The sequence below is a fragment of the Nicotiana tabacum genome, chromosome 12, assembly GCF_000715075.1.
Source record: "Nicotiana tabacum cultivar K326 chromosome 12, ASM71507v2, whole genome shotgun sequence".
In the NCBI taxonomy this organism is placed as follows: Eukaryota; Viridiplantae; Streptophyta; class Magnoliopsida; order Solanales; family Solanaceae; genus Nicotiana; species Nicotiana tabacum.
In genome coordinates, this window is record NC_134091.1 from 55,864,575 (window position 1) to 55,928,494 (window position 63,920).

The 63,920-nt window shown below is 39.3% G+C and overlaps 1 protein-coding gene across 1 annotated transcript; it reads right to left on the minus strand.

The window, feature by feature from the left end:
- Positions 1–47,628: 47,628 nt before the first annotated feature.
- Positions 47,629–49,793, minus strand: LOC107822899 (putative receptor-like protein kinase At1g11050). Its single transcript, XM_016649488.2, has one exon. The coding sequence runs from the start codon at positions 49,602–49,604 to the stop codon at positions 47,733–47,735; it is 1,872 nt and encodes a 623-aa protein (XP_016504974.1). The 5' UTR covers positions 49,605–49,793; the 3' UTR covers positions 47,629–47,732.
- Between the last annotated feature and the right edge of the window lie 14,127 nt (positions 49,794–63,920).

Below are 63,920 nucleotides of genomic sequence, written 5' to 3' on the forward strand. Positions count from 1 at the left end.
GATGAAATATATAGAGGTAAGGTTATTGATGAAGACTCTTGGTTGACGGAAGACTTATATGGCCCGTCATTTTGGGCTTGTCATGACCTGAACTCTTGGAAAGCTGAATTTGAATATGGGAGTAAGGGTTGGTATTGGGACGAATATTCTCGATTAAGGGAATATGCGGAACGACGTTGTCTTCTGACAACGTTGGTGAATGATTGGTCTAAGGAGAGAGATGATCTTGCACATAAAATTGATAATATTGGCTTGGCTGTGCATAACTTGGATGAAAATTTGAATAAAAAGGTTGATGCGTGTAATGGCCAACAATTTAATGATGAGTTGTGTGAAGCTGAAAAAAATCTTCTAGACCAAATTGAGGAGCTAAAACGAGAATATCAATCATTAGACCATATTTTTCTTGAGGATGCCAATGTTGAGAAGAATGCTCTAGAGTCATATGAGGGAATAGATAACATTACTTTGGGAGACTTGAGTGTGTGTATATATGGGGATGTAAATAGTAATACAATTCTAGAGTTAGGGCGTATTGGTCCTCATTCCAATCATTTTTCCACATTGTGTTTAGATAGTAAGATAATAATCAAGACATCTGAGCCTATGGGGGAGTCAAAGAGTGAGGATGAGAGTGCTTGTATTCTTGAATTTGTCATGCCAAAAAGCAAAAAATACATTCCTCATCTAAAGGCCGAGAAGTATAGAGTGAAAAATTTATTACTTGGCCTGGTTATCTTTGTAGCCCCACCACTGGAGCATAGCCGCAAACTGGATGCCATGTTAGGGGCTCAATTCATAAGTTCGAGGTAGAGGCAAAAAGTGGTTCATGTCGTGCCGCTACGTTAAATCAGGCGCTTGTTGGGAGGCAACCCAGCTTTACTGCTTTCTTTTATTTTTGTTTACATTTTATTTTATTTTATTTTGATTATTTTGTAGTATTTATTTTTGTTTTGTAAGATTATGAGCATAGGAAGCAAAGCCATTAGAAGAGTGCAAAAGCGAGCTAGATGGTGAGGACTAAGTGTGGGGTGCCCACACAAAGGACGATGCCTGGGGAAAATCTGAGTACCTCGTGAGCCGCTATTGCTTCGGCCTTTGGCCTACCAGGGAGTCTCGTTTACCCTCTTATTATTTATAATGTGCATTGAGGACATTGCAAAATTTTAAGTGTGGGGTGAGGAGATCGTTTGGATGAGTTTCTGTGCTATTTTAGCTTAGTTGTAGTACTCATTCTTAAGTGTAGTAGCTTTTGTGAAAAAAAAAAGAAAAAAGAAATTAAAAAAAAAAACAAAAAAGTAGAAAAATTGGACTTTTCCCGACGATTGATCTCCTAGACAGTTTTCTTGAGGGATTAAAGTCTAAACAAAAATTCAAAATATGTCTTTTAGCTTTCTTTAGGTAGTAATAATCCCCTGTGGTTTTTCTTTGTGCCTCGGTTCTTTTCCATGGGATGTAGTTTGAACCGGGTAGCTTTTTTCTTTCCGAGTAGATTAGGAATTTAGGGAATAAAAGGAGCAAGAATGATGAACCTAGGCGCCCTTGACTTGTTTGATAGTAACATATTTATGCTTTCGCATGTGTAGTATCTTCTGTATGATTTGAATTTATTGATGATGCCTTGTTAAATTGGATAGCATGTTTTGTGGCGCCTATGTCTCGTTTACATGACTTATGTTCACCTTGTGTTTAATACTTAATATCTCGTGGCTCCGTGAATACTTGCATTGCTTGAGAGTCGGAATGTGATCGTCCTTAGTGAGTCATGTGCCATGTGTGGTGAGGTTTTTTGTGTTGTCCATGTATTGTACTTGTGTCTAGAACTTGCCCGGTATGTGAGTTGAAGCGAAATTTTAGGTGATGCTCGGTTTGAAAAATGATTTTAGGATTTCGTTGATCTTTTTGAGCTTATTGCTTATCACAAATAAAATCTATCCCTAGTTAACCCTTTTGAGCCTGTAGACCTTTTATTTGGTACCCACATTACAAGCCTATACCCTTTTTATTCTTAATTGACATTGTTTTGATCCTTTTACCTCTTAAAGCACTTTAATTGTTAGATGAGCGCTAAAAGAAGTAAGAAGGGACTAAGTGTGGGGTGACTTTTGAGTGGAACCAATGAAAGAAAGAAGGGTGCACTTATTTTGTAAAATAATACACCACTAGCGGAAATTGAAAGAAAAAAAAGAGAAAAATCTGGAAAAAAAGAAGGAAAAATAGAAATGAATAAATTGTTATCTTGTTCTTGCTAGTGGGTATGAACTAAAGTAGTGCTTAAAGAAAAAGGGACTGTTTTGGGGGTGATATTGTTTGTGAAATTGAAGTGGGGTTGAAGAAAAAAAATGCTTAAAGTAATTTTGTGATGTATTAAAGTGCTTAGGAGGGTGAGTCACTATTCCTTAAATATATCCTACCCGTCCCTTAGCCCACATTACAACCATGAAAAAGTCCTAATTGATTTTAGATCGAGCGAGCTTTCATTAGTAGAGATTTACATTAAGGGCAAGCCTATGGTACCAATTGCATGCATGTGACTTATTTGTGAGAGTGAGCGATTTTCTTTGATATATGTGAGTCATTAAAATATATTTGATCATGAGATTCGAATGTGTGGATTGAACTCGCTCTCTTGTTCTTGTTGTGAGGGCACATGGTTTCACGAGGGATAGGTAACGTTATTAGACTTCTCTATGATGTTGGGTGTTCAAGCCATGAGTGCATAGTGACATTGAGTCGGTTTTTGAGGTTAGGATTGTTGTGAGCATGTTGTCTTTGTTCGAATATTTTTAAAGAATGGCATAAGTAAAGGGAAGTGTATGTGATGCATATTCTAGAGCCTAATTGTTGCAAATAACCATGGTCATAGGTGCAGTGTGCTTTGAATGATAAGAGCTTAATTTTGTTTCGTCTACTATATGATGGTTTGTTCGAGGACGAACAAAGGTTTAAGTGTGGGGTAGTGATGTTTGGCATATTTCGATATGTGTTGATGTTACTTTACCCATATTTTAACCGCTTTTTGATGCTATTTGATCTTTAAAATGCCCAATATGGTTTAATTATTGGTTTTATGACTAATTGAGTTGTGTGTGGTGAATTAGGGTGTTTGGAGTGCAAAAATATGAAGAAAAGGTGCTCTAGCTAGAGGAAGAGAGATTGGATGCGTCGCATCCAATCTAGAAAAAGATCAGTTCGCGCACCCTTAGCAGTGAAGTCAGCCCATAGCATCCGCCATAGCATCCGCACCTGGGCAAAGCTGAGATGGAGGAACTAGGGGTGGATGCGTCGCATCCACCCTCGCATGCAAAGCTGAGAAATAGAGGACAAGGTGGATGCGTCGCATCCACCTTCGCAGGCAAAATTGAAATGGAGGACGAGGTGGATGCGTCGCATCCACCTTAGCATCAATCCCTGAAGCTGATTTGGATTAGAAATAGGAGAACTTTGGCCCACGACTTTGGTACGCAATATATAAGCCAAAAATGCCTCTTTTAGGTTATCTAACATATTGGGAAGAGGGAAAAAGCCACGAAAAAGCTGTGGAGGCCGGAATTCATCTAGTTTCATCTTTCTCCCACCAAACTTAGTAATTTTTATGTTTCTTTGTATGATTTATTGTTTGGCTACCATGTCTATATGGAGCTAAACTTCACATTCTAGGGTTGTGGTTCTTTCACGACTATTGTTATTCGGATATTGATTTTGACTTCTTGATTTATCATATTAGTTTATTTATTCAATCTTGCGCTTAATTATTTAATTGCTTGATCACCAATTGAATATTATCTACGAATCTAGAAATGAACTCGAAAGTGGGAATTCTATATTGCATATAGGATTGAGTAGGGCAAGTTCTTAACTCGGGCATCGGGGAACGGATTCGTGGTTAGGATAGACATATACCTAATTGCCTTGCTTGGTTGATTTACGGGAATTATACATGCGTTCTTGTTGATTCTAACTCCATAGACATATAGGCGTTAGGTTAGCTTGAATAGGCGAGTAAGAACTCGACAGATTCTTATGAGCAATATTAACCCTGTCAACCAATAAGCTAGATAAATTAGTCGGTCAATTCAATTGAAGAATACAATAGGATTGTTAGATAGCCCATAACCCTAGATCGTTTTCATTACATTGATATCATTAAAATCTGCTCTTTCTCTGTTCAAAGTTTATTATTTATATTTTTCTTATTTAATTAGTTTAGAATAAAATATTTTTAGATTTAATTCTTGTTTAGATAATTGGGATAGTCTAATTTAGTTAATAGTTAATCATAAGTCCTCGTGGGTTCGACATCCGACTTTTAGTCACTTTATTACTTGACGACCGCGTATACTTACGTGAGTGTGTTTGGTCGCAACAAGTTTTTGGCGCCGTTGCCGGGGACTTAGAAATTAACTATTTTTCTACATTAGGCTTTTACTTTTATCTTTACAAGTTTTTTTTCCTTCTCTTTTTGTAAATATTTTATTTTTATAACTATTTGATTTTTCTCTTAGTGTGTTTCTAGTTCTTTCACCATGACATCTGGGGATGAAATATATAGAGGTAAGGTTATTGATGAAGACTCTTGGTTGACGGAAGACTTATATGGCCCGTCATTTTGGGCTTGTCATGACCTGAACTCTTGGAAAGCTGAATTTGAATATGGGAGTAAGGGTTGGTATTGGGACAAATATTCTCCATTAAGGGAATATGCGGAACGACGTTGTCTTCTGACAATGTTGGTGAATGATTGGTCTAAGGAGAGAGATGATCTTGCACATAAAATTGATAATTTTGGCTTGGCTGTGCATAACTTGGATGAAAATTTGAATGAAAAGGTTGATGCGTGTAATGGCCAACAATTTAATGATGAGTTGTGTGAAGCTGAAAAAAATCTTCTAGACCAAATTGAGGAGCTAAAACGAGAATATCAATCATTAGACCATATTTTTCTTGAGGATGCCAATGTTGAGAAGAATGCTCTAGAGTCATATGAGGGAATAGATAACATTACTTTGGGAGACTTGAGTGTGTGTATATATGGGGATGTAAATAGTAATACAATTCTAGAGTTAGGGCGTATTGGTCCTCATTCCAATCATTTTTCCACATTGTGTTTGGATAGTAAGATAGTAATCAAGACATCTGAGCCTATGGGGGAGTCAAAGAGTGAGGATGAGAGTGCTTGTATTCTTGAATTTGTCATGCCAAAAAGCAAAAAATACATTCCTCATCTAAAGGCCGAGAAGTATAGAGTGAAAAATTTATTACTTGGCCTGGTTATCTTTGTAGCCCCACCACTGGAGCATAGCCGGAAACTGGATGCCATGTTAGGGGCTCAATTCATAAGTTCGAGGTGGAGGCAAAAAGTGGTTCATGTCGTGCCGCTACGTTAAATCAGGCACTTGTTGGGAGGCAACCCAGCTTTACTGCTTTCTTTTATTTTTGTTTACATTTTATTTTATTTTATTTTGATTATTTTGTAGTATTTATTTTTGTTTTGTAGGATTATGAGCATAGGAAGCAAAGCCATTAGAAGAGTGCAAAAGCGAGCTAGATGGTGAGGACTAAGTGTGGGGTGCCCACACAAAGGACGATGCCTGGGGAAAATCTGAGTACCTCGTGAGCCGCTATTGCTTCGGCCTTTGGCCTACCAGGGAGTCTCGTCTACCCTCTTATTATTTATAATGTGCATTGAGGACATTGCAAAATTTTAAGTGTGGGGTGAGGAGATCGTTTGGATGAGTTTCTGTGCTATTTTAGCTTAGTTGTAGTACTCATTCTTAAGTGTAGTAGCTTTTGTGAAAAAAAAAAGAAAAAAAGAAATTAAAAAAAAAAACAAAAAAGTAGAAAAATTGGACTTTTCCCGACGATTGATCTCCTAGACAGTTTTCTTGAGGGATTAAAGTCTAAACAAAAATTCAAAATATGTCTTTTAGCTTTCTTTAGGTAGTAATAATCCCCTGTGGTTTTTCTTTGTGCCTCGGTTATTTTCCATGGGATGTAGTTTGAACCGGGTAGCTTTTTTTCTTTCCGAGTAGATTAGGAATTTAGGGAATAAAAGGAGCAAGAATGATGAACCTAGGCGCCCTTGACTTGTTTGATAGTAACATATTTATGCTTTCGCATGTGTAGTATCTTCTGTATGATTTGAATTTATTGATGATGCCTTGTTAAATTGGATAGTATGTTTTGAGGCGCCTATGTCTCGTTTACATGACTTATGTTCATCTTGTGTTTAATACTTAATATCTCGTGGCTCCGTGAATACTTGCATTGCTTGAGAGTCGGAATGTGATCGTCCTTAGTGAGTCATGTGCCATGTGTGGTGAGGTTTTTTGTGTTGTCCATGTATTGTACTTGTGTCTAGAACTTGCCCGGTATGTGAGTTGAAGCGAAATTTTAGGTGATGCTCGGTTTGAAAAATGATTTTAGGATTTCGTTGATCTTTTTGAGCTTATTGCTTATCACAAATAAAATCTATCCCTAGTTAACCCTTTTGAGCCTGTAGACCTTTTATTTGGTACCCACATTACAAGCCTATACCCTTTTTATTCTTAATTGACATTGTTTTGATCCTTTTACCTCTTAAAGCACTTTAATTGTTAGATGAGCGCTAAAAGAAGTAAGAAGGGACTAAGTGTGGGGTGACTTTTGAGTGGAACCAATGAAAGAAAGAAGGGTGCACTTATTTTGTAAAATAATACACCACTAGCGGAAATTAAAAGAAAAAAAAAAGAGAAAAATCTGGAAAAAAAGAAGGAAAAATAGAAATGAATAAATTGTTATCTTGTTCTTGCTAGTGGGTATGAACTAAAGTAGTGCTTAAAGAAAAAGGGACTGTTTTGGGGGTGATATTGTTTGTGAAATTGAAGTGGGGTTGAAGAAAAAAAATGCTTAAAGTAATTTTGTGATGTATTAAAGTGCTTAGGAGGGTGAGTCACTATTCCTTAAATATATCCTACCCGTCCCTTAGCCCACATTACAACCATGAAAAAGTCCTAATTGATTTTAGATCGAGCGAGCTTTCATTAGTAGAGATTTACATTAAGGGCAAGCCTATGGGACCAATTGCATGCATGTGACTTATTTGTGAGAGTGAGCGATTTTCTTTGATATATGTGAGTCATTAAAATATATTTGATCATGAGATTCGAATGTGTGGATTGAACTCGCTCTCTTGTTCTTGTTGTGAGGGCACATGGTTTCACGAGGGATAGGTAATGTTATTAGACTTCTCTATGATGTTGGGTGTTCAAGCCATGAGTGCATAGTGACATTGAGTCGGTTTTTGAGGTTAGGATTGTTGTGAGCATGTTGTCTTTGTTCGAATATTTTTAAAGAATGGCATAAGTAAAGGGAAGTGTATGTGATGCATATTCTAGAGCCTAATTGTTGCAAATAACCATGGTCATAGGTGCAGTGTGCTTTGAATGATAAGAGCTTAATTTTGTTTCGTCTACTATATGATGGTTTGTTCGAGGACGAACAAAGGTTTAAGTGTGGGGTAGTGATGTTTGGCATATTTCGATATGTGTTGATGTTACTTTACCCATATTTTAACCGCTTTTTGATGCTATTTGATCTTTAAAATGCCCAATATGGTTTAATTATTGGTTTTATGACTAATTGAGTTGTGTGTGGTGAATTAGGGTGTTTGGAGTGCAAAAATATGAAGAAAAGGTGCTCTAGCTAGAGGAAGAGAGATTGGATGCGTCGCATCCAATCTAGAAAAAGATCAGTTCGCGCACCCTTAGCAGTGAAGTCAGCCCATAGCATCCGCCATAGCATCCGCACCTGGGCAAAGCTGAGATGGAGGAACTAGGGGTGGATGCGTCGCATCCACCCTCGCATGCAAAGCTGAGAAATAGAGGACAAGGTGGATGCGTCGCATCCACCTTCGCAGGCAAAATTGAAATGGAGGACGAGGTGGATGCGTCGCATCCACCTTAGCATCAATCCCTGAAGCTGATTTGGATTAGAAATAGGAGAACTTTGGCCCACGACTTTGGTACGCAATATATAAGCCAAAAACGCCTCTTTTAGGTTATCTAACATATTGGGAAGAGGGAAAAAGCCACTAAAAAGCTGTGGAGGCCGGAATTCATCTAGTTTCATCTTTCTCCCACCAAACTTAGTAATTTTTATGTTTCTTTGTATGATTTATTGTTTGGCTACCATGTCTATATGGAGCTAAACTTCACATTCTAGGGTTGTGGTTCTTTCATGACTATTGTTATTCGGATATTGATTTTGACTTCTTGATTTATCATATTAGTTTATTTATTCAATCTTGCGCTTAATTATTTAATTGCTTGATCACCAATTGAATATTATCTACGAATCTAGAATTGAACTCGAAAGTGGAAATTCTATATTGCATATAGGATTGAGTAGGGCAAGTTCTTGAACTCGGGCATCGGGGAACGGATTCGTGGTTAGGATAGACATATACCTAATTGCCTTGCTTGGTTGATTTACGGGAATTATACATGCGTTCTTGTTGATTCTAACTCCATAGACATATAGGCGTTAGGTTAGCTTGAATAGGCGAGTAAGAACTCGACAGATTCTTATGAGCAATATTAACCCTGTCAACCAATAAGCTAGATAAATTAGTCGGTCAATTCAATTGAAGAATACAATAGGATTGTTAGATAGCCCATAACCCTAGATCGTTTTCATTACATTGATATCATTAAAATCTGCTCTTTCTCTGTTCAAAGTTTATTATTTATATTTTTCTTATTTAATTAGTTTAGAATAAAATATTTTTAGATTTAATTCTTGTTTAGATAATTGGGATAGTCTAATTTAGTTAATAGTTAATCATAAGTCCTTGTGGGTTCGACATCCGACTTTTAGTCACTTTATTACTTGACGACCGTGTATACTTGCGTGAGTGTGTTTGGTCGCAACACATGAACAGAAGATATAATAATAATTCACATGGGGAATCAAGAATATAGGCACCCCTAGTACTTCTATGAATATAGTCATTTATGAAAGCTGTGCATTTGCTCGTTTCGTTTATATCGTATGAATCATCCCAAAAGAAAGAAGGGATAGCCTTAACATACCTGAACCGATTCTCTTAACAATCCCTCTAATACATGCCAATCGTGAAGAAACACGTAACGGCGGATCATAGTAGTAAAAAATCCGTAGGATATTCTTGAGAAAGATTGTACCGTGCTCTCTTAAAATTGAATCTCACGCTGCTGTAGCGTTATGAAATTTCATATGAATTCAGTTGGGAATTCACCCGTTACTTAGCACATACAACCCCCTTAAAGATGTAGGAAGATGTCTTAAAATTTTAAGTTGTAGGCCCCACTTTTTTGATGATTTAGCCACATAATCCTCTAAGTGTGCCACCTTAGCCACATAAATACAACTATAAGGAGATGAATAAGCATAATACATTACTAAAAAAGGTAAGCATCGCTAAGGTGCAATAAGCAAATCAACATTTCAAGAGCCATCTTGCTTATATATCCTTACAAGGCCTAAATAGGACCACAACATGCGTGTGAATAATCAAGTAATCTCACAACCCATCATGGCACAAGACAGTGGCACATGAAATAGATCAGGGTGTAAATAATATCGGTTACACCCGATGATGCATCATTGCAAAAGTTGCGCTGAGTAAGAAAATCCACTACAGTGTAGAATACACCTTCTCATCAGGCCTACCAATAGGCTCCCAAGACGATTCACATCATCCCAAATAGATAAATAAACTTCTAAAGGTCCACAGTGACCTACCCATAACACATACAATAAATTGTCTAGTCTTCAACACACTTTCACAATCCACAGCCTAAGGAATAGTCTACCTCTGAGAACATCCAGTCTCCAAACCCCAAGAATACAGGAATCTCCATACCTAATCTCTAACTCTCCCACTTAAATGACTACACATCACACATACACAATCCTTTCATGCAAAATACTTCCATAAATCTTCTGATCACGTAGAAAAACCTGAACATCGACAGCCACCAACCATGCGATTTCTATAATGCTAGTCAAGCATCCGCAATTCAATACACAATGTGTCTTTTACAACACACACCTTCTTCGGTAATACAAGACAGTGCTAGCATACACTTAAGCTTCTGAAATCCCTCAAGTTGTTTAGAACTCATGAATTTCCTTTCAAAACTGAGCCGCAACCTTGTCCATTCAATCACAATACCTCACGTGTCCATGCACATCTATCATGCCACAATATGAAAATACGATAATCTCATCATCAACTCTGAATTCCAAGTAGGATATATATTTCACCAACCAAAAACCATCTGATTCACTCAATCCAGGAGAACATCACAATACACAACAAATTTTCTCGACCCGTAGAAGACATCAACCTCATGTCGTGGTCAAAACCATCACAAACTCTTTGAAGCCTATTACCAACAGCCATCACGAACTGAATCCATCTAAATCAACCAAGTTATGCAGACTGCCAAACCCAGAAGTAACTCAAATCAAAATGTTTGCCATGAAGAGACCTACTACAAATTCAAAGCTATTTCATATATCTCTCTAATAATGCCATTTAGAATCAATAATGATATAGAAATACTGCAAGTCTCAACACCATCCAAGGAAAATCTCAAATCCTTAGCCACATTTTGCAAATCCTTAATTACCACTTTGAAACTTAAACCCACTAAAACCTCTCTAGAGAGTCATCCACTTGCTCAACCTCTGAATACATAGCCAAACATGCCAAATCACTAATGCTCAGTTGGCACATGGATACCCCAGAAAAAGCAACTTCACCCTTAGGAAACTGAGTAAATCCTTTCCTTTGCACAACTCATCCTTAGCGAATATAAAACCTGAGTCATTCCACAACCTTCATATATAAATAAAGTATATTACATCAATGCATCCAACAAATTCCTTGCCGACCCCGTTCTCAAACCATACCCATTCCACAAGCGTATCCTAGTCTAGGAACTATAAAAACACATGCCCATTGTCACGACCCAAACCGATGGGTCGCGACGGGCACCCGGTACCTTACTCAACCGAGTACCAACATAACGCATCTTTTGTATCATTCTATCATAGGTAAATGAAACAGAGTAAAGCATAAGGGAATACAAACTTATACATATGACATACTGGCCTATAAGACCAAAATGATCACTCGTACACTGAACATAGGTCGACAAGGCCGTACAATCTTTCACGTAAATGACATATGTCTACAAGACTCTAAGAGTACATAAATGTCATAAAGGTCAGGACAGGGCCCTGCCATACTAATCAATACATGTCCTAATCATACGGACCACATAAGCAACTCCGGAGCAAATGGAACGCACCTTCCACTGAGTTGATAGCCTACATGGAGGACTCTCAACATGTCTATTGGGACCTGCGTGCATGAAACACAGCATCCCCAGGCAAAAGGGACGTCAATACAAATAATGTACCGAGTATGTAAGGAATAAAATTTAGTAAATAATAGACATGAGAGAAACATGGAGTAAAAGACTCAACATGTACGTCTGCATAGCTCTGTGAATCATTTCAGTTTTATAATGTCATGCATATGCGTATAAATGTCATACCATGCATAGGTATATGCGTTCATAGCATCATCAAGCCTCTGAGGGCATCCCATCATATCATCTCGGCCACTGTGGGCAAAATTACCAATGTATACCAGCTGATCAGGTGGTGGTGCGTATATAATGTCGTAACCTTTCCCATATTCCATATACATATATATATGTGTATATAACGCCATCTGGTCATGGGTCAATGTGCATGTATGAATGAATGAAATGGATAAGAAGTACGTCAATAAAATCTCTCGGAACATCATAAAACCATTATGCCTTTGATTAATATCATGAAATAAACTTCAATCAACTTACGTATTTTCTGAGACCCATGAACAGATGATAGAATAATATGACACATGGGGAATTAAGAACATAGTCATCTCTAGTATTTCTATGAATAGAGTCATTTATGAAAGTTGTATATTTGCTCGTTTCGTTTGTATCGTATGGATCATGCCAAAAGAAAGAAGGGATATCCTTCATATACCTGAGCCGATTCTCTTGACAATCCCTCTAACACCCGTTAAACGCGATAAAACATGTAATGACGGATTGAAGTAGGAAAAAATCCGTACACTATTCTTGAGAAAGATTGTACCGTGCTCTCTTAGAATTGCTTCTCACGCTGCTATTACATAATCTTGTATGAATTTTGCTAAGCAAATCACGTTGCCATTCAACTCCATATGATATCTCTCTTTGTGAATTTGATCATAATCTTGCATGACCTTTGTTGAAGCTTCATCCGTACATTTGTAGTTATAAGAATTCCATTTCGTGAATTAAAGAGTTCTTTTAACCTTTGGGAGTGGGCCCCACATTAGGGCCTAATTATGCCATCTATCCTTTAGCCAAAATAGTCACTATTTTCCTAAGGCAAAAGCTGCCACGTGAGGTTCTTTTAATTTATCCAAAGATTATCATTAATTATCCACTAATCTCTTGATTAACTTGTTAATCTCCCACTCACCAATAATTAACCAATTACTCACATAATTAAAAATTATCTCAAATTACTTAAAATACTATTCACTTTTAACACACTTTATACATCTTACTATCATGGTCATGTGGTACCGTGAATGGCACTAGTCCATAATTACGGGGTATTATAGCTTGGACCGTATTTTATCTCAAAATATCAAACTTCGACGAAACTCATTTCTCCGATTCGCTTACCCTCTCACCTTCACGAATTTACTTATCTCTTGTTTGAAATAGCATAATGCTTATAACCTCAAAATAATCTCATTCCCGATCTTACGTCGATTAACTTATAACGAAACTTTAACGTACGAAAATGCGGGATGTAACATCTCATTTTCGAGCTTATATCAATTTACTCATGTCATATTTTCACGTACAAAAACATGGGGTTTAACATCATTCCCCCCCTTTGGAACATTCATCCTCGAATGTTGACTGATGCACTTATCATACTTTGTAACTTTTATCCATCCATTGTTGATTCACCTCAATATTGATCTATAATCTACCATTGATAACTTGACCTTTTATGTAATCACTAGGGCTCACATTGCATTGTGGAACATTTGAAGTGATTTTCCTTATCCACCTGGGGGTGTGTAAGGCCCCGTAAAATTTTTCAAAAGAAATAAATAATGTTTCGTGGTGCCAAATTGGTTTTACGTGTTGTGTATTCTGACTTTTTGGGTTGAACAATGCACTGGAAAGTTAAAAAAAAAATTGGCAGAAAAATGCATATCTGCGGTCCATTATGCGACCGCAGAATCACTCTGGGGACCGCATAATAGTCGCAGAGTGAGGCAGGTGAGGGTCAGTCTGGAAGCAATTATGCGGTCGACTATGCCACCGCATAACATTTCTATGGTGCATTATGCGACCGCAGAACAGTTATGCGGGCCGCATACTGACCACAGATACAGACAGATTTTTGGTCATTTTGGTCAGCAATTATGTGACCGATATGCGGTCCGCATATTGATTATGCGATCGCAGAACTTGTTCCGGAGCTTCATTTTAGGGATTTTTAAACCCGACCCTATTCCGTTAAAACACACCCCATGGACCATTTTGATCATATTTTTTGATATTTATAGAGTTAGAGATAGGGTCCTAGTGGGAGAAATGATCTTCATCACATTGTTCTTCAATTCTCACTTAAAATCTTGAAGATTATCAAGAGAGGCCCCTAGGTCTTCTTCCTAAGAGGTAAAATTCTATCACCCAAACTCTTAATTTCAAAATGTAACTATAATGAGCCATTAGTAAGGTAATTTATGGTGATGGGAGTGCTTACCTTACATGCATGTATCCTTTTAGTATGTGAGAATATTGTGAGCTAAAAATGATAGAGAATGGGTTGGGAAAAGATGGAATCTTCCACAAAGAGGGGTTTAAGCTGCCTCAACGGGCTGACCTCTCCATTGCACTCGGACTGAAGGATAACTCTTCGACCTCAACTTATGAACTTGCCGGGCTAGAATGGGCATCGACTCCTCCTCATAAGTCAAATCTCTCTCCAACTGGACAGAGCTGAAATCTAGCACATGGAACGGATCACCGTGATACTTCCGGAGCATGGACACATGGAACACTGGATGAACTGTTGATAACCCCAGTGGCAACGCAATCCTGTAAGCCACCTCTCCTACTCTCTCCAGAATCTCAAAAGGTCCGATGTACCTAGGGATCAACTTGCCCTTCTTCCCAAACCTCATCACACCCTTCATGGGTGACACCGGGAGCAGCACCCTCTCTCCGACCATGAATGCAACATCACAAATTCTACGGTCGGCATAACTCTTCTGCCTGGACTGAGCTGTGCGAAGTCATCCTGAATGATCTTAACCTTATCCAAGGCATCATGTACTAAATATGTACCCAGCAACCGAGCCTCCCCCTGATCAAACCACCCAATCGGCGATCGACACTATCTAGTATATAATGCCTCATAGGGAGCCATCTGGATGCTCGGCTGATAGGTGTTGTTGTAGGCAAACTCTGCAAGGGCCAAGAACTGATCCCACGATCCTCCGAAGTCTATAACACATGCGCGGAGCATATCCTCCAAGATCTGAATAGTGCGCTCGAACTGTCCGTCCGTCTGAGGATGAAATGATGTGCTCAACTCAACCCGCGTATCCAACTCACGTTGTACTGCCCTCCAGAAGTGCAAGGTGAACTGCATACCTCAATTAGAAATGATAGACACGGGCACACCGTGAAGACGGACGATCTCACAGATGTAAATCTCTGCCAACCTCTTCGAAGAATAGGTAACTGCCATAGGAATGAAATGCGTTGTCTTAGTCAGCCTGTCCACAATGACCCACACGACATCGAACTTCCTCTGAGTCCATGGGAGTCCAACAATAAAATCCATAGTGATACGCTCCCACTTCCACTCAAGAATCTCTATCTACTGAAGCAAACCACCAGGTCTCTGATGCTCATACTTTACTTGCTGACAATTTAGACACCAAGCTACATAAGTAACTATATCCTTCTTCATCCTCCACCAATAATGTTGCCGCAAGTCCTGATACATCTTGGCGGCCCCCAGATGAATAGAATACCGGGAATTGTGAGCCTCCTCAATAATAAACTCACGAAGTCCATCCACATTAGGCACACAAACATGACCCTGCATCCTCAAAACTCTGTCATCTCCGACAGTAACCTGCTTGGCACCACCGTGCCGCACTGTGTCCCTAAGGACTAACAAATGAGGGTCGTCATACTGTCGATCTCTGATACGCTCAAAACAATACGACTGAGTGACTGTACAAGCTAGAACACGGCTGGGCTCTGAAATATCCAACCTCACAAGCTGGTTGGCTAAAGTCCGAACATCTAAGGCAAGCGGCCACTCACCGACTGGCATGAACGCAAGGCTACCCATACTCGCTGCATTTCTACTCAATGCGTCAGCCACTACATTGGCCTTCCCGGGGTGGTATAAAATAGTGATATCATAGTCTTTTAATAGCTCCAACCACCTCATCTACCTCAGATTGAGATCCTTTTTCTTGAGCAAATACTGAAGGCTCCGATGATCTGTGAAAACCTCACACGACACACCGTAAAGATAGTGCCTCCAAATCATCAGCGCATGAACAATGGATGCCAACGCTAAGTCATCGACCGGGTAATTCTTCTCATGAACCTTCAACTACCGCGACGCATATGCCATCACCCTGCCCTCCTGCATCAATACCGCACCGAGCCCTACACAGGACGTATCAATATACTGTATAAGATCCTGAATCTGTGGGCAACACCAACACTGATGTTGTAGTTAAAGTAGTCTTGAGCATCTGAAAGCTCGCCTTACACTCGTCTGACCATCTGAACGGGGCACCCTTCTGGGTTAACCTGGTCAACGGGGCTGTTATAGATGAAAAGCCCTCCACAAATCGATGGTAATAGCCTGCCAAACCCAAGAAACTCCCGATCTCCGTAGTTGAAGTGGGTCTAAGCCAGTTATGAACTGCCTCAATCTTCGTAGGATCTACCGGAATGCCCCTGCTGATACAACGTGCCCCAAGAAAGCGATTGAATCCAACCAAAACTCACGCTTTGAAAATATATCATACAACTGGCTGACTCTCAGAGTCTGAAGTACAATCCTAAGATGTTGTCCGTGCTCCTCTCGACTATAGGAGTAGATCAAGATATCATCAATAAACACGATCTCAAAGGAGTCCAAATAAGGCTTGAACACTCGGTTCATCAAATCCATGAATGTTGCTGGGGTATTTGTCAACCCAAAGGACATCACCAGAAATTCATAATGCTCGTAACGAGTCCGAAAAGTTGTCTTAGGGACATCGGATGCCCTAATCCTCAACTGATGTGTCACGACCTAAACCGATGGGCCGCGACGGGAACCCAGTACCTTACTCAACCGAGTACCAACATAACGTATCTTTCTTATTACTTTATCATAAACACGTGACATACGGGCCTAATATGCCAACATGATCATTTATAACTTAAAACATAGGCCGACAAGGCCGTACAATCTTTCAAGTAGACGACATATGTCTACAAGCCTCTAAGAGTACATAATTATCATAAAGGTCGGGACAGAGCCCCGCCATACCAAACCATACACATCTAAATCATACTGACCAAACAAGCAACTCCGGAGCAAATGGAGTGCACCAATATCTTCTGTTGAGCTGATCGCCTACTTGGAGGACTCTTGCTCTGTCTATCGAGACCTCCGGGCATGAAACGCAGTGTCCCCAAGAAAAAGGGACGTCAGTACAAATAATATACCGAGTATGTAAGGAATAAAAATCAGTAAATAATAGGCATGAGAGAAACATGGAGTAAAAGACTCGACATGTACGTCTGCATAGCTCTGTGAATCATTTCATTTTTATAATGTCATGCATATGCGTATAAATATCATACCATGCATAGGTATATGTGTTCATAACATCATCAAGCCTCTGAGGACATCCCATCATATCATTTCGGCCACTGTGGGCAAATCATCAATGTATACCAGCTAATCAGGTGGTGGTGCGTATATAACGTCGTAACCTTTTCCCATATATATATAATATACATATACACGCGTATATAATGCCATCTGGTCATGGGTTAATGTATATGTATAAATACATGAAATGCATAAGAAATACGTTAATAATATTTTCTCAGAATGTCATAAAAATAATATGCCTTAAGAAATACGTTAATAAGATTTTCTAGAAATGTCATACAAATAATATGCATGTCGGATAAATTTTATCAAATACGTATTTTTTTGAGACCCATGAACAGAAGATATAATAATAATTCACATGGGGAATCAAGAATATAGACACCCCTATTATTTCTGTGAATAGAGTCGTTTATGGAAACTGTGCGTTTGCTCATTTCTTTCAGTATCATTTGGGTCATGACAAAAAGAAAGAAGGGATAGCCTTAACATACCTGGAGTATGGAAAAATCCGTGTGATATTCTTGAGAAGGATTACATCGTAATCCCTTAAAATCGAAAAATCCTGTTGCTATTATAATATGGAGTGACTATCGTCCTTGGCTTTGTATTTTGTATAATTCATTTGTCGAATGAACTTTGGTATTCCTTCAAGATAAGAGTTATTTGCATTTTCATAACCCACTTACGAAATGCGTTCTTGATATTCATTCAAGATAAAAGTTCTTTGCATTTGGCATTTTGTATCACTCACTTTCCAAATGAATTTTGTATTAAGAAAATCACATTACTACTATTCATATTCAAATGCTTGGATGAATTTGCTGAAGCAATGTTTCAAATGCTTGGATGAATTTGCTGAAGCAATTTACATTGCTTATGGAGATTAGACATGTCTCCCTTGGGAACCTTTTTTGAGATATCACGTTACTACCACCTAGGTAATGACTAAGCCCCAATATTCTCTTAGTATGCCATCTTGCAATGTGACATATGAGTCACTTAATTGATCTTTATATGGCTGCCACGTTAGGGGGGTCAAATCTTATCCAATAATTATCCACTCAAATTTTTAATTAATTTATTAATCCCCCATTAACCAATAATTACCCACATAATTAAGAATTATCTCAAATTATTTAAAATACTACTCACTTTTAACACACCTTATACACCTTACTATCATGGCCATGTGGTACCTTGTATGGTACTAGTTCATAAATACCAGGCATTTTAGCTCGGGCTGTATTTTATCCCAAAATGTCAAACTTCGACGAAATTCATTTTTCTTTGATCTGCGTACTTTCTCACCTTCACGAATTTATTCATTACTTGTTTGAAATAGCATAGAATGCTTATAATCATAAAATAATCTAATTTCCGAACTTACGTCGATTAACTTACGACGAAACTTTAACGTATGAAAAATGCGGGATGTAACATCTCATTTTCGAGCTTTCATCAATTTACTTATGACGTACTTTCACGTACGAAAATATGGGGTGTAACATAATTCCCCAGATATCAACAAGCAGCACAAAACACATAATAATAATAATAATAATAATAATAATAATAATAATAATAATAATAATAATAATAATAATAATAATAATAATAATAATAATAATAATAACAGAAAAAGACAAGAATGAAAATAAATGTAACGACCCGACCAGTCGTTTTGAGCATTTACGCTCCTTTCAACTATTTGAAGTCTTGAATAATATCCTACGAAGTATTATGACTTGTGTGAATTGTCGGTTTTGGTTTTAAGGTATTTCAGAGTTAGCTTGGAAGAATGAATTTCATGTTAGAAGCTTAAGTTGAAATAGTTAATCGGATGTTGACTTATGTGTAAATAACCCCGAAATAGAGTTTTGATGATTCCAATAGCTCCGTATGGTGATTTTGGACATAGGAGCATGTCTGAAAAATAATTTGGAGGTCGGTAGAGGAATTAGGCTTCAAATGGCGAAAGTTGAATTTTTGGGAAGTTTGACCGGGGAGTTGACTTTTTGATATCAGAGTCGGAATTTAGTTCTGAAAATTTTTATAGATCCATTATGTTATTTATGACTTGTGTGCAAAATTTGAGGTCAATCGGAATTGATTTGATATGTTTCGGCGCAAAATATAGAAGTTGGAAGATATGAAAACTCATAATTCGATTCGATGCGTGATTCGTAATTTCGGCGTTGTTTGGCATGGTTTGAAGCCTCAACTAAGCTCGTATTGTATTTTGGGACATGTTGGTATATTTGGTTAAGGTCCCGAGGGCCTCGGGTCGATTTTGAAAGGTTAACGGAATGGATTTCGGACAAAAGGAGCTGCTGGAATTTTTCTGCTGCAGAAGCTGTTTTGGGACAGCAACTGGTGCAATCGCAGAGCTGACTTTGGAAGCTTATATCTCAAAATGTATAAGGAATCAGAAAATTTTCAAAACATGAAAGTTGTAGTCCATTGATTCTAGTGTCCAGAAAGTTAAACCATTCATCATTTGGATAATTGTACAAAAGGTTGTGGTTGACTGAATAAAGGCTAGTAGCAGTTTATATTTGCCCGAAAATCAGGCAAAGTCGTATTTCACACATGCGGCTTGCCTGGGCGGAATGCTTAAAAACGGGAGTTAGCCATTATTACTCATTTTTTAGTTTTGAGTCTCGGATTTGGGCGATTCCAAAGGAATTTTTCACGACTTCAACTTGGGTAAGTGTCCTATATCCAAAAGTGATTATATTTCATAAATCCATGGTTATATTCATCATTTATTTCAGATTTAAATGGAAGAAATCAAGATTTTTGCAAAACTTTTCAAGAACAAAAATTTTAGATTTGGAGGTTGAGTTGTTTATCGAAATTTGATAAAACTGGTATGGGTGGACTCGTAATTGAATGAGTTATCGAATATTGTGAGTTTCGTCAGATTCCGAGACGTGGGCCCCATGGGCGATTTTTGAGTTAAATTTCGGATTTTTATGAAAAATTTGCATTTTCTTATGGAACTAATTCCAATAAATTTTATTGACTGAATTGAATTATTGTGGGTAGATTCTAGGTGTTTGGATGCCAATTCATGAGGCAAAGGCTTAGCGGAATAAGAATTTCACGGTTTGAGGTAAGTAACAGTTTTAGATCTGGTCCTGAGGGTATGAAACCCCGAATTTTTGTGTCATGTGATTATTTTGGAGGTGACGCACATGCTAGGTGACGGGCGTGTGGGCGTGCACCGAGGGGATTGTGACTTGGTCCGTCCCGTGAAACTGTAAAGTTGAATAACTTGTTATTAACTATATGCTCTCTATGTGTTGTAGAAATTTGACTGTAAATCATGATAGAAATCATGTTTAGATTATGTGTTGGCACCGTAGGGACCCACAGAGGTCGTGTACATGTTGAATTATCTGCTAAATTATTGTTTTGTACTCGGTCACAGTTTACTTGTTATTTTATCTCAGTCTAAATTGTTCATTATTGATGCATCATATCATTGTTGTTTGGGCTGATTTCATGATTATTGAGAGCCCGAGAGACGGGAGAGATTTATGATTGAGTGAGGCCGAGAGCCTAATTGTGAGATATTATACTATAGCACGTGAGTTGTCCGTGCGAATCCAGATATTACAGCATGTGAGTTGTCCGTGCGAATCCAGATATTATACTATAGCATGTGAGTTGTCTGTGCAGCACGTTAGCTATCTGTGCGGATCCGGATATTTATATTATGGCACGTGAGTTGTCCATGCAGCATGTGAGTTGTCCGTGCAGATTATAGCGCTTGGGCTGTAGGAGTCCCTCCGGAGTCTGTACACCCCAGTGAGCGCGGGTACCCATTGAGTGTGAGTGTGAATGTTGAGGGCTGAGAGCCTAGTTGTTGAGCTATTGTGACGAGTTGAGTAACCGTTGCCCTTAGAGGATGTACTTGCTTTTCATTTGTTGTTGCACTTAGTTGTTATCTGTCATTGTTGTGAAATTCTCTGAAAGATTTTATATCCGGATTACATGAACTTGAACTTTATAAAACTGATTTGACTTAAACTGCTGGAATTGATAGCATGTCTACTCTCTGCTGGAATTACTAAAAATGAACTGTAAATGTGTAGCTCGTCACTATCTTCAGTTACTTATTTATTATTATTACTTGCTGAGTTGGTTGTACTCATACTACACTCTGCACTTCGTATGCAGATTCAGGTGTTCCCAGACATAGCGGGTGTTGATTCTTTCGCAAGATTTTTTGGAGATTCTGAGGTAGTTGCCGTGTTTCACAGACCTTGCCTCTCCTTCCCTATCTCCTTATTTACTGTATTTGGTTTTAGACTATTATGGACCGTATTTTCCAAACTGGTATTCATATTAGATGCTCATGTACTTAGTGACACCAGGTTTTGGGAGTGTTTGTATCGGTATTTGCGAGATTTGTGGATTTTGTTTAAATATTATATTTTCATATTTAAAAGATATGTGTTTTATTGAGATTGTCGGCTTGCCTAGTATTGAGATAGGCGCCATCACGACGGGTTAGGTTTTGGGTCGTGACAAGTTGGTATCAGAGCTTTAGGTGACATAGGTCTCACGAGTCGTGAGCAGGTTTAGTAGAGTCTTGTGGATCAGTACTGAGATGTCTGTACTTATCTTCAAGAGGCTGCCGAAACCTTAGGAAAATTTCACTTTCTTGTGTTCTATCGTGCAGAATTGATTCAGCTTGAAACATAACTCTTTGAATTCCTTCGACGCATTCGTGTATGCATGTGAGCGCTCAGTATTAGTTGTGCATCGCTGGCTTGTGATTCCATGAACGAGGTTCGAGATGTATATTTTGTGTTTTGGTGATGAGCCAGTCTGGAGGACTTGAGGCCAGGGTTAGACCGCAGCTTAAGCTCGGTAGCTTCAGTTGTAACATGTACATTTTGACTCATATGTCCGGTAATGTCCCTACGAGTGGAATTTATGGCTCAATGAGCGGTGGAAGTGACTATATGATGAGTATGATATGAATGTGGCATGTGTCAGATGGGTTGAATGTGACGAATAAAGTTTGCTTATGACTCAAGAGTTTGCTATTGGGTACTTGATTTCTGACTTGATTTGACGTATAGTCTCGAGTTGTGAGTGTATTGAAGGATCTTTCACATTGTTAAATTGTCGGACAAATTAAATTCTCATATCTTTTCAATGAGTTTGGACTCAAGAAGAGTAAGTGATTGTGTAGTAATTGTGGTTGAGAATGGGCATTTCTAATGTTGATGGCTCGAGAAAGATGATCTTCGAAGACGCTTAGAGTCGGTAACATTTTATTGGTTCAGGTGCAACAAAGTTGCATTTTGATTCGATACAATAGTTGGGCAGCAATGTATGAGGGAAGACATGACAGGAAGTATTTCGCGGTGGTTGAAGTACTAGCAGGTCAAGTAAGAGAAGTAGAGGTTGAGAAGTTGCTTAAAAGAGATGGTTTAATCGAAGTAAGAGTGGCAGATTAGCATATGGATTTTGTGGTAGGGTAGTCGCGTGCCTTGAGAAAGTGTAGAACGGTTTGGAATCGCGATAGAATGTGATTTGGCCTACAGACTTTATTTGGAGTGATGGTTACTGTACAAAGAAAGATTGAATATGGCAGAAAGGAGTTTGTTTGAAATGAAGAGAGATGTGAAGATCTGATTATCGTTTCAGGCGCAATATGACTTGAGTCCGGAAGGTATTGTTGAACTTTCAGTTGATGTCAATAGGCAAAGTACAGACTTATACAAATGGTGGGTGAGCATGAACTCAGGAGAATTTACTGATTACATGGTCGTTGCACCCAGTGCAACGTCTTTTAAAGATGTCGGTAAGGAATTCCACAGGTGGGTTATCTCCTGTGAGCAGTTAGCGGTAGTGTGATGTTGATGAAGCTTCTACGAGGAATATTAATTGCTACCCAGTAAGAGGTCGAGTGTGTGACTGTGGCTGGTGATTCAGAATGTTCATGAAAAGTTTAACAAAAGACTTCGAGAAGTCTAGCGGTTTAACGGTGCGAGATCATGGTAATTGAGAAGGAGAAATCCGTGTGGATTCTAAGTTTATATAATTGTAGCTTAAATCTAAGTGGGGGAGCCTGCTATTGACAATTTGATTTCAGGGTTATGTGTTAAATTTTAGTTTTGGTCGGAGACATACTTGTGGATCAGTTATGACTTGCAAAGATGGAAATCGAGGATGACTCGAGTAAGGATATTCTTAAATACGGGTTATATGGCACTTTATAGAAATACGGAAATCACGGAATGACTAACTTGTTATTTTGAAGAACGTAGTGCGCACGAAGTATGAATTTGATTGGTGGTGTTAAGGCAGGGTTACTTCCTTGGGGGTTGTTGTGCTAATGGGGCTTGTGCTCTTCGGCCCGTTTGGACGGTGCAATTTGGATTTGAGCAAAGTAGGTGATTCCCGAGAAAATTCTAATGGGTTTGAGAATTATATATAGCAATTGAGAATGTTTCCGGACTTATGTATGGATAAAATCTGAGATTTGCATTTGAAGGTGTCGGGACTTGCGGTAATTTTGTATGACTATGGATTCTACATTTCAGTATAAGAAAGGAATGAGGAACAATTTTAAATTCACATAACGTATTTTCAGAGTGAGTGTTACAGTTGTGGTATTTATGGGGTAATTATGATGTTGTGAGACTTTACAGAAATTTTGGTGAAAATATTCTTGGGTTTGGTGACCTGCATGGCTTGGTCGAGTTAGAGGGATTCAGTTCTGATATCTTGCTTATGTGCAAATGGATTTCAAAGTGTTCTTAATGGTTACTACCATGGGTTGAACCAGATATGTTCTACCAGTGTAGGGAACGTGTTGTGTATTATGAATTCCTCCTGGAAGGAAGCAAGATGAAGGTTACTGAATGACCGGGTATGTAATTTGTTGGTTACCCAAAGTTGATAATGAGATTCTCGTGCTTGTCACATGATGGCATGATAGATGTGGTGTGTGGCGCGGGATTAAGATTTACATGTACAAGATGGCAGTTCATTCTTGAAAGGAAGATCACGAATTTTGGATAGAATGGTCAATTTCAGATAATTAGATGAATGTTATAACTGCTCGGTAATCCCTAAGAAGGGTGCGCATTTCAAAAGGCGCATTGTGTTTTGACTTACGGATGCTCATTAGTATTGCAGTACTCACCTTGTTAATAGACTGCTGATATGCAAATTATTGCTATGTGACACGGAAGAATTATGAAAGTATTCCTTATGGGAAGATCATGAATGGAAGATGTGTTAGTCATTCTAGTGCTGGAGTTGGGATCTGTTACGATGATTCATGTGTTTGATGAATTTGGAGACTGGGAGTTCTCAGAAGTATATTGTTTCAGGTTGCGGCCTGTTTGAGGTGAGTATTTTATATTAAACTAGTGGAGGCAGTAGTTGCGTTAATTATTTTTGATAGCTACGCGCTATAAGTGTGCATATATGTGAGGTTTGAGCCAATGTGCGGGCATCGGGGCAAGTATTCATACTCGAAAGAATGCTTAGGCTATGATATGCCTAGAGTTGACTCTTAAGCATAAATTTATACTGTTTCTCGTGTTCATACCTTTGTTGAGAACTATCTGGGCTACATTTGAGGTTACAAAGAGGCTAATTCCCCTGAATAAATGGGGTAGTTACTATTTCTACGTTAACTTGCCGATTTGAAGTGTTATAGCAGACTTTGCACATGCTTACGCTATGGCGTATTATTTATACCAGTCCAGGAGCATGAGAATCTTATTTCATTATCATATACATGTGTACTTGTTTAATTGCTCTTGTATGATATGTTGGGACTGGAGGCATGTGACCATGCCATGCTATTTATATTATTGGTACGTGAGTTGTCCATGCCGTGTGTGGGAATTCTATTTCTATGATAATTTATCTGATTTATTAATTTCCTTCCTTTACAATTGTGCATATGCGCCTACGGTTATCCTCTTCACAAAATTTGAGGAGTTGGTTGTAACATTGCGGTTGTGGTGGTGCTTGTTGAACTTGCAATACGGTTCTCTTCCTTGAGACATCTCCCATATTTCGGTACACGGATTACGCAGTTGTGGCTTGATTTATATTAATGTGGCGTGTCTGTGGGATAGTTGTGTTTAATAATATAAGGTCATTGGACCTAGAATGGGTACTATCAGGTTATTGGACCTAGAATGGGTACTATCAGGTTTGATTACGGTATATTCGGGAGGATAATATTGAAAGTCGGCTTAGAAAGTGATTATGGTTCTGGTTGGGGCGAGAGAGCTCCGTGACTTGTTGCTCTGATAAGGGGTCATGAGATTTTTGCATGTTTCTTTTATTATCAGCAGTGTATGAAGGTTTTGGAATGAGGTTTGGCTTGATATGAGGTTTAATACTTGTACTTGGTTGGTTTGGAGTAATTACTGTGATCGGGAATGGTGCTGCGAGCATGTGAGTTGTGTAGTATACAATGTGATTATATCTGGGGTTATGTCTATGGCTTGATACAAGTGATTTAGACTTATACGGTGTGTGAGATTTAGATCTTGGAAAGAATTCTGGGTGTTAGAAATTGGGCTCCAAGTTTTGGGCTAAGGTTAAATTAATGATTTTCAGTTTTGTTATGTTATCAGGCCTATATAAAATAGGGTGATGTGGGATCACCCCAGTTATGTGCATGGTAAGGAGGAACAATGATTTAAAGGCTTAGGAACAACTCATGGCACGTTCGAGGATGAACGTATACGTTTAAGTAGGGGAGATTGTAACGACCCGACCGGTCGTTTTGAGCATTTACGCTCCTTTCAACTATTTGAAGTCTTGAATAACTTCCTATGAGGTATTGACTCTTGTGAATTGTCGATTTTGATTTTAAGGTATTTCGGAGTTAGCTTGGAAGAATGAATTTCATGTTGGAAGCTTAAGTTGAAATAATTGACCGGATGTTGACTTATGTATAAACGACCCTGGAATAGTATTTTGATGATTCAAATAGCTCCGTATGGTGATTTTGGACTTAGGGACGTGTCCGAAAAATTATTTGGAAGTCGGTAGAGGAATTAGGCTTGAAATGGCAAAAGTTGAATTTTTGGAAAGTTTGACCGGGGAGTTGACTTTTTGATATCGGAGTCGGCATTCAGTTCTGAAAATTTTCATAGATCTGTTATGTCATTTATGACTTGTGTGCAAAATTTGAGATCAATCAAAATTAATTTGATACGTTTCGGCGCAAAATATAGAAGTTGGAAAATTTGAAAACTCATAATTCGATTCGATGCGCGATTCGTAATTTCGGCATTGTTTGGCAAAGTTTGAAGCCTCAACTAAGTTCGTATTGTATTTTGGGACATGTTGGTATATTTGGTTAAGGTCCCGAGGGCCTCGGGTGGATTTCGGAAGGTTAACGGAATGGATTTCAGACAAAGGGAGCTGCTGGAATTTTTCTGGTGCAGAAGCTGTTTTTGGACAGCAACTGGTGCAATCGCACAGCTGACTTTGGAAGTTTATATCTCGAAATCTATAAGGAATCTGAAAATTTTTCTAAGCATGAAAGTTGTATCCCTTTGATTCTAATTTCCAGAAAGTTAAACCATTTATCATTTGGATAATTGTACAGAAAGTTATGGTTGACCGAATGAAGGCTGGTAGCAGTTTATATTTGCCCGAAAATCAGGCAAAGTCGCATTTCACACATGCGACTTGCCTGGGCAGAATGCTTAAAAATGGGAGTTTGCCATTTTTACTCATTTTTGGGTTTTGAGTCTCGGATTTGGGCGATTCCAAAGGGATTTTTCACGAATTCAACTTGGGTAAGTGTCCTATATCCAAAAGTGATTATATTTCATAAATCCATGGTTATATTCATCATTTATTTCGGATTTAAATGGAAGAAATCAAGATTTTTGCAAAACTTTTCAAGAACAAAAATTTTAGATTTGGAGGTCGAGTTGTTATCGGAATTTGATAAAATCGGTATGGGTGGATTCGTAATTGAATAGGTTGTCGGATTTTATGAGTTTCGTCAGATTCCGAGAGGTGGGCCCCACAGGCGACTTTTGAATTAAATTTCGGATTTTTATGAAAAAATTACATTTTCTTATGGAATTAATTCCAATAAATTTTATTGGCTGAATCGAATTATTGTAGCTAGATTCGAGGCATTTGGAGGCCAATTCATAAGGCAAAGACTTAGCGGAATAAGAATTTCACGGTTTGAGGTAAGTAACAGTTTTAAATCAGGTCCTGAGGGTATGAAACCCCGGATTTTTGTGTCATGTGATTATTTTGGAGGTGACGCACATGCTAGGTGACGGGCGTGTGGGCGTGCACCGAGGGGATTGTGACTTGGTCCGTCCCGTGAAACTATAAAGTTGAATAACTTATTGTTAGCTATATGCTCTCTATGTGTTGTAGAAATTTGACATTAAATCATGTTAGAAATCATGTTTAGATTATGTGTTGGCACTGTAGGGACCCACAGAGGTCGTGTACATGTTGAATTATCTACTAAATTATTGTTTTGTACTCAGTCACAGTTTACTTATTATTTTATCTCAGTCTCTATTGTTCAGTATTGATGCACCATATCATTGTTGTTTGGGCTGATTTCACGATTATTGAGAGCCCGAGAGACGGGAGAGATTTATGATTGAGTGAGGCCGAGAGCCTGATTATGAGATATTATATTATAGCACGTGAGTTGTCCGTGCATCACGTGAGTTGTCCGTGTGGATCCTTATATTATACTATAGCACGTGAGTTGTCCGTGCAGCACGTGAGTTATCCGTGCAGATACAGATATTATAGTACGTGAGTTGGCCATGAGGATCCAGATATTATACTATAGCGCGTGAGTTGTCTATACATCACGTGAGTTGTCTGTGCGGATCCAGATATTTACACTATGGCACGTGAGTTGTTCGTGCAGCACGTGAGTTGTCCATGCAGATTATAGCGCTTGGGCTATAGGAGCCCCTCCGGAGTCTGTACACCCCGAGTGAGCGCGGGTACCCATTGAGTGTGAGTGCTGAGGGCTGAGAGCCGAGTGGTTGAGCTGTTGTGACGAGTTGAGTAATTGTTCCCCTGAGAGGCTGTACTTGTTTTTCATTTGTTGTTGCACTTAGTTGCTATCTATCATTGTTGTGAAATTCTCTGAAAGATTTTATATCCGGATTACATGAACTTGAACTGTATAAAACTGATTTGACTCAAAATGCTGGAATTGATAGCATGTCTACTCTCTGCTGGAATTGTTGAAAATGAACTATAACCGTGTAGCTCGTCACTATCTTCAGTTCCTTATTTATTATTGTTACTTGTTGAGTTGGTTGTACTTATACTACACCCTGTACTTCGTGTATAGATCCAGGTATTCTCGGACATAGCAGGTGTTGATTCTTTCGTACAGTTAATTTTTCGGAGATTCTAAGGTAGCTGCTGTGTTTCACAGACCTTGCCTCTCCTTCTCTATCTCCTTATTTACTATATTTGGTCTCAGACTGTTATGGACCGTATTTTCCAAACTTGTATTCATATTAGATGCTCATGTACTTAGTGACACCAGGTTTTGGGAGTATTTGTACTAGTATTTGCGAGATTTGTGGATTGTGTTTAAATATTATATTTTCAAATTTAAAAGATATGTCTTGCCTAGTATTGAGATAGGCGTCATCACGACGGGTTAGGTTTTGGGTCGTGACAATAAAGTAGTTAATTCATAACAACGAACTCAATCCAACTAATAGAGAGTCCAGAATAAGAAGTCATATAAACTGATCTCAATTTCGGAGGCAAATCCAACAGTCATAAGCAAATATAACTTTATACAATCCGTTGTGGCGCGCAACCCGATCCCACCATATCATCATCTATCAATATCATAATCCGTCCTTATTCCGCCATTTCCACTCATTACCTTTCAATTTCCATTGCGACATGCAACCCGCTCCCCAAACGATTTCAATCAATAATAGCAATTCAACAACCAAGATTACAAGAAGTTCTACATCAAGAGAGAAAATGTACGAAGCAATGGAGAACAACATGATAATCAAAGAACCTTGAACAACTCGAATATCTCAACTTTACCAACACATAGTATTTACCAATTTACAACTCATACAAATGACACTACATTATTGAAGGCAACAAATATTACGAAACTATAAGACAAACAAGACATAAGACAATTAAGATATGCAAGAAGAGCAAATAGAGACAAGTAGTAAATATGCATGGAATTATGGAAAGAATGTACAATTTAATACAAGGAATACTTATTGGCAAGTAGCAAATATGGTTGTCACGACCCAAAATCCGACTAGCCATAATGGCACCTAACCTCTCACTCTAGGTAAGCCAAATAACAACAATACGATTCAATTAATATTTAACTGACTCTAATACACTCCCCAAGGACTGGTAGTACAAATCATGATCTTCTAAGATTTGAATTTACAAGTTGGTGTGAAATAAAATACATCATCTGTTTGAAATATACATGAACAGATTAATAATTCTAAAGCTACCAAGAACAAGAGGCAGTTGTGACTAGATCGCAGGTACATCTTCAATGCTAGCTCCCGCCATGCACAGCAACATCAGCATCCAAAATCTGCACGCAAGGTGCAGAAATGTAGTATGAGTACAACCGACCCCATGTATTCAATAAGTAACAAACCTAACCTTAGGTTGAAAGTAGTGACGAGCTTGTACCAAGATCAGAGTCCACACCAATATCTAGTAACATCTCATAACAATCTAATTAAAGCAGCACAAAGAATAACTCAATAATAAAATGCTCAGCTCATTCACAGTTCCGGAAAAATAAACATTTTCTTTTCAAGTATAATAGTAAAACTCAATTCTTTTCACTGAAATCACCAACATATGAGTAAGTCTGAAAAACTATGATTTTTCCCAAAATCTTTCTTCCACGACAGGAAATTTCATTTTTCAAATGGCATGAGGAAAGTACATCTCTATGCCTATATGTCAATGTGCATGCCAATGCAATGCAACATAGTGATAAAACCATATGCATACTCTCAGAGTATCAATTCACTCAATCCTCCCAGCCACTCAATCCTCTCAGTCACTCAGTCCTCCCAGTCACTCAATCCTCACAATCACTCATGCCTCACAGTCACTCAATCCTCCCAAGTCACTCAGCACTCGCTCTCGGCACTCGCACACAGTAGGTACTTGCGCTCACTGGGGGTGTGTACAGACTCCGAAGGGGCTCCTTCAGTCCAAGCGCTATAACAAGCCAATCATGGCATAATTCAGTCAACCATGTTGCGGCGTGGAACCCGATCCCATAAATAATAATATATATAAATCCAATATGGCCTGCTGCGGCGTGTGCCTGATCCCATAATTAACCTCACAATCAGGCCCTCGGCCTCACTCAGTCATCAATCTCTCCAATCTCGCGGGCTCACAATGTCATGAAACTAGCCCAAAATGATGATATGATGTATCATTAAATAACAACAGAGACTGAGATATGACATGCAATGAATGAACATGATTGAGTATGAAATTGCAATATAAGCAAATAACTCAACATCAGTAATGACCTCAGTGGGTCCCATCAAGATAAGCATATAGTCTAGACATGGTTTCTAACATGAATCACAGCTCGATAACTCTAGTACATAGAGATTCATGATTACAGATAAGTTTAGGTAACTACATAGTACCACATAAATAATGGAGTCACATTTCACACGGTGCACGCCCACACGTCCGTCACCTAGCATGTGCGTCACCTCAACACCAAACACATAACACATATAATCAGGGTTCATACCCTCAACTCCAAGATTAGAAGATTTATTTACCTCGAACAAGCCAAATCCAATACCGAGCAAGCTGTACAATACTCCAGAAATTCCATTTCGTGTGTATCAACCTCCGAACGGCTCAAATCCCGATGATTTCCTTGAAAATCCCTCAATAATAAGATTTCCACAAATCGAGCTTTTTAAATTCATCTCTTTAGTGATATTAAAAACTCCCACCACTCTTACAACTTCAATCTACATCAACATAATTCAATTGGACCAATATTAGTAAATAAATTTCCAGATTTGGTCATTTAGACATTTTATCAAACACCTATTAGGCATGAATCTCTACATATCTTAACCATAGAATTAGTTCATCCAACTACTATCATTTACCAATAATTTATAACTTCCAGCATCACATACATGACCATCCATCCACACCCAACCAACAAAATTCCATCAAATAATCACCTTTCAATCTCTACAATGGTTATGTATTTAAATTGGGAACATATGGCTTCCAATCACTATATCATAAGTTCTAATACTTAATTCATACTCATATTCCCTTAATATATCCATACATGTAAGTCTAAGGGTGTAGGATTACCTTTTGGAAGAAATCTTGCAAAACCCTCCTTTGAGTTCTTGAAGAAATTTCTTGAAGATCTATGTATTTTGTGTGTAGATCTCATCAATACTAGTGTAGAAATGATGGAATTTCACATCAAGATAATGGGGATTGCTTACCTTGAATATGGGAGGAGTTGGTGGTCTTGAGAGTGGAGAAGAGCTCCAAAATTCGTCCAAATGAAATGGGGACAATGATCCCCAAATTGGTTTAAAAAGAGCTGGAGCTGTCCGTGCCCGGTCTGGCGAAGTGACCCTCACTTTGCTATCCACTGCATGCAAGAGAAGGCAGGATCCGCACCCGGTCTGGCGAAGTGACTCTCACTTCGTTGTCCGCCAAAATAGCTGGGTGATCTAACTTTGGTATTTTGATCATAACTTTTAGTAGGAATGTCTAAATGACAAACGACTTGATGCGTTAGAAACTAGACTCAAAGGACTACACTCTAGGTGAAAAATTCATGGAAAGTATCTTCACATTATAAGAGTTATACCCGTCCAAAGGTAGGTGTTGTGCAAATTAAGACACATTTTCTACTTAATATTTCTAACTTTCGCCAATTAGTGCTGAAATCTTCTAGACTTATCCAAATGCAAATCCAGGCATACGCCCAAGTCCAAAATCACCATCCGGACCTAACAAAACTATCAAAACTCCGATCCAAGGTCAAATACTAAAAAGTCAAATCTGGTCAGCTCTTTCAACTTAAGGCTTCCAACATGGAATTTATTCTTCCGAACATGTTCGAAACACCTGAAAACAAAACTGATGATTCATACATGTCATAATACATCATATGAAGCTATTCAAGACTTCAAATAGTTGGAAGGAGCATAAATGTTCAAAACGACAAGTCGGGTCGTTACATTCTCCCCCACTTAAACATACTTCGTCCTCGAACGTGCCAAGAGTTGTTCCTAAACCTTCAAATCACTATTCCACCTTATCACGCACATACCCGGGGGTGATCCCATATCACCCTATTATATATAGGCCTGACGACACCACATAACTGAAAATTACTAATTTAGCATTAGCCCATAAACCTTGAATCCAATTTCCAACATCCAAAAAATTTCTTTTCAAGACCTGAATCTCATATCTACACTTTGTATGAGTATTAACAAGCTGTATTAGGCCTTAACCATACCCCAGATATAATCACATAACATACTACACAACTTGCATACTCGCAGCACCATTTCCGATCACAGTAATTACTCAAAACCAACTCGGTACTAGTATTAAACCTCATATCAAACAAATCCTCATTCCCAAAACCTTCGTACACTGCTGATAATTAAAGAAACACGTGGAATTATCAGATCAACTAATCATGGAGCTCTGTCGCCCCAACCAGAATCATAGTCACTTTCTAAGCCGACTTTCGATATCATCCTTCCAAATATACCATTATCAAATCCAATAGTACACATTCTAGGTCGAATGACCTTATATTATTAAACACAACCATCCCACAGACATGCCATACCAATATAACTCAAGCCACAACTGTGCAATCCGTGTACCCAAAAATGAAAAATGTCTCAAAGAAGAGAACCGTATTGCAAGTTCAACAAGCACCACCACAACTGCAATGCTATAAGCTCATTATATATAGAAGAACCAAAACACATAAATTTAATAACAGTAACCAGCCCTTCTAGAGCTCACATTAACATCACTCGCACGAACAACTCGCGTGCTATAGTATCAATATATGGATCCGCACGGACAACTCACATGCCAATAATATCAGTATGTGGATCCGCACGGACAACTCACGTGCCAATAATATAATTCGCCTGGCATGGTCACAGGCCTCCAGTCCAAGCATATCATACAGGAGCAATCAAATAAGTAAACATGTATATGATAAAAGAATTAAGATTCGCATGCTCCTGGACTGGTATAAATAACACGCCACAGAGTAGGCATGTGCAAAGTGTGCTATCACAACTCAACTTAGCAAGTTAACGCAGAAATGGCAACTACCAAGGTTATTTAGGGAATTAGACTCTTTTAAACCTCAAGTATAGCCCAGGTAGTTCTCGACAAAGGTACGAGTACGAGAAACATTATAACTTTACGCTTAACAGTTTACTCTAGGTGTCACGACCCGAAATTCCCACCTTCGGGATCGTGATTGCGCCTAATATTTCACTTGCTAGGCAAGCCAACGTTAAAATAATCTTAACTATTTTTAAGCAAATTTAATTAAATAGAAGTCAATTACTGAAATAAAGTGCGGAGGACCATAAATATCGAATTATCAAAATACATCCCCGAATCTGGTGTCACAAGTGCACGAGCTACTAGGAAAATACTGATAAAGGTCTGAAAAAAATTCAAGCTGTTTGAAAGATAATACACGGCTAAGATAAGATAGAAGGGGACTTTAGAACTGCGGACGCTGTGCAGTTATACCTCAAGTCTCCTATGGGTAGTTGAATCCGAGCAAGTCTATGGTATGCCGCTGGGACCAACTCCAAAATCTGCACAAGAAGTGCAAAGTGTAGTATGAGTACAACCGACCCCATGTACTCCGTAAGTGTCGAGCCTAACCTCGACAAAGTAGTGACGAGGCTATGACAGGACACATACGTAAACAACTTATACAAGTATATACAAATACGAAGCAACAATAAAACAATAAATAACACTTTATAAATTTAGGAGGGAACATGTGAAGGGGGTTGATATAATAATTTTAGCAGGAGAATTATAAGTTAGTAGCCAAATAATTCCTCAACAATAAAATGAGCAACTGATGATATGAAAATGGCATGGCACCACCCTTCGTGCTTTTACTCTCATTCCTCTTATAAAGAGATAATTAAATAATAATAACTGGCACGGCATCACCCTTTGTGCTTTAGCTCTCTTTTGGCACGGCATCACCCTTCGTGCTTTTACACTCTCTGAAAATGACACGGCATCACCTTTCATGCTTTTATACTCACAAATGGCACGACAACACCCTTCGTGCTTTTACACTCTTCCTTACCATGACAATGATATTATAAATAATAAAAATGGCACGGCATCACCCTTCGTGCTTTTACACTCTTCCTTACCATGAAAATAATAATATAAATTCGGAAGAGTATTTAAATGCGTGAAAATACACTTATCAATCAATTCAATACCAAAATATCGACTTCGTCTTCCAAAATATTCAACAATAATTAAATGAATAATAATTTCAGGAATAATGATCAAATAATCACTAATGAACCTTCAAATCTTAATTTTTTTGTTTTTGGAAAGTTTTACAAAAATTCCAATTTCTTCCATCTAATTCCGAAATAAATGATGAATATAGACATGAATTTATGAAATATAATCACTTTTGGTTATAGAACACTTACCAAATTCAAAGTCGTGAAAAATCCCTTTGAAATCGCCTAAATCCAAGACTCAAAACTCAAAAATGAGCAAAAATGGCTAACTCCCGATTTTTAAGCATTATGTCCAGCATTTTTGCATTTGCGAGAAAAATCTCGCATCTGCGAAATGGCTTGCCCAGCGTGTGTCTTCATCTGTAGAACTTGAGCCACATTTGCGGCTGCGCAGAAGCGCATGAAGGAGCCACAGAAGCGGTGCCTTCCACATTTGCGAAGGCCGATCCGCAGAAGCGGTGTCGCACCTGCGCTCCAAAAGTCACACTTGCGAAACACCAGAACCAGAACTGGTAGTTTTTGCAAAAATGATCTGAAACATGTCTGAAACTCACCCGAGCCACTCGGGACCTCGTCCAATTATCCTAACAAGTCCCATAACATAATACGGACTTACTCGAGGTCTCAACTCACATCAAACAACATCGAAATTATAATTCACACCTCGATTCGAACTTAAGAGTTTCTAACTTTTCCATTTATCAAAACTTGTGCCGAAACATGTTAAATGAATCCGGAATGGCTTCAAATTTGGCACACAAGTCATAAATGACATAACAGATCTATTCAAATTTTCGTAATCGGATTCCGACCCCGATATCAAAAATTCAAATCCGTAGTCAAAGTTTGGAAATCTTTAGCCTTTAAATTTCTAGTTTCTGTTAAATGGCCATAACTTGAGCTAGGGACCTCCAAATTAAATTCCGGGCATACGCCCAAGTTCCAAATTACGATACGAACCTATCGAAACTGTCAAAACACTGACCCGGGTTTGTTTGCTCAAAATGTTGATCAAAGTCAACTAAGTTGAGTTTTTAAGGCTATATTTCACATTTTAATCTATTTTTCACATAAAAACTTTCTGGAAAATTATACGGACTGCGCACGCAAGTCGAGGAATGATAAATAGTTCTTTTTGAGGTCTTAGAACACAAAATTAATTATTAAATTTAAAGATGACCTTTTGGGTCATCACATTCTCCACCTCTAAAACAAACGTTCATCCTCGAACAGAATTAGAAAAGTATTTGAGCTAGTAAAAAGGTGTGAATGTTTACTCTGCATGTCCGACTCGGACTCCCAAGTAGATGTCTCAATTGACTGACCTCTCCATTACACCCGAATTGAAGGATAACTCTTAGACCTCAACTGTCGGACCTCCCGGGCTAGAATAGCTACCGGCTTCTCTTCGTAAGTCAAATCCTTGTCCAATTGGACTGAGCTGAAATCTAACACATGGGACGGATCACCATGATATTTCTGGTGCATAGACACATGGAACACCGGATGAACGGCTGATAGGCTAGGTGGTAATGCAAGCATGTAGGCTACTTCGCCCACAATTTCAAGAATTTTAAAGGGTCCTATATACCTACGACTCAACTTGCCCTTATTTCCAAACCTCATTACACCTTTCATAGGTGAAACCCGGAGCAATACTCTTTCTCCAACCATGAATTCAATATCATGAACCTTACGGTCGGCATAACTCTTTTGTCTAGACTGAGCTGTGTGAAGTCAATCCTAAATAATTTTGACCTTATCCAAGGCATCCTGTACCAAATCGGTACCCAACAACCGAGCCTCTCCCGGTTCAAACCAGCCAACTAACGAACGACATTGCCTCCCGTACAATGCTTTATACAGAGCCATCTGAATGCTTGACTAGTAGCTATTATTATAGGCAAACTCCGCAAGTGGCAAGGATTGATCCCAAGAACCTCCAAAGTCTATAACACAAGCGCGAAGCATATCTTCCAATATCTGAATAGTGCGTTCTGACTGTCCGTCTGTCTGTGGATGAAATGTTGTACTCAACTCAACCTGTGTGCCTAACTCACGCTGTACAGCCCTCCAGAAGTGCGAAGTGAACTGCGTACCTCGATCAGAAATGATAGACATGGGCACACCATGAAGGCGGGCAATCTCACGAATGTAAATTTCAGCTAACCGCTCTAAAGAATAGTTAACTGCCACTAGAATGAAATTTGCTGACTTGGTCAACCTTTCCATAATAACCCAAATTACGTCGAATTTTCTTTGAGTCCGTGGAAGCCCAACAACAAAATCCATAGTGATACGCTCCCACTTTCGCTCATGAATTTCTAACTTCTGAAGCAAACCACCAGGTCTCTGATGCTCGTACTTAACTTGCTGACAATTCAGACACTGAGATACATATGCAACTATATCCTTCTTCATTCTCCTCCACCAATAATGTTGCTGCAAATCTTGATACATTTTGGTGGCACCTGGATGAATAGAATACCTGGAACTGTGGGCTTCTTCCATAATTAATTCGTGAAGCCCATCCACATTAGGCACACAAATACGACCATGGATTCGCAGAACTCCATCTTCCCCCACAGCAACCTGTTTGGCATCACCATGCCGCACCATGTCCTTAAGGACAAGTAAATGAGGATCATCATATTGTCGCTCTCTGATGCGCTCATATAAAGAAGACCGAGCAACTGTGCAAGCCAGAACCCGACTGGGTTCTGAAACATCTAACCTCACGAAATGATTAGCCAAAGTCTAAACATCTGCCGCTAACGGTCTCTCACCCACTGGAATATATGCAAGACTGCCCATACTCATAACCTTTCTACTCAAAGCATCAGTCACCACATTGGCCTTTCCGGGGTGATACAAATAATGATACCATAGTCCTTCAACAACTCCAACCATCTTCTCTGCCTCAAATTGAGATCCTTTTGTTTTAATAGATATTGTAAGCTATGATGATTAGTAAATACCATACACGATACACCGTACAGGTAATGCTTCCAAATCTTCAGCGCATGAACAATGGCTGCCAATTCTAAGTCATGAATAGGATAATTCTTCTCATGAACTTTCAACTGCCGTGACGCATATGCAATCACCCTGCCATCTTGCATCAATATTGCACCAAGCCCAACGCGAGATGCATCATAATACACCGTATACGATCCTGAACATGTGGGTAATACCAGCACTAGCGTTGTAGTCAAAGCAGTCTTGAGCTTCTGAAATCTCAACTCACACTCGTCTGACCATCCGAATGAAACACCTTTCTGGGTCAATCTGGTCAATGGGCTTGCTATAGATGAAAACCCCTCCATGAACCGACGATAATAACCTACCAAATCAAGGAAACTCCGGATCTCTATAACTGAAGTAGGTCTAGGCCAATTCTGAATAGCCTCCATCTTCTTAGGTTCCACTTTTATGCCTTCTGGTGATACAACATGCCCCAAAAAGGCAACTGAGTCTAACCAAAATTCACATTTTGAAAACATGGCATATAACTGATTATTCTTCAAAGTCTGAAGCACACTCCGAAGATGCTGCTCATGCTCCTCTCTACTGCTGGAGTAAATCAAGATATCATCAATGAATACAACCATATAAGAATCCAAGTAGGGCTTGAACACCTGATTCATCAAATCCATAAATGTTGCTGGGGCGTTTGTCAGCCCAAATGACATCATTAGGAATTCGTAATGCCCATACCGAGTCCGAAAAGCTGTCTTAGGGACATCAGATGCCCTAATCTTCAACTGATGGTAATCAGACCTCAAGTCAATCGTTGAAAACACCTTGGCACCCTGAAGCTGATCGAATAAGTCATCAATTCTTGGCAGTGGAAACTTGTTCTTGATAGTAGCCTTGTTCAACTGTCGATAATCTATACACATTCGCATTAAATTATCTTTCTTCTTTACAAATAACATTGGTACACCCCAAGGAAAGACACTAGGTCTAATAAATCCCTGATCAAGCAAGTCTTGTAACTACTCCTTCAGTTCTTTTAGTTTTAGCGGGGCCATACAGTATGGTGGAATAGAAATGGGTTGAGTTCCCATAGCCAAATCGATACAGAAGTCTATCTCTGTCGGGTGGCATCCCCAGAAAATATGCGGGAAATACTTCTGGAAATTCACGAACAACTGGTACTGAGTCCATAGAAGGAACATCTGCACTGGGATCGCGAATATAAGCCAAATAGGCTAGACACCCCTTCTTGACCATACGTCGAGCCTTCATATAAGAAATAACCCTGCTGGTAGAATGACCAGGAGTTTCTTTCCACTATAATCGAGGTAACCCCGGCATGGCTAGGGTCATTATCTTAGCATGACAATCCAATATAGCATGATAAAGTGATAGCCAATCCATTCCCAAGATGACATTAAAATCTACCATATCAAGAAGTAGAAGATCCACACTAGTCTCAAGACTCCCAATAGTAACAACACACGAACGATAGACATGATTTACTATGATAGAATCTCCCGCCGGAGTGGACACACACACAGGAGCACTCATAGAATCACGAGGCATCACCAGGTATGAAGCAAAATAAGAGGACACATAGGAATAAGTAGATCCTGGATCAAATAGAACTAAAGCATCTCTATGGCAAACTAGAACAATACCTGTAATCACGGCATCAGATGACTCAGCCTCAGGCCTAACTGAAAATCATAAAATCGGGGTTGGGCCCTACCACTCTTAACTGCGTCCCTGGGACGACCTCTAACTGGCTGGCCTCCACCTCTAATGGCCTGACCTCCACCTTTAATGGTCTGACATCCACCTCTAGCTGCCTGACCCCTACCTCTAGCTGGTTGAGCAGGCGGTGAAGCAACCGGTGCTGGAATCATAGCACGAGAACCCTGTTGTTGCATGTTGCCCTGAGACCTGGGGCAGAATCTAGCAATGTGCCTTGGATCACCACAAGTATAACAGGACCTCGGCTATTGTGACTGCTGACCCTGAAATTGTCCCTGTCAACCTGAGTAACCACCCTGAAAACTCTAGATCGGAGGAGCACTGATAGGAGCTGGTGGTGCATTGTAGGATGCCTGGAGCACTGAATGAAATGGCCTGGGAGGATGACCCCTACCAAAATTACCCCTGCCTCCAGACGAGGCACCACTGAACCTACCAAACTGACGAGGCCTCTTATCATACCCCTTCTCTCTCTCCTGTGCGAGAACCATCTCGATCCTCCTAGCAACATTAGCAGCCACTTGAAAGAAAATCTCACTTTCGGTCTGCTTGGCCATCTGAAGACTGATAGGGTGAGTAAGTCCCTAAATAAACCTCCTCACTCTCTCTCCCTCAGTAGGAAGTAAAAGGAGAGCATGACGGGCTAGATCCACAAAACGGGTCTCGTACTGAGTAACAGTCATACTGCCCTGCTGGAGACGCTTAAACTGCATGTGGAAATCCTCTCTCAATATGATAGGGAGGAACTTCTCTAGAAATAGCCGTGAGAACTGCTCCCAAGTCAGCGTAGGTGACCCAGCTGGTCTGGTCAACATAAAATCTCTCCACCATCTCTTGGCGGAACCCGTCATCTGAAATACCGCAAAATCGACCCCATTGGTCTCAACTATACCCATGTTCTGCAGCACCTCATGGCAGCGGTCAAGATAATCATGTGGGTCCTCAGAAGGTGTACCATTGAAGTGAACTGGAAAGAGCTTATTAAACTTATCCAATCTCAATAAGGCCTCAGAAGACATGGCGGGCCTATCACCGGCCTGTGCCACAACAACTGGATGAACTACCCTAACTGGCGGGGCTACTGGATCCTGATACTGGGGAGCCATCTGCTCCGGAGTGGGAATAGTGGGAGTTTGTGCTCCTCCCCCAGCCTGTGAGACGGCTGGTGCCACTGGAAACGTACCATTTTGGTCCACGCCCTCCATAAGACTCACCAAACGAACTAGGGCATCCTGAAGCACTAGAGTAGCTATGAATCCTTCCGGGACCTGAACTGGTCTAACTGGTACGGTCTGAACTGGAACCTCCTCCTGAAGATCCACCTGAGGTTCTACTACGGGTGTTGCTGCTCGAGCTCTAGCTTGAGCTCTGCCTCTGCCTCTACCTCGGCCTCTGGATTGTAATGGGTAATTGAAAAGAAATGGATTAAAATCACTTACCATTGAATTTAGGAAGAAAAGTCTCTTGGAAAATCGCCTCTAGGGTGTTTAGGGTTGAGAGATTGTGAGAAATGAGCTAAGTCCTGTTTTTTTTCTCTTTTACCCAGCTACGGATGTCGCAATTGTGATGTCTTGTTCACGATTGCGAACACCGCATTTGCAAAACAAGGATCGCAAATGCGAACCCTGTCTCAAAGCCCCAGGAGTCGCGTGACATTTGGCTCGCAAATGCAAAATCCCAGCCTTCGCAAATGCGGACCAATCCTTCGCAAATACGAAGGTTTTCTATGAACACACTAAGTTGCAAATGCGACTCTTTCATCGCAACAACGACCACTGTTCATTCGCAAATGCGAACTTTTCCCTCGCAAATGCGAGGCTACCCAATCCAGCCCATGCTCGCAAATGCGAACACTTGTTCGCAAAAGTGAGGCTCGCAATTGCAAGCCAGACCTCGCAAATGCGAAATCTGCAGATTACACCAGCAACAGAGAAGGCATCAAATATCTCCAAAGTCCAAATTCAATTTGTAGCCTACCCGAAACTCACCCGAGCCCCTCGGGCTCCAAAGCAAACATGCACACAAGTGTAATAACATCATACGAACTTGCTCGTGCAATCAAATCACCAAAATAATATCTAAATCTACATATCAATCATCAATATAATGAACTTTCAAAGTGAAACTCAAGAACACTAGAATCACGTTTAAGCGTCCGAATCATGTCAAATTAATTCCGAATTGAACCAAATTTTGCAAACAAGTTTAAAATAGAAATACAGAACTATTCCAAGTTTTAACATAAAAATCCAAACTTGTTAGCTAAGAAGTCAACTTTCGATCAAACTTAGTAATTTTCAACTTTCAAAAATGCTAGATTTTGGCTAAATGAGTCAAAACAAGTTAGGGACTTCCGAATTAAATTTCGGGCTACATCCAAGTCCCAAATCACGATACGGACCCACCGGGACCGTCAAAATATTGATCCTGGTCCATTTACACAAAATATTGGCTGTAGTCAACTCAAGTCATTTTAAAGATAAAAATTCATATTTTCTTTAATTTTTCACATAAAGACTTTCCGGAATAAGATACGGACTGTGCACGCAAACTGCAAAATGCTAAATAGAGCTGATCGAGGTCTCGGAATACGAAAATAGAGACTAAATCTCAAAATGACCTATCAAGTCATCACATGTCTATTTTCTTATTTTATATTATTACTATGAGCTTAGTTTCTTAATATAAGTATATTTGACAAAATAGAAGATGAACTAAAGGGACTCATTTTCTTTCCTTTGTTTCGCTTGGAATAAAAGGAAAATAATAAGAAGTTTTTTGGGAATCTTACATAAATGTCCCAAATAAGTTTTAATTTACCAACCTCTAGCCATTAATCATAGACTTACCAAAACTAGCCAAACACATATTGAAATTGAAAACCTAAATAAGTAAGATTCTTTCTCTCCAAGAATAACACGCAAAGATCTCCTTCCATATTCTTAAGCGTGTTTAGCAACATTATATACAAGACGGAAAGGAAATTTCATGAATGAGGTAGAAAATAAGGTGATGAAATACAATATATATATATATATATATATATATATATATATATATATATATATAAGATTCCAAAAATCTAAGCAAAAAAGGACCTTTTTCAATTGGAATTGTTGAAATTCATTGAAAACATATAGATGAGTCAATATACAAAATAAGATTCCAAAAATCTAAGCAAAAAAGGACCTTTTTCAATTGGAATTGTTGAAATTCATTGAAAACATATAGATGAGTCAATATACAAAATTTGAGGGTGATTGAAGGTGATTTGGACTAATTTTGTATCAAAATTCATTGTTAAAATCGAGTTCGAAAAATTCTTCTGCGACATATATATCAAACATGTATCATGCATGCATCTCACACACAGGTATACATGGATATACATGTGATACACATTTGATACAAATATGATACATATGTGATACACAAATGATACACAGTGTAATACATATACCATTTCTTTTCATGTTCATCTTCTACTTCGAATTTTCAATTCAAACTACCTCAAAACTCCACCAAATCATCCCAAAACTGAGATTCAGGCTCCTTAAGATGTACCCAATCTATTCTAATACACCCACTTAAAAGAAAGTAAACATTTGACCTTTTTTAATTACAAATAGCTTATTGGCTAATATTGGTAATATTTTATGAATTGATCAATTTTTATAATAAGCTACTTATAAATCGACACAGCTGATAGTTTCCCAAGTTTTTTTTCCTTTCACATTCAATTGGGCAAAAAGGAAGTATCTTAGTTGTTTATTTTACTCCATTCTCATCCATATGACCAAGGCAAATGAATGAAATGAAACTTTTAAACTTCCCCTTTATTTAATTTTTTTCTAATACCGAAGAAACTACACCTAATATTAGAAATAATGAGTCGTTAACAAACTAGGCATAAAATGAGTGAGGCGATTAAAGAATTTTTTCTTTTTGAATAAGGTTATAGACTTATTGTGTTTGCTAATCTTAAGTTGTACTGGAACGTATTTTTATTATGTTGGAATTTGACATATGTATTAAACTATTTATTTGGATTTTGAAATTGTGTATATTTATGGTTCTAATTTACTTGTTTTAGTAGTATTGACTTGTTATCTCATATTGCATGTTGTTCGCTTTTTAGTTAGAATTGAGAGATTAGTTTTGTCAAATATTTGAATAATGTTATGACATTATATTTATAAATATTAATTTATTTTATCAAACATGCATTCCATGATGTTCTTACAAAATGTATGTTTTTAGTTTTTATAATTAATTAAACTAAATATTATTAATTTGAAATATATATATCAATTATTTTTACAATATTAGTTATAAATATATGATTACTAATTAATGTATATTCACGAAAAAATATACATCTTAAATACCAAATATAATATCATTTATACTTAAAAAATTAATAAAATATCGATTTACAAAAATAACCTTCTAATATTAAGCATAATAACTCATAATAAAAGGACATAACCGAAATTCTAGATATTAGCCTTATAATCCTATTAGTTTTAGGAGATAATACTACACGTTAGGAATCCTACATGATTACCTTTAGGAATCATATTACTATAATTACTTTAGGGCTGTCTAATTCATATAAAATTGAACAAGTAAATATCTTTAGTCATGTGATCCCATTACTTTTAGGATAGACTTCTTAAAAAGTCATATTACTAATTTAATTTGAAAACATATTATAATGTCCTATTACTAATTTAATTTGAGAATGTATTGTCCAAATCAATTTAGAAAAAGGAGAGCTTATATTATTATAAAATCATAAATATAATATTAATATACTAAAATAGCCCTAAAATATTAAACGAAAGAGCTCATAGGGAAATGACATAACTGCAATTACCTATTTTTAGGACTACAATACCTTCTATACTAATTTTTAATATTTAAGAATTTAAAATTAATAAAATTTTATCTATTAAATTCTTATTAAAAATATGTAAGAAGGTTTAATAAAATTAATTTTATAAGAATCCTCCGTATTGGCAATACATTACCACTTCATAATGTCCAATACCAAGAAAACATAAAAATAATATTAAATAGACTGCATAAAGAGTTGAAATTAAAAATAAAACCACCATAATATATTTTCATATTATATTTGAACTATTTTCCTACTCACATAATATTTTTTTTTATCAATTTTTCGTGTAATATTAAATAATACCCAATTATTAAACAACAACTAAGAAAATATTTAAGAATATAAATGTGGGAGAAAGAGAAAAGAAAATTGTTGGTAAGAGTCAATACCACTAATGATTTTACAGACATAAAGATCTAAAAGTGAAATGTCATATCAATCTTTTACTCTTTGAAAATAAAATTTATGGTGGATAAAATTATAATTAAGATTAAATATTCAAAACAAAAGATGAACTAATATTAAGATCTTAATCAACATAGAATAAATTATTTTTTATGTTAAAACTAAATAATTAAATATTTTAATTAATTATTTAGCAAGAGAATCCAATTCAATTATTTTTTAAATTCATCATATGAGTAAAATTCTTATTCAAGTTTTTTTTTTATACTAGGATACATAAATTTATTCCATAAAATGAGTGTTAGAGATTAAAAAAATTAGAACACAAAATAAAAAAGTTAGTATATTATTAAGAATCAATGTCATGCATTATTTGTAAAATATCATACCAAGAGGCATGATATTGTTAGCAATAATAGCAAGTGGTGTACCAACGACGATTTTATTGTGAGGTCACCCACTTTAGATTTGATATGCCTCTTCAAACAAATTAAATAATTATCACAAATATATCAAAGCAGAGCAACGGTGCTAAATTTATAAGGAAAGCCAAATTGATAATATGGGATGAAGCATTTATAGCTAAGTATCAAACGATCGAAATAATTGCCCGGACTTCTAGAGATATATATAGGATATTAATGAATTGTTTGGTGAAAATTAATGGTTTGGGAGGTAATTTATGTCAAGTACTACCAATAGTTCAAAAATCGACAAAAGCAGAGACTATAAAAGCTAGCTTGCCAAAGTTACACTTCTGGCCTCAAATGAAAAGGATTCAACTAACAAAAAATATAAAGTAAGAACAGATCCAGTAATCAATGTCTTCTTGCTTCGTGTCGGAGACGAAGAAGAGCATCCAATAAAAGATGATTTGGTTCTTCCTAAACACTTGGTTATCAATCCCAATGGTAATAGTAGTGCATTTAATTAGAGAAATATTTCTATCATTAGATTAAAACACAATGTATGCAAATTGCATGATAAAAATAAAAAGAAATTTTAGCTAGCATAAATGAATATGTTGATCAACTAAATAAAAAGTTGATTGCAGAATTTTATAGTAAAAATAAAATATTTTTCTGTTTTTGACTTAGCAGAAAATGATACCAATAATTACTACCAAGAAGAATACTTCAGTACTTTAATACCAAATGGCCTTCTACTATACATGTTTGTTGTCAAGTTTATTATTTTCTACGTATGTTAATGTCATCGTATATATAATAGACTAAGTTAAAATTGATCTTCCATTGTATATAGGTTGATTTTGAAGAAAAATATGTTTGTCATGCTAATGAAAAACTTAGATACGCCGAATAGTTTATATAATAGCACACATATGGTATATAAAACTTTTGACAATAACGTCATACATGCAAATATTATGATATTGGTCAATGTTCTTCTAAGTATATTCTTATCCCTGAATTCAACTTTCATTTTTCGAAATTAAGGAATATCTTTTTAAATTTGTGTGAAAATGAGTTTTAGTATGTTTATGTTTTACAAATATAATAAATAAATCACAAGGACAAACATCCTAAATATTGGACTATATTTACCGTAATATATTTTCTTGCACGAACAACTGTATATTGCACTTTCAAGAGGGATATCAAGATCGACAACGAGAGTTTTGGTAAAGGCAGAGCAACCAAAGCATTAGGAGGAAAAATACACAAAAAAAATATTGCCCACAAAGAAGTGTTCGTTAAGATACCATCACATTAAATACTTTTAAACTATATATGATACATAATTATCTAACTAACATGACAAAATTGATCATTTGTGTAAGTTTTGATGATATCCTTTTATTTTAAATTCATGTATTATGCTAATGTAATAATATTTTTCGGCATTTAGATGATTGTTGTATTATTATACATAAAATTTCTCTCATTAATTAAATTTTATTTTTCTTTCATATAAATAAATGTTTAAATCATCACGTGTCATTATTAACGTGCAACGCACGTTCATGGATACCAGTTCAAGAAAAACTATGCATCTTAAATACCAAATCTAATATCATTTACGCTTATAAAAATTATTTATAGGCATATATTTATTATATTAACTTTTAAGTTTTGATAATTATTTCATTTAAAATTTAATCTAACTGTGTAATTATACTTGTGCAACCAAACAATACACTTGTAATTACACTGTAATGACATTATGACAAACAAATAGGTTGTCGTAATTACTAGGTTGTATAATTACTAGGTTGTGTAATTACTACTCTAGTAATTACACCAATTTGAGTTAACGAGTGACTTTTCAAACATACCCTAAGTTGTCCGGTTCTATAAAGAAAATTAAATTAAATTTTGAATACCAATACTAGAAAGAAACTGTACAAAGGAAGAAAAAAAAACAGTAGCAATCCTATTCAGTTATTGGTTGCTCACATAAAGGGATCGCCGGTCAGGTACGGAGTTAGAACGTAGTTTACGGGTTCACCGAACCCAACATTTACTGTTTAAAGTTTATATTTATCTTAATAAATTTATTAAATATTTACAATTTATTAATTTAGTACTAATAATTTTAAAAACACTATACTCCCAAATTCAAAAATTTTAAATCCTAACTGCTACCACTTGGAGTTGAAGTTGTAAAAAAGCTTGTGAAAGTTGATTGTTGTTGGGCAGCTGTAGGCTTTTGAAAGAAGGTTTGTGAAAGTTAAAGATTTGTAAGTGGCTGAAAAACTTCAGATGTTGTAATACGCTTTCAGACAAGTATTAAAACTTAACAATTTCTTTTGTTTAATTTGGAACCTTGTTCTAAATTTCACAAAGGCTGATTAAATATCTTATTTGCAAACGAAACCGACAAAAAAATGCATACCAAATCCTTTCTAGCTTTGATTTGTGTACAAATCTTTACAAGAAAATAATACTAGTAAACAAGAGGATTGAGGGGAAGAATAGGTCAAAATCTGACCAAGACAAGAAAAAGGCATAATTGATTTTGTAACTTGTGTCTGGGATATGTGCAATTTTTTTTGACCTTTCAAGAGCCCTTACAATTGAAATTTCCTTCCATCAATATGGTCAAAAATAAGTTTTCTATGTATGTATAAACCTTGATAAGCTGTTACTGCTGCTGCTAATTGAACTATCCCTGAGTCTATCACTGTGTAAGGAATATGATTGAAATGACTCAAAGCCAAGGGGGAGTGGTCTATCAGGTAATCTTGGAATGTCAATGTCACCCTCAAGCATTTTCAAAGCATCTTCAATTGTTGGTCTTAGAGCTACCATAACATGAGCACAAAGTATACCAACATGAACAAATCTCTCCATTACTCTCTTTGGCCCTTCCTCCCTTATTGACACGTCGAAAACGCCTTCTACATTTCTTGATTTGACCATTGTCCATGCCCAGTCAGTGATCAACAATGCAGAAGAATTCGTCGCATCAAGAACTCTCCTTCCACTCATGATCTCGAGGATCACGATGCCAAAGCTATAAACATCGCTCTTCTCTGTCAATTGCCCGTAAAGTGCATATTCAGGTGCTAGATATCCATATGTGCCAGCCACCCTTGTTGTAAGATGAGTTTGTCCTTCTTTGCTTTGCTTAGCTAATCCGAAATCTGCAACTCTTGCCTTCATGTCCATGTCCACTAGTATATTCGTGGCCTTTATATCGCGGTGGTAAATTGAAGGTTTGATTCCATAATGCAAATAAGCAAGCCCTTTAGCCACATCGATTATTATGTTCTTTCGTTGAGGCCAAGATAATCGTTTCGTTCCAGCGTTGAATAGATGATCATCTAAGCTACCATTTGGCATGAAATCATACACCAAATATCTCCCTTTGCCATTCAAATTATCACTTGTGACACAAAACCCTCTTAAAGGAAGAAGATTTCTATGCCTAATCTTGCTTATAATCTCTGCTTCATTAATAAACTCCTCATCACCCTTACAATCCATATCAAGAATTTTCTTCACGGCGATTAAGGTACCATCAGAAAGTGTCCCTTTATAGACAGTTCCACTCCCTCCTTGGCCTATCATATTTCTTTGGGAGAATCCATTTGTGGCTTGTTCAAGCTCTCCTACTTGAAACCACTTAGCACCAGTGTTGGGCAAAATTTGGGATCTAACACTAGTCACATACCCTTGATGTAATGCATCTTGCTTTCTCTTCTTATCCCATTTCTTGTGAATAATAATAATACCTATAGCACCCAAAATCCCCAAGAAAGCACCCAAAAATCCAAAAACCAATTTTAACAGAGTCTCTCTGCTAAGATTGCGCGATCCTCTAGCCTTGTTAGCCAAGGGCAAGGCAAGAACACAACTAGCAGTTCTTGGATCCTTAGGTCCAAATTCATTAACCATAGCAGCAGCATAAAGTACAGTGAAATAGAAACACCTATTATTCGTAGTCGAATTCGGATTCAAAGAAACCAAATAACTGTTTACCTTCAAACCAGCATCAACACACAAGCTGCACCTAGTAAGCCCTCCAAGATCACCAGTACAAGATGAGTCAAGTAGACTACTTGGACCAACTTTTTCCATCCAATCTTTAATTGTGACAATCCCTCCACAACTCGAAGGCTTAACGACGAATTCATTAGTCTCATTCATGCACTGAGAGACAAAAGATTGAGAAATGGACATGGACATGGAAGAAAGCTTGGCCTTGAAGTCTGAAACGCACGAAACGACAGCATTTTCGTTTGAGAGATAAAACATGGATGTTTCTTTGAGGTGTTGAGCGAGTCCTATTCCAAAGAGACTGCGGAGAGTTTGGCAGCAGCTCTTCTCTAAAGACACTTCTGTGCATAAAGAAGTGTCCCATTTGCAGGTTTCTATGTAATCAAAGTTGATTGGACATGAAGAAGAATTCAAAGCATAGGAGAAAGGAAAAGAAAATGAGATGAAGAAGAGCATGTAAGAGGGAAATTTGGAGTTGAGTTTCATGACTTGTAGCAAAGTAACAGTTTGTTTGGATTGATTTCTCCAAAGAGTTTGTTTTTCCAGTTATATTTTGGTTATATAGTAATGGAGTTTGAGAAGCACACCTCAAAAATGGCTGGCTGTGGTCAACTTTGCACGTTTTAACTGAAAGAGTTTTAGGTGGGCTTTGATCTTTCTTATAAGTGGTTTGGTCATAGTCAATAAAATGTCACTAGTGCTTCTTTCTTGTTCACCTTCTCTCTGTTCTAGATGAGCCCGAATTACATAATCAATAAATAAAATAACTAGATCTGGAAGTCTGACTAATATCTCTTTGCAATTTTAATTACTTCTCTTTTCGATGTTCGCAGATCAACTCAGATATGTTTTCTTTATTTTAAGTATAACCAATTTGATTCCCTCGTTTAATCTTTATACTCTCTTATTTTTTTATTTTTTTTATTTTATGTTTGTGAACGGTCGAAATCGAGCTCATAGTGCATCCTAGCCTCCGACATGGTAAGCCAAGCTCGAGACATGACAATAAAGGATTGAAGATCGACCCCAAGTCCCACCGGGCTAGAACCCGGGGGCAGGACGCCTGCCTTCGAGAATATCGAGGCCATGATCCCGGAATTGGCCCTAGCCTCGAACGACTTCGAAGAAACATTGTCAGCATAGCCAACAGAAGACCGGAATATCCGTGACCGGCCGGACGTTACAGCGGGAATCTCGGCACGTATCAATAAAGAACCAGCAATCAGTAAATCAAAAGATTTTTTTACCTTTTATAGAATTGTACCTAAAGTACGACTCATCTACTATATAAAAGGGTTCTGATAATTCATAAAAGACATGGTAACACGCACTCAAAAGCAATACATTACTATTGTTCCTTGAAATTGTCCAATTCGTGTGGTTTGAATTTACTTTCTCATTATTTATTCAATTGCCACTTAATTTATCGCTTTGTGTCAAGTTAATCCGCGTATCCTTAAAATACACACAGATTTAATTGTTATCTGATTTTAAGGGTAAATAGTTTGGCGTCCACCGTGGGGCTAAGGATGATAGCGGCAATTTGATATAAATTTCCGTAACACGCCCTATTTTACACTTGTTTTTTGAAGTGTTTTTGATTCCAGGTTAAAATTGAAATGTCAAACCCACATACTGCCCCTTTAAATACGGACACGGAGTCCAGCCACCATGGCGAAAATAACAATGCAGCACCCGGTAACGAGGTACCCCTAGTCGATCTCGGCGGAGTCCCGGTGGCGGACCCCATTGACGCTAGTTCGCATATGGCCATCGACACAAATTTGCCTACCAATTCTGAGAATAGCGTACGCATAGAAGTTCGATCAATTTCCCCGAATACGCGCAGCGGTGAAAACGATGGGATCAACCTGCGAGTGATCTTCGAAATGTTACAGGCTCAACAAGCAGCGATAGCTCAGTTGCAGAACTAAAGTCGAGCACCGAGCAGGGTTGAGCCCGAACCACCCGAGGAAGTCACCCGCAGAAATGAACCGATCACGGAAAGGACGAATGAAAATGAATCGGGGACTAACCCCGAGATTATAAAAATGCTCGAAGAGTTGATAAAACTGATAGAATCGGGGGAGAAGAAAATCGAAGTCAATGACAAAAAAGGTGGGGTCGACCAAATCCCTGGAGCACTCCGATATTGAAGGGCTTGGATTCCAAGAAGTTTGTTCAAAAAAACTTTTTCTCCGAGCGCGGCTCCGAAGTCGATCCCGAAAAAGTTTCGCATGCCCGAAATTCCTAAGTACAATGGAACAACCGATCCGAATGAGCATGTGACTTCCTACACATGCGTCATCAAAGGAAATGACTTGGAGGATAATGAGATCGAGTTTGTCCTGTTGAAAAAGTTCGGGGAAACTTTATCCAAGGGAGCTATGATATGCTATCACAACCTACCTCCTAATTCTATTGACTCGTTTGCCATGCTTGCAGATTCATTCGTAAAAGCGCATGCCGGGGCTATCAAGGTCGAGACCAGGAAGTCAAACCTTTTCAAAGTAAAGCAGAGGGATAATGAGATGCTTAGGGAATTCGTGTCCCGGTTTCAAATGGAACGGATGGACTTGCCTCCGTTTGCAGACGATTGGGTCGTTCGGGACTTCACCCAAAGACTCAATGTTCGAAGCTCGTTGGCATCACTGCAATTGAAGCAAAATCTGGTGGAATACCCGACTGTCACTTGGGTCGACGTGCATAATCAATATCAATTAAAAATCAGGGTCGAAGATGATTAACTCGGGGCCCCATCCGAGTCTATTTATCCCGTCAGAATAATTGATAGAGTCAGGAGAGACATTGATCGTGAACCACAGTCAAATAGGGATCGGTATCAGCCATACAATGGAGACCGAAGAGCTAGTGTATCTGGACGAAACCCCGTAAAAAATAAAAAAGAAGAAGTGACCGAGGTCAAAACAACCGAGGACTCGTGAGCAAAAACGGCTTCGACAGGCCCATCGGGCCGAAGGAAGCACCAAGATTATCAAAGTACAATGTTAACGTCGATTCCGCCTCCATCGTATCCACCATCGGACGTATCAGAGACACCAAATCGCCCTGACCTTTACAGTACGATCCAACTCAAAGAGATCCTAACCTAATGTGCAAATATCATGGCACTCACGGTCACAGGACAGAAGATTGCCGACAATTGAGAGAAGAAGTAGCCCGGCTATTCAATAACGGGCATCTCCGAGAGTTCCTGAGCGATCGAGCCAAGAACCACTTTAGGAATAGAGACTCTGGTAAACAGACCGAACAGGAGGAGCCTCAGTACGTCATCAACATGATCATCAGTGGGGTCGATGTTCTCTAGGGGCCGATGCTGAAGTGCACCAAAGTATCTATCACAAGGGAAAAATGAACTCGGGATTATGTGCAGGAGGGAACCTTGTCCTTCAACGACGAAGACGCTGAAGGGATCGTACAGCCCCACAATGATGCACTGGTAATATCAGTACTTATAAATAAATCTTGAGTTAAGCGTGTATTAATTGATCCAGGTAGCTCGGCCAACATCATCAGATCGAGGGTCGTGGAATAGCTCGGTCTGCAAGATCAGATTGTGCCCACGATCCAAGTCTTAAGCGGGTTCAACATGGCGTGTGAGACCACTAAAGGAGAGATAACATTACCGGTGAACACCACCAAGACCGTTCAAGAAACAAAGTTCTATGTGATCGAAGGGGACATGAGGTATAATGCTTTGTTCGGGAGACCTTGGATTCACAACATGAGGGCGGTCCCATTGACTCTGCACCAGGTGTTGAAGTTCCCGACGCCGGAAGGAATAAAAATAGTTTAGAGAACAACCGGCCGCAAAAGAGATGTCCGCAGTCGACGAGGTGGTCCCGATATCCACACTTTCGACATCGAAGGAGCCGGGTCCGGTTACCAAGGGAGAAACCAAATAGCAGTTACCAATGCCAACTCTGTCCCAACCGGAGAGACAGGAGATGGGTGAGTACGATAACTACGAGGTTCCCAGGTCTTTCATAGCCCCCGATGATTCCGATGCTACCAAATCAATGGTCGAGGAACTGGAGCAAGTCGTATTAATCGAACGCTTGCCCGATCGAAAGGTATACCTCGGCACGGGGTTAAATCCCGAGCTTAGGAAAAAACTCATTTAATTTCTTATAGCTAACGAAGATTATTTCGCTTTGTCCCACCTTGATATAATAGGGATCCCGTCGGAAATAACCATTCACAGCCTGAGCTTGGACCCGAAGTTCCACCCAATCAAGCAGAAGAGGAGGCCCAAGTCTGAGGTCAAACATGCTTTCATCAAGGACGAAGTATCTAAACTCCTTAAAATAAGGTCCATCCGGGAGTTAAAATACCTGGACCGGTTAGCAAACGCAGTAGTAGTCCCCAAAACGAGGAACAAATTAAGAATGTGTGTGGATTATAAAGATCTGAATAAGGCATGTCCCAAGGACTCGTTCCCTTTGCCTAACATCGATCGCATGATCGATGCAATGGCCAGCCACGAGATTCTCAGTTTTCTCAACGCTTATTCCGGGTACAATCAAATTCGGATGGATCGGGGTGATCAGGAAAAAACTTCCTTCATCACCAAGTACGGCACCTACTGCTATAACATGATGCCGTTCGGATTAAAAAATGTCGACGCCACTTACCAACACCTAGTAAATCGGATGTTCAAAGAATAAAATAGGAAAATCAATGAAGGTTTACATTGACAAAATGTTAGTTAAGTCTCTGAGATCAATCCAGATAAGATCAAGACCATCGAAGATATCACTATTATGGACAACGTGAATGTCGTACAAAGGTTAACCAGATGAATAGCCACCTTGGGACGATTTATCTCGAGGTCGTCCAACAAGAGCCACCATTTCTTCTCACTGTTGAAGAAAAACAATAACTTCTCCTCGACCCCAAAATGCCAAAAAGCCTTGGAGGAGCTCAAGCGATATCTATCGAGGCCGCCGCTGCTTCACACAACAAAGGCAAACGAACAACTATACCTATACTTGGCAGTATCGGAGATAGCGGTAAGTGGAGTCTTGGTCCGGGAAGAACAAGGTACACAATTTCCAATTTACTATGTTAGCAGGACCCTAGGTGAGGCCGAAACTAGGTACCCTCACCTAGAAAGGTTGGCGCTCGCTTTGCTAAGAGCCTCTAGGAAGCTAAAACCGTACTTTCAATGTCACCCCATATGTGTCGTAACCACTTACCCATTGAGGAATGTAATGCATAAACCCGAGCTCTCAAGACGGTTGGTCAAATGGGCCGTAGAGATCAGTACAACATCGAACATCAGCCTCGGACCGCCATTAAGTCTCAAATTTTGGCAGACTTTGTGGCCAATTTTACACCGGCCCTAATACCCGAGGTCGGAAAAGAGTTATTATTGAACTTAGAGACCTCTTCGGGAATTTGGACCCTCTTTACGGACGGCGCCTCAAATGCGAAGGGGTCCGGACTTGGAATTGTATTGAAATTGCCCGCGGGTAATATAGTTAGACAATCTATCCGGACTGTAAAATTGAGCCATGATTGCAGGTCTCGAACTGGCCAAAAGCTTGGGGACAGGTGATCGAAGCTAAGTGGGAATCCCTCCTTATGGTGAACCAGGTTAATGGGACCTTCGGGGTCAGATAGGAATGAATGCAAAGATACTTGGATAAATTGCAGGTAACAACGAATGGACTCTACAACACGTGCCTCGGGAACAAAACAGCGAGGTCGATGCCCTTGCTAGCTTGGGGTCGTCGATCGAGGATGATGAGTTCAGCTCGGGGGCGGTCGTGCAGCTCATGAGATCGGTAGTGGAAGAAGGTCACGCCGAGATAAACTCAACAAGCCTAACTTGGGACTGGAGAAACAAATATATAGAATATCTCAGGACCGGAAAATTGCCTTCGGACCCTAAGGAATTGAGGACTTTGCGTACGAAGGTAGCCCGGTTCAGCATGTCCGAAGAAGGTACATTATTTCGGAGAATGTTCGATGGCCCACTTGCAATATGTCTAGGACCCGGAGACACCGAGTATATTTTGTGGGAAATCCACGAAGGTACCTGCGGAAACTATTCAGACGCTGAATCATTAGTTCAGAAAATAATCAAAGTCGGCTACTATTGGATCGACATGGAAAAAAGGATGCAAAGGAGTTCGTACAAAAATGCAACGGATGTCAAAGGCATGCTCCGATGATTCATCAGCCCGGGGAACTACTACATTCGGTCTTGTCACCCTGGCCGTTCATAAAATGAGGGATGGACATCGTCGGCCCCATTCCTTGGGCACCCGGTAAGGCTCAATTTATATTGTTTATGACTGACTATTTTACTAATTGAGTGGAAGCCCAGGCGTTTGAAAAAGTCAGGGAGAAGGAAGTTACTGATTTCATATGGGACCACATAATATGCCAGTTCGGAATGTCGGCCGAGATCATGTGTAACAATGGGAAGCAATTCGTCGGCAGCAAAGTAAGCAAGTTTCTCGAACATCATAAAATCAAAAGGATCCTGTAGACTCCCTATCACCCTAGTGGGAACGGGCAAGAAGAATTTACAAACAAACCCATACTACAGATCCTCAAAAAGAGATTGACCGATGCCAAAGGAAAATGGAAAGAAATCTTTTCCGAAGTCCTATGGGCATACCGTACGACCTTGAAGTCCAGTACCGGGGCGACCCCGTTCTCATTAGTCTACGGCGCTGAAGCACTAATACCGGTAGAAGTCAGAGAACTAAGTCTTAGGTTCTGATATGCAACCGAAGAATCAAACAACGAGACCATGAACACTAGCCTGGAACTGTTAGACGAAAGGCGTGAAGTCGGCCTCGTCCGAATGGCCACCCAAAAATAACGGATCGAGAGGTATTACAATCGAAGAGCCAACCTTCGACACTTTAATATAGGGGACATAGTATTGAGGAAGGTCACAGTAAAAACTCGGAACCTGAACGAAGGAAAGTTGGGACCGAACAGGGAAGGTCCGTATCAAATTATCGAGATCACCGGAAAAGCGTCGTACAAACTCGGGACAATGAAAGGTGAACAACTATCGAACAACTAGAACGTAACTCACTTGAAACGATATTACTGCTAAGGTACGACCCCGATCACTTTTTTTTATTTATCTACATTTTGGACTAACACTTACAGGTAGCCATCAAAGAAAGACATAATTTTCTAGGCCTGAAAGCATGAGTTGCACTCTTTTTCCCTTGAACCAGTTTTGTCCCAAATGAATTTTTTGGTAAGGTTTTTAACGAGGCAACAGTGGATCGTGCTAACTTAGAATCAAAGACCGGTTTTCAATAGTATCCGGAGCTTCTCTACGATCAACCCCGAACACTGGGGGCATTACTCTTAGAAAACCGATTTACGATTTTGGAAAGGAAAGAAACTTTGTGCTAGTCTAGGCTCGATCGATAAGATTTACTGTAAGGGATAAATGGTCGAACGAACCGTGCCCACATAGATCACTCGAGCTCAGACACAAAACTTGAACACATGTGTAACTTTGTCTATTACGCACAAAATTGAAATGAAGTTTCTACCTTGCGAATAAATATTTTACCCTTTAAAAATTTTCCTTATTACATTTGATTCCCCGAAGATATCGAGCCCAAGGGCCCCTTCACTAGGTGACTTCCGCCTAAGGCAAGTTCGGACATCCCGGGATAATAAAATCCAGCGGCACAAAGCTTATTTGGCAGTGCCCGAACTTTAAAGGCTATGGACAATCCCAATTTGGGAACAGTTATCTCGGTTAAGCCCGGATGACTCGTTGTAACAAGCCCATTGGGCAACACTCGAACTAGAAAGGCTACGGCCATACTAAAACGGCTCGGAGATGTCCGTAGCCCGTAACAAAAAAAACAAGGCTTTCAAAAATTTATAAACAGGTTCAAAAGGCTACCATCGACAAACTATAATCTAAAATATTCTAAGTACTTTGGGGAAAGCTCCCGGTCATACCGAGCCCCCACGAAGTCTTAAACCAAATAATATCAAAGGCGAGGCATGTTCAAACCTTCGAATATGACCTAATTATTACATGCTAAGGCATTTCGATCCTTGCACAGGCCAAACGACCTTGACAAAAAAGAAGTACAAAAGTACAAAAATACGAAAACAAAGGAAAATATACAAGGCACTTAAACAGCCTGGTCTTCACCGAAGCCCGCCTCATCACTAGGGTCTTCGGAGTCCCCTCCGCCCTCGAATCCGCTCGAACCCTCGAAGTCTTCTTCATCCTCGTGATACGCCAATTTCTTGGCTTCGGCTTTGAGTCCCTTAGCACTCTCGATCTCAGCCGATAAATTGAAACCCCGAGCATGAATTCAGTCGGTCCTGGATCACCTCGGCATCGGCCTTATACTGGGCCACCATCTCATCAGCATCAGCTTTGGTAGCTGCAACCACCAACTTAGCCACTTCGATCTCCTTGGAAAGAGTTTCTCGATCGCAGACGGCCGAGCTTAGCTGAGACTAGAGCTCCTCAATTTTTTGGGCCCGCACCTCGGCTTTTTCCTTTGTCGCCCGAAGCTGGACCTCTGCCGAGGTCAACTGCGCCCGAGCGGTCTCTTTTTTCGAGGCCAGGCGATCTATCCCGCCTCTTCATTTATCGGCCTCGGCCTTGACTGCATCCATCTCGGCTCGGAGTTGGTCAATCCGATCGATCTTTTGTTGGACCTGCGGATTCAGACCATTAGTCACCGTGTCTAGCTCATCGTTACTAACTTCAAATATTTTTACCTATTCAACCAGGTCGGCATGCTCCTCCCAAGCCACCTCCAACTCAGCTCGGAGGCTCTTAACCTCTCCTTCACGCTGCTCGCTCATGAGTTTGTAAGTATCTCTCTTCTCAGTGAGCTCTCGGACTTCGGCTTTAGGTTGGTTCAGCTCTTCCTGACACCGAAGAAAAGTTTCATGGTAAAGCACCGAGGCCAACAAATACAAAACAAAATGTTAGGGTTATCTATGAATTAGTCTGAGTACAAATTGAAGTCATCAAGAGATATCTGAAGTTACCCGGTTTAGCGTCTATTGTGCTTCGTTGAACAGGCAGGGCGCGTCTACCTCATTCATCTTGGCTTGTTCTTCCTCGGTCACCAGACATCGAAGGTAACTGGCCACCCCTACGGGGGCGGAGAGGACCCGGGCATCCTCCAAAATGGACATGATGATGGATCGCTTCCGATCAGGATACATACTCGGAGCTGGGAATCGGTTGATCCGTTTTCGGCTCGAGGAAGGCCCACTTGCTCCCGAAGATGGACTCTTCTTCGGCACCTCTAATTCACCCAATCCGGTGACATCCTCCATGACGGTGGAATCCACACCATAAAAAAAAGCCACATAAGGGGTTGTCCGCCCCATTGGCCCCCTCGTTGGGACGTTCTTTCACCATTTGGGCCTCGTTATACATGGACTCAGTGAACGGGGATGATTCGGTGATGTCTATCACACCGAGTACTTCCTTCGGGGCACTGCCCGCTTCCCCGGAAGCCTCAGCCCCGGCCTCCTCATCGACCTTCTTAGCGTGAGGCACATCGATCTCGAGGTTCTCTGGTTTGGAGGCCCCTTGCCCTTCGAGCTGCAAAGGCATGCGATCCATCAAGACAAAAGTGTCTTCTTCTTCTTCTTCTTCTTCAGATTCATCTCTCAGCCAGAGGAGTGAATCTGAAGCCGGTGCTCGGGCACGGGTGCTTTCTTTGGATTTGAGCACCAACCTTCTCCTCGTTTTATTTTTCTCCGAGCTCAGAGAACTCAGAACCCTCTTCCTTTTCTTCTCTTTGGCTTGTCTTGGAGCAGGGGACTCGGCAGGGAAGTTCTCACCACCGGACAGAGGCCTCAGTTCCACATCCTTGGATAAACCTACAAAAATAAGTAAGGGGAGTGAGGACTTAATAAGGAATCCTAATATTACTTACTCAGGGAAGGAGTCTCACCATGGGAACGGACCTCCCAACGGCCCTTTGAGAGCTTGCGTCACGAGCGCTCGGAGTAGGGCATTTGTGATACGATACCCTCGACCCACTCCTTGAGTCGAGGGATATCATTCAGGACCCGAGCGACGGCTGCACCACCCCAAAGAACCGATAAGATAAAAGGAAAAAAGCATAAAATCGACTTTTGAAAGTCAAATTGAACTTACGTGATGTATTCCACTTCTGAGGGAACGGCATACGCTCAGCTGGGATCAAGTCTGAAGTCCTCACTTGGACAAAACGGCCTTGCCAGCCCCGATCCCGATTTTCATCAATACTCGAGAACGGAGCTTTACTGGCCCAACGCACAAGCTTTATCAGTCCCCCCAAGAAGATTCGGGGACTGTATGAGCGGATAATATGGTCGATGGTGAACAAGCATCCATCGATCTTGCTCACAAAAAATCGGAGGAGGATCACGATCCTCGAGAGTGAAGGATGAATCTGACTGAGGCATACCTCGTATCTCTTACAGAAATCGATGATGACCGGGTCCACTGGGCCTAGTGTAAAGGGATAAATATAAACACTTAAGTATACCTCGACATGGGTGGTAATGGCTACATTTGGTTCGGAAACCACTATGTCCTTATCGGCCTAATTACAGTCCTTCCGAACCGTATGGAGGACATCTTCAGTGATCGAGCAGATGTACCTCGAGACTTTCTCACACCGTCCTTGTACGGAGAAAGGTTTTTCAACCTTAAAATCAACATTGACCGGGCATCCCCCGGGAATGAACATTTTCAAAAGGGGTTCCGGTACTGGTTCATCGACGGCAGTACGCGAAACAGTCTCCTCGGCCTCAATAGCCGACCGCGAAATAGAAAGGGTTTCTTTCTAGGGGAACAGTTTTGGAAGTCTTTGCATTTCTGTAAAACATGGAGGAAAAATGGATAAAGATGGCTTAAGATGAAGATGGACAAGCATTCTTGCAAAGGATCTCGAATAACCGGAGAAAGAGTGCTAGAAAGTATTAAAATCTTAAAGGTACGAGGGTAGAAGGTTTGGATGTAAAGTTAAAATGAACAAATGAAGAGATATTTATAGTATTTCAGCGGCGGTTCGCATGCAGGAATGGCCGACCAGCAACTGACATGCATTTAATGCCATTAACATTTGACTGACGAGACGTTTCGGTTGTTTTGTCGTTTCTGTCAAGGGGTATCGAAGTAAGAATCGGAAGCTCATGTCATTTCTTGTCGTCTACTCTTCGAAAAACGAGGGGACTATCTGTATACGGTCGAAATCGAGGCAACAGTTGATATACTTAGCGAAACTCAGCAAGTGTTTCAGTGGATATTCAAACTTTTATTTAATTCATTTCAGCCATATGTTATACAAGAAAACTAAGATGCCAACTATAGATGTGTACGCTGTTATAATGCAAAGATTTCCTTAATTACTGTCACGATCCCAATTTCCCCTCCGTAAGATGTCGTGACAGTACCTAATCTGTAAGACTAGGTAAGCCTAACAAGCATGCGGAATAATTGAAATAATAATCTAAAAGCTCAAAACATCTGTATAAAGTAAAAACTATAACTCAAAGTGTATACCACTCCCAAAACCCGGTAGATATAAGTCACAAACTCTAGATACAATATTGCAAATATCTTAAATATCACTCTCTATCAAAACATAAAGATACAAGGAAATGACGGGATATGAGGGGACTCCGAGGCCTCCGGACGCGGGCAGGTGTACCTTGAAGTCTCCAAGCAGCAGCACAACACTCTAATATCGAGGCTGATAGGATGTACCTAGATTTACACAAAAACATATGCAGAAGCAGAGTATGAGTACACCACAACGATACCCAGTAAATGCCAAGCCTAACCTCGGTAGAGTAGTGACGAGATCAGGTCAGGGTCCTACTGGGAATAATAAGAAACAAGGCAGAAGATATAATGATATAATAAAATGATAGGAAAGTATAAAAATAATAATTTACGGAAGGTAACAACACGGAACCAAAGAAGACAAATACAACACGTACGGAAGCAAGAATATTACAAGTTAAGGAACAACAACAACAAACAATACAACAAATAAAGGAAATCAACAGGGGCACTCCCGAGGTACCGCCTCGTAGTCCCAAAAGTAAATATCTCACAATCTTTCCTTATACCACCCATGTGTATCAATAATCACAATGGTACGACAGAAACCTCGTGCAAACAATAACAACCGTACGACAGAAACCTCATGCTTCAATAACAATCCGCACGGCAAAAACCTTGTGCCAAAATAACAATCCGCATGGCAGAAACCTCGTGCCACAATAACAATCCGCACAGCAGAAACCTAGTGTCACAATAACAATCCACACAGCAGAAACCTCGTGCCACAATAACAACCCGCACGGCAGAAATCTCGTGCCACAATAATAACCCGCACGACAGAAACCTCGTGCCACAACCAAACAATCACCTCAACAATACAAACGAAAACCAAAACATAACAATTGAAACAATGATATTTCAAGCAAAGTATCCCATAGTTAAATAATGAATACGGAATCAAGAAAGCAGGTAATTCAACTAAGCATGTTGTACAAATTGCAAATAAGAGATAAGACACGTAGACATGTAAAATTAGTCTAAACATGATGATTACACATGCTAGAGTAACTCAATTAAAGAAATAAAAGGAAACTACTTAGCAAAAATCAGATTTTCAATATTTAGCCCGAGTACGCACTCGTCACCTCGCGTACACGGCCTTCACATATTGCAAATTACCATAATAGTACAAAATCCTAATGGGAATTACCTCAAACCACGTTCAATCAATCAATAAGAAGGCCTTTCCCTCGACTTTCCGACTCCGAACGACTCAAATCTAGCCAAAAACAATTACATACTATAAATATAACTATAGGAAACTAATTTAAATAATGAAATTATGACTTTAGCAAAGAATTGAAAAATCGTTCCAAAAAGTCGACCCGGGCCCACATCTCGGAACCCGATCAAAATTATAAAATCCGAACACCCATTTGATATTGAACCCACCATATAGGAATTATTCAAATCCGATCTCATTTCGCCTTTCAAAACTCAAGAATTTGGTCTAAGAACTTCACACCTTTCCCCCCAAATATTTCAACCCAAATCCTTAATTAAATGAAGAAATCGAAGATAGAATAGTGGTATTTAATCAAAAACGAGTTATGAACTCTTACCCCAATAATCCCTCTGACAATCTCCCAAAACATCGCCCAAATCCGAGCTCTCAAGTCCAAATAGTGAAAAAATGACATAAACCCTCGATTTTGAAATTTTAATATGCTGCCTAGTTATTCCTTCTCAGCGAACGCGGAAATTGCTTCGCGTTCGCGAAGCACAAAATTGCTATTGGCCAATTTTCCTCTTATGCGAACGCGAGCGTCCACTAGCGAACGCAGTGCAAACGATCCACCAGCTTTACGATCGCAAAGCCTATTACGCGAATGCGTAGACCAAACACAGGAGTCCACCCAGGCTGCCTTTCATCTTTGCAAACGTGGATCCCAGTCCGCGATCACAGTGCACAAGGACCTGCCCCTTCGCGAATGCTTGGCCTCCTCCGCGAACGCGAAGGGTACAATTCCAGCAAAACTCAGACTACTCTACGCGAATGCGGAAAAATCATCATGAACGCGTAGAAGGACACCAGAACTGGGAAAAACCAGCAACTTCAAAAATTCTTCAAAGTTCCGAAATGCGCCAAACATGGTCCGAATCACACCCGAGGCCCCCGGGACCTCAACCAATTATACCAACAAGTCCTAAAATATCATACGTTGTGTGCAAAATTGGTTTAGAGCCCCGAGGGCTCGGGTGAGTTTCGGATAGGATACGGAGTGAATTGGACTTAGAAAATATTGTTGGTGTGTCTCAGTTCTGGTGCAGGCCTCTGATCTCACATTTGCGAGGTCACGCCTCGCATTTGCAATATGGCAGCAAACCTGTCAGTTTCGCATTTGCGAACATAACCTTCGCATTTGAGAAGAGACCCAGTTGCGCAATTGTGACCAGGTCTTCGCTTTTTTGATGGGGACTAGGGAGGAGCTACTTCGCATTTGCAATCGGTGGGTCGGATTTGCGATCAGGCCAGTTTGCATTTGCGAACAATTCATCGCATTTGCGATGGAAGCAGAGATGTGAAGATCTTCGCATTTGCGATTGATTCTTCGCATTTCCGGGGTTCGCATTTGCGAACCCCAGGTCGCAAATGCGACATCTGCAACTGACAAAAATGGGACTTAGACGGGATTTTTGTTCATTCTCTCAAATTTTCAAAACAAGAAACCCTAGAGGCGATTTTTCAAAGAACCTTTCTTCCCCAAATCATTGGTAAGTGATTCTAAACTAGTTTCTTTCAATCTTTCACTACATTTCCTAAGATTTCAACTAAAAATCTTGTGTTTTCATAGTGGAAATTGGGGGTTTGGGTAGAATTAGGGATTTTGTAAAATTGAGATTTAGACCTCAAATTGAGGACAGATTTCAAAACAAATTACATAATCGGGCTCGGGGTGAATGGGTACTCGGATTTTGGTCTGAATTTCGGATTTGGACTAAGAGGGCCCGGAAGTTGACTGTTGTTGACTTTTTCAATAATGACCTAAATTGAATCTTTTGCAATTGTGGGTAGTTCCTAAGGCTTAATGTGAATCGTTTGGTTGGTAAATTGCTAGATTTTATTGGTTCGGAGGCTTGTTTGAAAGGAAAAAGTTGTGGTTGAGCTTTGAGTTGATCTTTGGAGCGAGGTAAGTGTCATTGCCTAACTTTGTTGAATGACAAAGACATTGTTGAGAAAAAGA

Bases quoted from the DNA above. Each gene is read 5' to 3' on its own strand.
- LOC107822899 (XM_016649488.2), bottom strand. From the start codon at position 49,604: ATGAAACTCAACTCCAAATTTCCCTCTTACATGCTCTTCTTCATCTCA.